This window comes from Hyalella azteca, unplaced genomic scaffold (assembly GCF_000764305.2).
Source record: "Hyalella azteca isolate HAZT.00-mixed unplaced genomic scaffold, Hazt_2.0.2 contig16679, whole genome shotgun sequence".
In the NCBI taxonomy this organism is placed as follows: domain Eukaryota; kingdom Metazoa; phylum Arthropoda; class Malacostraca; order Amphipoda; family Hyalellidae; genus Hyalella; species Hyalella azteca.
Window position 1 is genome coordinate 47,421 of NW_025946489.1, and position 72,089 is coordinate 119,509.

The following is a 72,089-nucleotide window of genomic DNA, read 5'->3' on the forward strand; positions in this document are numbered from 1 at the left end:
CTGCGGCGGCTCTTAATTGATAATGCTGGAAAAAATTCAGCCTCATTATATTTCATTGGAATCATTGGCTGCATATTACTAAGAAACTGGTGAGCGATGGTAAAAAATAAAAATAAATGATCAAATGGAAAATTTTTTTGGAATTGGTAAGCCTGTGTAAGTAGTAAGAAATCTGACAAGAAATCGACCGTGGAAAGCGACTGAGAGGTCTCCAAAGAATGTACTAGTACTGGGGTAATCAACGTGCCTATATATTACGGTGAGTAACCGACCTGCTTGCGATTGAGCTTTGTAATCTCATGGAAGGGTTAGTGTTGGGTCGACCTTTATTATATGTTTCATTGTTCTTAAATACATATAATTCATGTGGATTGTGGAGCCAAAAGAAATAAATGTTTATTAATGAAGAGATTTTTAGTTTTTTTTTTTTTTTGTGGACGCTCAACCGTGTTTCATTTTCCAACAAATTTCTCGGTATTTTTTATATTTATCTTATTTTTGTAAACAAATTAGAAAGTTTGATATCGTGAGACTATTTATTATTCATACAGAAACGGAATAGAAACTAGCCCCCTTTTCCGCTTACCTCGTTTGTTTTTACAATCCATTCGTTAATATTTGGCATTTGCTCTCTGAAAAAATTATTTCGCATGGCGTTATACACATGAAATGTTTACTTGAAGCGCATATTAATAAAAATTTCAAAACTTTTGATGTTGAATAATAACTTTTAGCTTAATTTAATTCTTTGCTTGCAGAAGGTAATTTGTTGAGCATTTTCATTTTCGCATTTCCTCTTTATCATGTCTGCAAGTTTTTGATCACGTTTCTATTCGCAAATTGATCTTTTCGGCGCACGTAAGGTACAGGTTGAACATATTGAAGAATTCCTGCATCAATTATGTGAACAAATTATCTCTAGCTCATTGCGATAAAGTTGTAGGCTTAGAGATCGAATATGAGACCGAGTAGGAGGCTGGGTTCCAAAAATTGTTGCGTTAGATTGCACCACCAGCCAAGATTGAGGAGCGCACATTATTTTGTGGAGTAAAAGACCAAAATTAAATTATTGCTTCGTGAGTGTAATACATTGTAGCTAATTTTCTTGGCTTGCATATCCTGGTATTCATTAAGAATTCTTCTAAGAAAAATTATACCGATAGTAGGGTCAAGTATTGACTTGAACTTTGAACCTTATTATGCCCCCAGTGTTACGCGTGGTAGCGGTGAACCTGCCAAAGAGTGATTCAACCCAGGTTTTCTTATTTTCCGACGCTTCGTATTAATTGTTTTTGGTAGACGAGGTCTAACGTTTTTCATTCTGCTACTAGACCTTGGAGTGTGAGCTTCCCTCTCTTGTGCTTCTCGTGACAAGTGCGCCAGTGCTGTAAGATCTGAATGTAAGTACCTACCACATCTGCTACTGTTGTTTATTCACTGTAATTAAGATTATTATTTCGTAGAGGTCGTATGAACAAAATTTGTTATTTTTCATCAACTACCATTCGAAAGCATGTTGTTATAAACTTTTTGGGGAAGTTAGGATCGTGTTTTAATTATCATATCAGTTTTATTGTTACTGATTTAAAAATATTGGCTCTTTAGGTTTTGGCAGAACCATTTGCTATTAGCAATTAGAAATTCTCGTGCGATGCGAAAATATCAATGTCTATTCGTAGTAAAAATTACTTGCGAATAATTTCTCACCATTCTATTTTTGAGATCGGTTAGCCTGTGAAATAAATTTGGCGAAGACTTCGGAATATGCTCGAATTTAATAAAAACTGAAATTATGTTGGATTAATGACCAAGAAGGTAATTGTAACATGCACGTGTCTGAGAGCTCCCGCGTAATTTTTTGCGGTTCTATGATAACGAGTTTCGAAGTATTTACATTTGTAATAATATGTACATCATCCGCTATAGTGGTTTCTACACCGTAATTAGTCAGAATACTATTTCAATTTGAAGGTATGAACGAAATTATTGGCTGTTGTTCATCAGCGAACTATCGGAAACATATTATTGTCAACTTATGTATACATAAGTTGACAATAATATGTTTCCGATAGTTCGCTGATGAACAACAGCCAATAATTTCGTTCATACCTTCAAATTGAAATAGTATTCTGACTAATTACGGTGTAGAAACCACTATAGCGGATGATGTACATATTATTACAAATGTAAATACTTCGAAACTCGTTATCATAGAACTTATGTATACATAAGTTGACAATAATATGTTTCCGATAGTTCGCTGATGAACAACAGCCAATAATTTCGTTCATACCTTCAAATTGAAATAGTATTCTGACTAATTACGGTGTAGAAACCACTATAGCGGATGATGTACATATTATTACAAATGTAAATACTTCGAAACTCGTTATCATAGAACTTATGTATACATAAGTTGACAATAATATGTTTCCGATAGTTCGCTGATGAACAACAGCCAATAATTTCGTTCATACCTTCAAATTGAAATAGTATTCTGACTAATTACGGTGTAGAAACCACTATAGCGGATGATGTACATATTATTACAAATGTAAATACTTCGAAACTCGTTATCATAGAACTTATGTATACATAAGTTGACAATAATATGTTTCCGATAGTTCGCTGATGAACAACAGCCAATAATTTCGTTCATACCTTCAAATTGAAATAGTATTCTGACTAATTACGGTGTAGAANGGAAGAAAACACTGAAGCGAGAGACCAAGAAAATCAGAGCAAGACAAAGAAAATTGGAGCTGCGATTTATCTTACTGCTATTAATCGCTAGCCTGCGTAACACTATTAAGGGGCACACTATTTCATGTAAGGCTCAAAGTTTCCAGACATGTCCGTCTGAAAACGCTTCCTACAAACAGGATTGAATTTTCGATGAAAGAATTGATGTGAAGTTGAATCGCAGGCTAATAGTTCATTCCCGCTCATAATACACCTGGTATACTTTATAGACGATTCCAGACTCATTCTACAAAAAATTTCTCACCTGCTTCAATAATCAGGGTAAGGAATATTAAATTTAGATAGTTAAATATTATTCGTAATTTATTTTTGGTGCCGATCCTTAATGTGTATTGACTTTTTTACCTCTACACTCAGTTTCCCCCAAGAATTGTTATTTTTTACAGTTTAAGTATAATATTTTCATATAAAAAGTCATAGAATAGAATAGAAGTGTCGGAGCTGAAGAAGTAGGCCCATGGCCTGTTGCCGATTCTTGAACTTTTCGTGACTTGATTCACAAGGGATCCGGCCTTTGGAACCCGATCTTTCCATAGCTGACGATTGATTGAGATAGCTGCTGGACTTATTGCCTGGTCCGTAATTTGCTAGGCATTTTAAGAATGAACATATGCTCCTGCATAGCTTTGTCTAGTCTGTTTTTGAAGATGTTCACACTCGGAGCGTCAACGATGCTTACAGGTAGGCTGTTCCACATGTCGGTGACTCGAAGCGAGAAGAAATGTTGTCGCATGGATGTGTTCCAACGCTGTTTTTTTAGTTTATAGCCGTGGCCCCTGGTGTTGGTTCTTGATCAAATTCTAGTAATCCTTCTGGGACCTTGTATAAGTCATGAGTATACTTGTATACTTCAATGAGGTCCCCACGCAGACGTCGATAACTGAGGCTTGGAAGCTTCATAATCTTTAATCTTTCCTCATAGGACTTGCCTTTCAAGCCCGGAACTATTCTTGTTGCGCGTCTTTGAACACTCTCTACTAAATTTCTGTCCTTTTCAAATTTCGGTGACCATACGACGTTTCCAAACTCTAGGTTCGGGCGTGCGACAGCAACAAACAACTGCTTCATCGTTCCTGCATCTAGGAACTCGAAAGAGCGTCTGATCAGTCCAAGTCGTTTATTGGCTTTATTAACTTGACCTTCAATATGCTTAGAAAATTTCAACTCATTGTCGATGTTACCTCCTAAATCCATTTCCGTTGTCGACTTCGACATCATCACTCTGTCGTTGCAACCGTGTCTTCTCATACTGTAATCTTGCTGTTCATTATTCTTGCCAAGGTGGATAACTTTAATACATTTGTCAGCTTTAAAACGCAGCTGCCACTTATCAGCCCAATCTAACAGCCTGTCAAGATCAACTTGCAACTGTACTTTTTGCGACGTATTCTTCGCTGTATTATAAATTTTTGTGTCGTCAGCATACATCGAGCAAACGCTAGACACAGCTTCTGGCAGATCGTTTATAAACGCAACGAATAGAATAGGCCCGAGAACGCTTCCTTGTGGCACGCCGCTGCGCACTGAAGCCCAGTCTGATGAGGACCCATTAATTTAATACTGACACGTTGTCGCCTCCCTACTAGAAAATCTCTGATCCATTTGAGTACATTACTCTCAATCCCCAAAGACTTCAGTTTACGCAACAGCCGCTCATGTGGGACACTGTCAAATGCCTTGGCAAAATCGAGGTACACTGCATCTACTGGCTCCCTTTCGTCCAGCAGGCTGGTCCATTCGTTCAGAGTCGACAAGAGGTTAGTGGTGCAGAATCTCCGGGCAATAAAGCCATGTTGACAGTCTGATAGGAGATTATTAGCAGTCAGATGATCTATCAATCGACCCCTCACAACAGATTCTATTACCTTGCAAACGACACTTGTCAAACTGACAGGGCGATAGTTGCCCGGGCAGCTTTTGTCACCTTTTTTGAATAATGGTGTCACTTGAGCTTCTTTCCAGTCAGCCGGCAAAATTCCTTCGTTCAAAGTTTTTCGAAAAAGTGACGTCAGAGGGCCGGCTAGGACAGTTGCTAAAGGCCCGTTCACACTAGGGGCAACATACGAGAATCAAGTGCCTCAAAGCGCATGCAGAGGCGCTTTGCAGCCTCTGCATGCGCTTCTTGACCGATTGACGAGCTAGCGATTGACAGGAGCCATGCCACATGCAACACAAGCGCGGCGCTTAGTAGATAGCTATTAAAGAATTGATATCACTTGAATCGCAAATTAACTAATAATTTAAATTAAATTAAAAATTTATATCAAATTAAAAATCTAAATTAATTAATTAAATAAATTCAATTCGTTCTATGGTTTCAATGTATTAATTTGTGACTTCTGATTTGTGATTCTAGATTCTACGAACTGACGATGGAGCTGGTCTCCGAAACGTTTTCTATAAAGATATGAATTTTTGTGGACTATTCTTTGCTTTTAAATTCTTAGTTAGTAAATAGCTGTCTGTGGTCTAGTACGTAAGGTTGATTGTGTACGCTGGTCCGGCACACCAAATGTTGACTAACACCACTCTCGTTTGGAGTCACTCTCTAGTAGAGCGCCTAATTGATCTTTATAGAGAACAGTAATGCCTATGGAGTGTTCGGTCAAAGGAGTACAAAAATCGAAATGCAAATAATGTAAGTTATTTTTACATGACGTGTTCAGTTTATGTGATTGTAGCAACTCCTGACAATTTATGCATTACCGTTTAGCGATTTCAAAGGATGATATAATATCGGTACGAATATTGGAACTTTTTATTTAAGAATAGACTATATTTTTTATAAACTATCTTTTTTAATGTGCTAGTTCTCTAATTATGATGCCTATGCTAAATTCTCGTTTACAACTGGCATAGTGCGAAGAATGACGGACCGCAGCACACAGCTCACGCTTCCGAGGCGTCTTTTCTGTACAGCACTTAAGTCTGAAAAACAATGATTGGTGATGGCTTTTGCCCAACGGAGCCTCGTGACGAAGCTCATCTAACATTGATTCATCACTGGTAAACACCAGGTCTAGAATATTGGGAGTCTGTTTACTTCTGTAATGGGTTGAATTGGTAACGTGCTGGACTAGGAAGGAGTCTCTTACTGACTCCATGAACAAGGATGCTGGGTGATTTTCTTCCCTTGGAGAGGATCCATCCATCCAGTCTAGCTCTGGATGATTAAAATCACCAACGATCAACGTGTGTGACCTACTGAAAGTCATGCTGGGTAAAAGACTGTTTAGTACTTTATCGTTATCAGAAGAACTGTTTGGTGATCTATACACGATGCCTATGAGGAGGCTATCTTTGCCTCTTAGAGAAGTTCGCACCACACTGATTCTCTAGCTGATTGATGTTCTGCAGATAACTTGACTTGCTGGGCCCCATAAGAGGTACTAACCCACAAAGCTACACCTCTACTGCACTGCTCTTCATTTAAGTTATGAAAACAATCAAAACCTGGCAACTGAAATTCAACAGGTAAAATTCCCCCCCCCCCGTGATTTTTAGGGAGTGTTTCTGTAATACAAATAATGTCTATGCGCTCGTTTTCAATCACACTTAATAGTTCACTTCTTTTGTCAAAACGGAATCCGAGTTCGTGTAAAAACATTTTACAGCTTTTTCTGCACTTTCACTTTGATTCATGCGTTTATTTCTTACGTTATTTACAGGCCTGGTTCTATGGACATGACTTCTTACTTGTCTTCCAGCTCCGCTGACTGACCGTGTGCGGTCGGTGTTGTCTTGACATCGTGAAATTGGTCGACCCGAGTCTCCATGCTTTTCCGCCTGATTATCTCCTGCCATTTCTTGCGAAAATTTTCTCTCTCTATAGGGGTACCATCCTTCTTAACAAAGACTGAATTAAACTCTGTAGATTCACTTAGTTTTCTCGCAGCCTTAAGCACATGTCCGACCTGGGCTGTCTCCTGCACAGTTACCAGCAGCGCTCTACAGGCGGTAGCGTCTTTCGATCGCAACCTCTTGCATGCCGTTATATTCACAACGACGTTAAGTGCCTTGGCACAGCAATCAGTAATAAACTCAGCATCCGGAGCATTGCTTTCGGGAACGTTAAACCAAACAAGATTAAGTTTTCTTCTCTCTCTATCCAGCAGTTCACGAGTGCTCTCGTTGGCGAGATCAGAGATGACATCTTTGCGGCCTTTACCTTCTGTGTTATCGTTATTTTCTCTTGTGTGCAGATAAGCTTTCATTTCCACCAGCTCGTTTCGTAACGAGTGTAATTCGCTACGCAACAAGCTCAGTTCTTTCTTGTGGTTCTCTTCCATTTTGGCACTCTTTCTCAACTCCTGTTTGATGGTTTCTTCCATTTCGGCCTTAAAGACAGAAAACATAGAAGAGCACTTCTCTTCCACCATTTTTCGCTTTTTACCGCGCTAAGTGCAGGTTGTTGGCAGTCCTGGCAAAACCAGTGTACTGACTTGTTTTTACGAATAACCGCGCAGTCTGTCTTGCTCAACTTTGCACAAATGTTGCAGACGATATCCCCGCAACGATCACAGGCCACTGTAGCGTCATTGACGTTAATCGAAACCAGCTTGCAAAATTTACAAATTTCCTCTCGCTCATTTTGCGATTTGATCTTCGCATTCGGTTTAATAGGACTGAAAGCCTTCTCAATTAATCTTTTTCCTCTCTGACCAGCCATCTTGAAATGCAAGTGCTAGATAAACACAAGTTAAAAAACCGAAATCAAGTTGAGTAAAAATTGTTTGATTGTTCAAAATTGTTACAGACTTGAGAGTAAGCGGCTTTCAGAGAGCGGCGATCTCAGCGGCTTAGGTGTTCAAGGGAAGAGCTAGGCTAGGAAGAGGTAGGCGCGAGAACAAAGGCTTATTGTCCCGCGTGGGCCAGGGCGTGAGCGTTACCCTCGCGGCAACCCTCTACTGACTCTACAAGTCCGCGTTATTTAAAAATGAAAACACTTTCACTTGTTTGGCTTGTTCATTCAAATTGCACTCTCTTTTACTGACTTCACTGAACTGAACTGAAATTCGGTTATTCTCTGGCACGGATCATAAAAAAAATGCGAAGAGAGTTCCGAAAACGGCACAGTAAAGAGTTAAAAATTTAGAAATTTGGGACCACGAGCACGAGCGTCCTTTCTCAACCACGGCTTAACGGAGACTCAAAGTCATCCACAACTTCATTTTTTGATCTTTCTGTGGGGGTTCTAATCATTATAATAGAAACAAATTTTTCAGGAGCTAATCACGTAGAATGATTAATCATCAAAAAAAGTTATGATCTATCGCTACATCACTTTATCCTCTTCTGTATAAATATATTTGAATTTCCGAGTAAACTCGCAATCGAAACACACAGAGAATACGTTAAGAAACAGAAACGAGAAACACGTGGCGTGCTAATCAACTGCCCGCGGGGGTGCGAGTTAAATGCATTATGATGCACCATATTATTACAATTATTACAATTTATCACCACATCCTGTACGATACCCCACGACAAGATATTTACAAGTGAGAAAATCGTATCGATAATCATACGTCGAATAATTTCGTTCAACAACGCTAACTAATCTAGCAAGCGCTGCAAATTATACAGACTATCTTATACATATTTTCTGCTTTCGAATTTGGCTAATAATTCATAATGGATAAACAATATTATAGTAAATGATATAATTGACATATTGACAAACATTTAATATTTTTTGAACATCGCATAAAATACAGGAATATTCGTAAGTACAAGCAATAGAATGTATATGCACGTCCCACAAAAGATTGGGTTACTGAGGTCAAAACAAATTTTATTATCAAGTCCACAGTTTATTCTCTAAACCAGTGGTCCCAAACTTTTTCAGGCTGGTGCCTCCTAAGGCTCCCCAGTGAATCTCTAGCGCCCCCCCCCCTCACGAAACGCATATAAAAACAAACGCCTCTTTCTTGATATTTAGTACGCTGCAATTTTAAAAGAGGGAGGTTAAACACAGATGTGTATTTCACAAATAGAGCCCCATTTAGTAAACCAATATATTTTTTCAGTTTTAACTGTTTCAGCACTAGAAATTCAAGCTTTTCGGCCGGACTCGTGGCCGGTCCCTCAGCCGGCCTCACGGTCGCTCTCCAAATTCAGTGACCAAGGAATGTATCCCAAACTAATGAACACAGCTCGATAAAACTTGGAACACGTATTCATTAGGACCTAACGGTGATGTTTATCTCTTGAAAAATTTTAAACTAAATTAATTATATTTCACCTTCATTCGGGAGTTATACGACGACATGGGCCGAAATTCGCAGTGATCAAAGAATTTATTCCAAACTACTGAACAAATTCGAACGAAATATTTAATAAAAATTTCTAACCACCAAGCGGTGATTTTTAGCTCGTGAAAATCTATTCGAGTCTGAGTCATGTTCTGCACGTGTTGCGTACAAATCGTCAAACAAACGAACAAAATTCTGACTTCGACTTCGCGGACTGTCGCCCCCTACTGCCCTTTCTTCCTCACCGTCCCCCCCCCCAGATCTTTCCACCGCCTAGAGGAGGGCGATATCGCCCACTGCCCTAAACGAACGCACGTGCGCTGTCCATCGATAATGCAGCGATGTCGCAGTCGGGCCGGCACTGGCCAACCTATCGCAAGAATTTGGTCATACAAGCTGATTTGTAGGAATTCTCGGGATCGCGTTCTCAATAACGCTATGAAAAATATAACGCACACTGACTAGTAAACCAGGAGTAAAACACAACAGCACCTTCTAGTGGCAAGAAAAAGTTTTGCGTACCTGTAAAAATGATCAATTCACGATTGTTTATGTTCTTAAACATTTCAGAACATAAAGTTTCTTTGTACGGCTGTGATGGGTGAAAATCACATGAAAAAAATTTGTCCGTATTTCGATGATTTCAAGGACGTTCGTATAGATAAATAAAATCTTGAAAATGTTAAAAATATAAGATAAGTAGATGAATTACCAATTATTAAAATGTTCAGCAGTTTGACTTATGCTTATAAGTTATAACACGTACTTTTAGACGCTTCCATGAGCCTTTGAGGTTCATGTGAAATGAAGGGATTATGTAGTTTATATTTATTTTTCCAGTTTTATGGCTTCAAATTTTGTCACCTGCAATTAGGGTGTAGAATAGCAAGAACGTAAAGAAAACAATGGTGAGCATCCCGAAAAGAGCGAAGTTAAGAATTTTAACTTTCTTGATAATGAAAATTTCTTCGTATGATTTCTTACCGCGTTCGTTATCAGAAATAAGCTTATGATGATAAAAATTCAAGATTGTATTTGCCAGGACAGTCATGAAACTGAAAGCAATGAGAGCCGCGTACCATACGTCCAGTAATTTTAGGTAAGACGTTTGCACAGACGACGAATTAGCCTGAGTTAGAAGTGCTGTCAAGACAAGCAAAGCAGTTAGCGATACCATTATTCGTTCATTGAAGTCTTCCACACGAAAAATAGCCGTTGAAAAGGAGATAAGTACGATAAGAAGGCTTGTAAAGTAGCTGTTGAGAACGTGATAGCCGTACAAACTTTGCAATTCAATGATCAGAGATACAGAATGGTTATCGTTCACCTCCTTCCTCCAAGTCCGGGAAACCCAATACTCTCTAACGTCATTGCGTCCGCTGAATTTCACGTCTTCTTCAGGCTGGTCCGCGAAACGTTCATAAACGATTTGTCGGAACTCTGTGGCGTCTACCCATATGTTGAGTTCGCATTTCTGGTCGCCGAAGGGGTACTTGCGCAGGTTGAACTGGCAGGGGATTCTGAATATCCCCGTGAGGCTGTACACGAGCTCGAACGATGAGCCGTTCAGGTGGCGACCTGCCGAAAGAATGTTCGTTGAATGTATACAGGATACATGCATACAGAATTCGCCGTGCCAACAGAAGATTTTTTTAAATGGACATAGAATTTGCCTTGTCAAAAGAAGATTCTTTATATTTATACTGATATTGTCAGCTGTTTGAATCAAGGGAGTATACTGGCCTATTTGATATTCAGCACTCACGTTTTAAGTATTGGGAAAAAATAGCGCAGCCATGAATCACAAAATTTAAGCACCAGTCATCCCTGAAAGGACTCACCCATATAAGGGTCGTCCACTGATTCAATGGGTGGGATGTCAGAATATAAATCCACCATGCATCCGTCCGTATTTTCTTCCGGTACAGAGACCCAATGTCCTTGAGGGTGGCCATCGGCAGCTATGTATTTTGGGGACCAAATATCCTTACACTCGATGTTTTTATACTGGATGGGATTCCAAACCGTTAGGCGTGGATCTTTCCAGTGCACTCCAAAGGTTAGGTCGACATCTGCGTAGAAATTACTTGTTTGTATTGGGGCGATTGAATACACAATGAAGAAGTACCGTATTCGTACGACGTCATCATCTTTGAGAGGCGGTGGCATTACCAAATTATTGTATCCCGCGTCTTTCACGATGAATGTGCATTCATCTTCATCGCTCTTGTCGCCACATTGTGTGATTCCATCGCACCTGAAATGATTTGGCAAGCATGCTCCCGACGTACAACTAAATGTTTGTGAATGACAAGATGAGAATGCTAAGGTTGAATTGGCCTCTCCACATGCCCAAATGCTTCTGATCAACGGTAGAGTTGAATCTCCCGTTACGCACGACTCTTTGTGAAGATTCGACTTGATAATCCACTTATTATCAGAATATTTCATCAGTGAACTGAAACCTTTCAGTACCCAAGATCCATCAGACAAGGTAATGAGCACATACTCGCGGTCAAACGGTCCAACTTTTCCATAAACGCGAAAAATCAGCGATGTTTTAATTTTGCACAACCCAAACCTAAGTGAATCGTAGCAAGGGCGTAAGTGCAACGATCCATTCCGCAGCAACACTGAACACCATGATTTGAAATTTCCCTTTGTATTGTTAAGGCTCTGCATCCAAGATAAAATACTATCCTGGTTTCGTGTCGAGGAAGATATTGCCGCAATCTCTGGTGCGTAAATAACCGCATCTTCTGTAGTGAGGGCCGACCCTTGAAACTTTGAGCATTGTTCGACATGAGAGAAATAGGAACTAGAGCTGTTCAATTTTAGTATCGAGTATTCATCCAGGCACAATGTGTCCAGCGAGGATGTTACCTCACTCCTGTAAATGATTTTGGACATATTCAATTCCGTGTTGCAAGATGTCGATAGATTGAATTCATGTGCGTATGAAACCTGGAAATTTGTAATGTCTATCCACTTCTTCGAGGTTGATGACATATCTAGATGACATATTTCTGTCAGCATCATTTGAGCATCGAGCAAGGTTCCATTGTCAGTATAAAGCTCGTAGCTTTCTGCATTCAACGACAAATTATATTGAATGCTCCTAAATTTGAATTTTTCAACTTCAAACATTGCAGAGAAGTCGAAGTCATCTGCTTCGTAGAGCGGGAACTTGCTTGGCTCACGCCCCCCTCCAATCTGCACGTGAACCTGTAATGATGTGGATAGTTAACATTTTCATTCAACTGTCATGGTAATTATTTTAGACAATAGCGGTAAAATTAGCTATACTTAAGATATAAAAGGACAAATTTTTAATCTGGTTCTATGTCAATAAACCCGTACCATTGACTGGTTGAAATCAACCACGAGTAGAAGCCTCAACCATTTATTGGCTGGGAAGTGAGTGAGTAGATGATGGCTGCCGGATGGTAGGCTAAGCTCTAACTCGCTCGACGGCAACATTCCTATGGGAGATATAGATTTACTGGCCCAATAATGAAGCCAAAGTGAAATCTGTGCAAATTTTACATGCGCTGTTCCAGAAGCCAAGGTTAAATCATGACTAAATTTAGATTTGCTTGCAGAATTTTCTGTGTATTTTAAAATCATTCACTATGTTCATAAGTCCATAAGTCTAATATCTCGATTAACTTCAAAACGAAACAATATAGAAATAAAGATTCATTTTATGAAATATTGTTCGTTTAACAGAGGAACAATAAATGACCTGCATATTTAATATAAGAATTTCTATTTATAAGAAAACCTTATTTTCTTATTCGTTAACCTAACTTTTCTTCATAACTCACTGGCATCGATGGAGAAGCTGTCAAATTTGAGCGAAAATAATGCGGCAGCTTGATCAACATGCCCAGGTTCCGTCGGGTTCAGGAGCCACGAGCCCTCGTCGAAGGCTTCGACCAGCCCGCCATCAGGGGGCACTCGCAGGAACATGGAGGCGACCACCGAGGTGCTTGGGGGAACCTGCGAAACTTCGTCAACTTTTGTGGCCGGAAAGCAGAGAAGGTCGTCCGCCAAATCCGGTGGTTTAAACCCGGATGGCTTGATATCATCCGCAGGGTTAGCTAGAAATAGGAGATAGCATGAATGAGTGCGTATTTTGTGATTACAATTGAATTATATTGACGAAAGTGAGAGCAATGAATGATTACAGTGCATTTTCTTGATTCCAGCCGGCACTTCCTATGAATTATAATGGTCTAGCTATTCCACAAGCATCATTATTAGATGTAATAAAATCTTTGAAATGATCAAATGCCTGCATTGGTTCTCCATTGAGCGGTTAATGAAGAATTGAATGCATGAGAGTCATGAGTGCATTGCTGGCCCTGAAAGTATTTTTTCAATGGAAAAAAGTGCTGCAATATAGATTAGTGTTAAACCATTGTAACAGCCGTTATGTAATATACAAGCAGCTGGTGCTTTATTATCGTGCCGACATTTTTTATATGGACAAGACCTCGGTTGCATTTCCTAGACTAAATTTTACTAATGTAATATTGCCAGTTAATTCCATATTTATTTTTGTAAACTGTATTTTTATAAAAGAAACTGCGTTTCCAACTGCATGTTATAGGGAGTAAACCGGGTATGGTTTATGTAAATTTAACCACAAAAACAACCTTACCGGAAGGGGGCAAATATTATGCTTTGATGCTCGTTTAATTTGTTCAAAGAAGACGCATGAACTAATATATTGTCATTTTTATTCGAAATATCAGAAGTAGCACTCACATGAGGCGCTCTGAAGGAGGCTCCATCGTGTCAGTGACTTCTGCTCCAGAGATTTTGGTAATTCTGTAAATAAATAGAAAATTTATAGTGAATCATGTTTTACAGTATGAGTTGCAAGACTACGGCAACTATTGTAAGTGCGTGTTCATTATTGCGCTTCCATAATTCTAAGTGATTGTATCCTAATAATCTGGTGCCTGTGTTTTTAATGAAAAAGAAGGTTGGCGTTAATGGTTTGTATTTCCAAATGATGCTGCATGATAACAGAATCAAACATCATTGAAAATAACGACTTATGTTTTCAAACACTGTATGAAAATTGTAATGTTAATGCAAACACGTTCCATTGATAATGTACTTAAGGAAGAGTCCAATAGTTCATTTATCAAAGAATTAGGTGTTCAAAAGTATTCGTTTAAGGAAGTGTTCACTAGTTATATATTAAAGGAAGAGACCACAAATTCTATCAATAAGGATATAATAAATTATTCCTTATCCAAATAATTGTACATATATTTGAAGAAGTTTTAAATAGTGCTGTAATTAATTCATTACGTATTATAGTCGTTCTAATTAAGAAAGTTTTCATAAGACTGACCTGACTCGGCCCCCGTAGCAGCCACGCAGGCCATCAGAGCTGCAGCGAAGAAAAGGGTCGGCATCTCGTGAAGTGTTGAGTTATCAACTTATTCAACTCTCGTTCAGTTTATTTAACAGAACTGAACAGCTGAGTATTTTACTTTATATTCTGCTAATATATTACGATCATACGTTTTCTATTTATTAGGAACTTTCTAAGGAATCTGAGGCAGGCATAAAGAATATTAAATGACTTCAACTCTGAACGAGAAATATTACAACTAATCGTATAAATAAAAAAATTAAAAGCAAAGAAAATAGCGTGAAAATTTACCATTTCTTAAAAAGGAAAACGTTTCGGAGACCAGCTCCATCATCAGTTCAAAACCTAAAACACAGGTAGAAACAATTAGCTATATATACACGTTGAAGCATAAATCGTCAAATGAGAAACAAACAAGATAAAAGCAACACAAACCTATCTATTTACAATTTCGAGGGGATATGAACTGTTAGCGGCATTTAAAATAGGCTTTTGTTTAAAAATATAAAGGGACTCTAAAATTCGCAGGTCGGAAACACCGGTCGTGGAGGCTAAAATTCGAAAATCACTATCGGGCACTGGCACGATGCACTGCTCGGCATGGACGCATACTGTTAATGAGGGGGATGCGCAAGCAGGTTTTCTATCACTTGGAGACCCGGATGCAGACCCGGATGCAGAAAATCGGACACGCGCCAGTGTCCGATGGTGATTTTCGGATTTTAGCCTCCGGGACCGGTGTTTCCGACCTGCGAATTTTAGAGTCCCTTTATATTTTTAAACATAAGCCTATTTTAAATGCCGCTAACAGTTCATATCCCCTCGAAATTGTAAATAGATAGGTTTCTGTTTGCTTCATTCTTGTATGTTTCTCATTTGACGATTTATGCTTCAACGTGAATATATTGCTAATTGTTTGTACCTGTGTTTTAGGTTTTGAATTGATGATGGAGCTGGTCTCCAAAACGTTTTCCTTTTTAAGAAATGGTGAATTTTCTGGCTATTTTTTTTTTTTATTTTACATTTTTGCTAAACTTGCGACTTAAGCAGTCAAGTGATTTTAATCGTTTTAATAGAAGCAGGTTTGAATGTAGCATGAGGGAATTACTAAATTAATAGAATAGTTAATTCATATTAATTCAATTAATAAGGCAGAAAAAGTTTGACCATGAGTCAATGACTATAACAATTTCTTGATTATTAATAATGATTGAGAGAAAATTTAAAAATTTATTTACATTGTGTGCATCATGTGGGTTTATGTATATCATACACACATTTGTCAATAAATTAACAAATGTGTTCATGTACTAATTAATTTTTACACATATTTATGAATTGAAAGAATTTTTATGCAGATTCGATCATCAGACAATCCAATTATCGAGACGAGATTGTGGCCAAATTACGTTAAAGACATCTAAAGTTCAAGAACCTACAATGTGAGTGTGAACGTGCCTTAAACTATTGGTATAAATTCCTAAATATTTTCTTTTCATGTGTGAAAATAAATTAACAAAGACCTACGAGCTTTGTCTGGAGGAGCGTTGGTTCTTGCCACGGCACAATGAGCTCGATTATGACAGATACAGGAATCAATGCGATAAGAGTTCCTTGTTCATTTTTATAGCGTTATCTAGAATTAACCTGCTACCAAGAGTAGGTTTCAATGAGCTTCAATTTTTGATGAACCTTACTAGCAAACCTTCCACAACCTTGGAAGATTGTGGCAAACCTCGACAATGGAGGTCTGCATAATTGAGGTTCCCAATGAGGAGGTTCCCAAGGAGCAAACCTTCCACCACCTCCACAAACCACAATTTGCAACCTTTGTTCAAAGAAACCCTTAAGTATTTACTGTTGGCAAGTTCTAGGCTGCATGTTGGAAGCGAACGTACTGTCTACCAATCAACTAAATTCAATTTCAGTTTAGTTATTAAGTGGAATCGAGTATACGAGCCTTTAAAAATCAATTCACAACCGTAGTTATATTATCGGACGAAAATTCAAACAGAAATTTCAAGTTTCGCGCTGATCATTTATTTAGATTATTTAGGATAAATTACGGTGAGGTTTTAATTTCTGAGTCGAATATTGAATTAAGGTAGATTAATGCAATCCTTCGCATTATTCTCCTACTTGACATCTGTAAGTAAACTAAATTAAAAGTAGATTTAACAACTAGCGACTGAAATAGAGTCACTAACATCGATTCATAAAACGTAACAATACGTAAGGTAAGTATACCAGTTACCGGAAGTGCTTCATTAATTTTAAATGCCATTGCATCATCCGGTACAAGATGTACAACAGACAGACGTTATCACAACTTCACCTGTGATCCAGACCCACGGTGTTCACGCGGTCACGGCTGGAACGCAACTATATAGTGGTCTGGTCCGCCACTCTGCCACCCTAAGTCCCAAACCTCTATGTCTGTGGTGTCTGAGTCACCAGCGCCGACGTTTGCGTGTAACATGGAGTGAAGAAAGCAAGTCGTTTACAGGAACATGCAGAGGGCAAAAGCTAAATACTAAGACCAAGTGATCATAATGATTCTTTTCTTTAATGAAATGAATTAAATAATAAATAAAAAAGATTCAGTAATCGTACGATCTAAATGTTGAATAAAAAAAGTTGAATAGAATGATTCAGTGATCATACTGATTCGTACGTTAAATAAGAAGAAAAAAAAATAAAGAAAAATAATTAGTTGTCATCCTGACTCCTGCGTAAAATAAAAGTATACATTTAAATTAAAAGATTCAGTGATCAAAGTTATTCCTATGTTGCGTGCTTTCATACGATAATACCTCGCCCGAGTCAATGCATGTTCTATTCTGAACGATCAAATAGCGCTTCAGTGGATGCATTTTTGACTAGAGTCTAACATGCGTTTGTCGTATGGATCAGATAATGACTGATTGATGAAAATTGAGTTTCGAACCTCTGGAACGAATAGGTTTCTCTTCAGAAGGAATATTTGAACAGCTTTTAAATAGACTAGAAAATTACCTCGCACTCAGATCCCTTACTATAGGGCAGTGTCCAAAAAGTGGCACACTTACTTATTCCATAGTACTAGCAGAGACCGGCCGTAGCACTAATACGCTCTTTTGCCGTGCTAAAGTGGGTCAGAATGACTCACACAAGTGCAAAAGTACATCGCCATGTTGACTAAGTCACGCTAATTTATGCCAGTGCCACGCTCAGGTAGTTAGGATAGCTTCGTCACGCACGCGCTACACCATGCCTTCGGTCAACCAAACATAGAGAATGTTAAACTTAAAGATATTTTTAATATTACTGGTACATTATATGTACAATACAAAAATAGGAGCAAGATAAAAAAGTGAGGTAATGTAATTTCAAATGAAATTACATTACCACCTTTATTTGAATCACGATTATAGAGTGCGATATTGTGTGCAACAAATTTTTGAAACCATTCAAATCTTTTATTAAATTTCAGTTGGCCACCAGCTTCACAGAATGACGTGGAAATATCATAAATTCTACCCAAAAATTTCTTACAATTTCGCCCTCGCGAAATGAAAAGCGCCCACTGGAAGCTCACATGCAGCGTGACTGAAACAAGATATGGAGTATACATAAATTCTCAGCTGCCGGCATTTAGCGATGTTATCACTCTTGCACTCGAGAATTATTTAGGCTAACAGCTGACGTTTATTGAGGAACGAAAAGGAATACTACTGAGCTGATGAATTTGATTTAATATTTAGCACATAATTTTTATTCTTCCGTTTGCATAAAGTACATGGCGACTCAGGAGAATCAGGTATCGCGTGCCACATGCATATATCCGTATATAATAGCTGCAGTTCCAACATCGTTGACAGATCCTTGTTCAAGTTTCGTACTTATAGTGCAGTGACTTTCAGTGTAGAATATTCCCAACATGGTTGGCAATCAACAGTGTGCTTTATTAAGAAGGCAGAACACGAGAAATTGTTCTGAATGGCAGTATAGTCGCGTGTACAGCAGATATCCAGCAGCTATTAATTACGTGGCAAGACTGCAATTAAAGATTTAGTTGCGCTGGGCTTTGTTCTAGCCGATGGCTAACACGGGAGGATAGTAGAAAGACTGACTTATTAAATTTGAAGAGATGGTAAATATTAGGTGCACTGCAGGTATCGCGTGCAATCTGTAGTGAGGTAACTGCGTATGTCAGGCTTTACTTCGTTCTTTAAGAACAGCCATTGTACAATATATATGCAATATCACAATAAATATATGAAGATGCGTAGCTTAAGATACGTGTGTAAATGCGCATACTGTTCAATTTAATGCAATCGTACACAAGGCAATATTTGATTTTTTTGATGCAATTGATTTAGGAATATTACATAAGAATGTTTCAACTAAGCATTGCATGACAACGTGAACCATTGATTAGAATGACTGTGCCTTGCGCCAGTACAAAACGTGCGGAATACGACTTACTGGAGCAGAATACAAATTACAGGTATGCCACATTGTTTTAAAGTATTCAGTGAAGCATACTCGAACCTCGTCTGAATCAGTCTGTATAATACAGGACCTGTAATATCGATAAATAAAGCTATAACATCAGGATATTAATGATGTATTGATGAGTAATCTCATCCAGATGTTGATGAGATTGTCCGGTATTGACCGACATCCTCAGCTGTTCATTGATTGTGTGTGCCACCTTCAGTGACATCACACTTGCGGTTCTCTACCGTGCCTTCAGCACCGATAGTCAGTCACTCGCCAGCCACTCTAGCAACACGTTTGCTGGCTGAAGCTAAAGCCTTGCTAATATAGTCACCCCGCTTTGTCACGCGTTCCGTAATATAATATAGTTCACTTAAAGTCAACTCTGTCTTTCAGTCCCCTTGGCTGTCTAAGACTAGACCACTTCTAAGAACCCGGAACCAATAATCTGATAGCATAGCTTAAAGTCAAAACACGAGCTGTGACAAGATGATGAGCACTCATGCCACGGCGATGGCGAGCGACTAGTAGGCTACTAAATGATTCTAGAAATAAAAGCTTGATTGCCTTCATTTAATTAGAATTACCAGCATGCATAAAGCCTCTTTATTATGCGCTTAGATTTATTGCTCTGTCACGTGCAGAATTAAATAGAACTGATACTACTTCAAATCAACAGTAAAGCGTTCATGCCAGCTGAATCGTAGACTGCAGATCCTGCATTTATAAAAACCTACGAGTAGTTCAAACTCGTTGTTTTATTTCAGTGAAAACAGAATATTTTTATCTGTGTTTGATAGTTTTTTATGTACCTAATTGGAGTGAATCAGGTTTCGAGAATAATGACAACTGAGCACAGATTGACGACTGAGGGCAAGACTGACTGAGAGAAGGATTGACTGAGGGAGGGATTGACTGAGGGAGGGATTGACTGAGGGAGGGATTGACTGAGGGAAGGCCTGACTGAGGGAAGAACTAACTGTGGGAAGGCCTGACTGCGGGAAGGACTGACTGAGGGAAGGACTGACTGAGGGAAGGACTGACTGAGGGAAGGACTGACTGCGGGAAGGACTGACTGCGGGAAGGACTGACTGAGGGAAGGATTGACTGAGGGAAGGATTGACTGAGGGAAGGATTGACTGAGGGAAGGATTGACTGAGGGAAGGATTGACTGAGGGAAGAATTGACTGAGGGAAGGATTGACTGAGGGAAGGATTGACTGCGGGAAGGGCTGATTGATGGAAGGACTTTCAGAGAGAAGGACTGACCGAGGGAAGGACTGTCTGAGGGCAGAGTCAACGCAGTGGCCGACTGTCCTAACGTTGCCACTCTATTTAATGTGGCGATGAAGCCAGGCACGCACGGGCTGGTGAGCACATTGGCTTGACATGCAGCTCAAAGAAACGAGCGACTTGCATTTGTTTCTAAATCCTCGTTTACACTAATTTCTCGTATAAAACAAATATCTAGATTACACTTGGCCCACAATACTATACTTATAAGAATAATAACCTCTATTGTAATATTTTATGGATCAAAAAGGTTGCCGCCCTTATGCTACTTTGTCTATCAAACTATTGCAAGGGCTGAGTAACCACCATGAATTTCATTATTAATGATTCTATATCCGACTAGTTATACTGATTAATTATCCGAAGTAACACAATCATGCGCTTATTAGTTGGTTTCTAAATCTATAATAACTGCAATAAATAACATAGTAACAAATAAATTGATTATTTTCTTCGCAAACCTTCACGTAGCATATTGTGCATGTAACAAATAACTATTTTTTTAAACTAAACCATTTTGTAAGCGAATTATAAATTATCTATTACCATATCATATTATGTGTATCAAAATATAATGATTATCATAATAAAATATTCTGTAACTAACTAGACAGTTCCGTGGCGTGGCGCTGGCTCTGCTAAACCCTGCGTGTAAAATTGAATAATCTATAATTGTTCCCTCAATACCACCTGCTTCCAGTAGTAACACTTGCAATAGGCTGAACTGAGTTTTTTTTTCGACTGAATTGCAACAAATTTTAATTGTAAGAAGGCCAAGTATAGACACATGTTGTAAATTTATAAAGAAAAATGAATATTTTTTGCTGCTTTTTTGAACATAGCAATGCTTTAGATGTGATAAAGAATTAGTGAGAGTATGCATTTTTGCTCGTGAATTTTTCATAAGGCAATCACTTGGGCATCGGCATATCGGCTGGCCGCCAAGATTCTAATAGAAGTTTTTTTTCAAAAGCACAAAAAGCATCAGAGCGAGACTAGAAATTGGCTTCCACATAATCATTTACTTGCCAGACGTACGCTGGAGACGACGTGGTTGCTTTATACCAGCCTAAATGAGATGAATTTACATTACAAGAAACAATGAATTAAATTTTTATCACAAGAAAACGTTTATTATCATCAGTGTTAAAAAAATCAAATTAAATTACTATGAAGCCCCAAATTCAACTTATCTTATTTACGTTGATTTTACTTCAAGGTTTGTGAAAGATTGTTTATGCTTAGATCTTTCCGGTGCTTCTAATCTTCGTACAATTGCACTGACGTTCGTAGGTAATTTCCTCAAATTAGAAGCAACAAATGTACTAAACTGTTAATCTTAGATCAACAAGTACTATCTGATAAACTTTTACTGTTTGATCAAATATTGATATTTGATCAACAACTGTTATTGTTTCACTTACTGTTACTGTCTTACTACTGTTACTGTTTCACCTACTGTTACTGTCTTATTACTGTTACTGTTTCACTTACTGTTACTGTTTGATTGACTGTTACTGCATGATTGTTTGTTGCTGTTTGATCACCTGCATCTCATAGCTGTCAGTTGTGGAGAAATTTATTTTTTACTCAGCAATGAATAAATGTCCCTGTTAATTTTCTTCATAATTCGATGACAAAAATAAACAATTTAAACAAAATAGGATAATTATAATTTCTTCTCTTTAGTGCTGGGAAAAGATCAGCTCAAGTCCTCAAAATTCTCAACCAATGCAACGGAGAAACGGGGTTTTGACTTTCTTAGCCCTGTCGACGACTCGGCCACCTTAACACCTACACGGCACAAAGAAGCTTTACCCAACATCAAACCCAACGCCAGAAAGAAAATGAATCTTGAAAATCTGATCCACGAAGAAATTTTTGAAGTGACCGACAGTGAAGAAGGATCCATAAAAATTGATTCGTGGCTTGATGAAAAGAATGAAGTTAGCAAATACACCTCACGCTTGCCTGAAAACGCAAGGGAATTGCAGAAACAAGACACTTCTCTTCTCCATCATTCGCAAATATCGTTGTCTGATTTGTTCGATATGCATTCATCGGATCCGGCTGTATTTTACGCAGCATCCAGGAACCAAGATATAAAATCAAGGGTCAAATATCAATCAAATCCTCGCTCTCCCATGCCATCTTATATTTCCAAAGAACTGCATCAAGATCTCATGCGAGAGGGACAAGGACCTTTTCAAGTAAAAGAATCGAAGCACAATAAACAAAGACGGTCAACAGAAACTGAGCAAAACGTCGTACCCTACACTGAGGTGGACACTGAAATAGAAGTCGAAGAGCCTAATGGAATTCAAAGAAACAATCAAAACATGTCGAAGGAGAGAAAATTTGAGTCGTACTCTGACCCTTCGATGGTAACAGCGGAACAGCGTTTAGCAGACAAGCTCTTTGCTGGGTACAATAAGAACATCCGACCAACTACAACGGGTGGTGAAGTTACCTACGTTACTTTCAAAATATCTTTGTTGGATATCATGGAAATGGTGAGAAATTAGTTTAAACGTTTTCTACTTAAGGAGTTGCCTTTATTTTACTATAGTTTACTAATCACTAATCAGACATTAGGTGCAGTTCCGTATAGGTGCCCAAAATCTGTTCACGTTTTAAGATTTTCTGTTGTAGCAATAATCTTTGCTAAATAACGATTGAATTTCTCTGGCAATGTCTAAATAGACTCTCACCCCACCTTTCCATCTCTAAATGAGGAAAATCTGTCCATTTTTCTTCTGGGAAATTTTTTAGAAAATTTGCAGAACTTTTTCTTTTATTTTAGAAAAATACATGTATCGTATTAGCTAACCATGTCATTGAAACATTTTCACTTTCTCAGGTGCAAGTTGACACGCTTTAAAAATATAAATGAAAATAAAGTCTTAAAATAAAACTATGTATTTATAACTAAATATTTGTTTTATGTAAAAAGTTATATAAAGTAATCATTCCATTGAATTTTCCTGTGATTGATGAATTGTTACGCGGGAGATCATTGCAGTAAATGTTGAAATTATCGTTCACTAAATTATCTTATGGTTGTTGATTTGTTACGCAGGACACTCGGTACCGTAAGCTGCGTATCAACACCGAGCTCATCCTCCTGTGGACAGACGTGCACCTGTCCTGGGACCCCGCTCTGTTCGAGGGGGTCGAGACCTTGCGGGTAGCCCACCACCTCATCTGGACGCCTGACATTATTCTCTACAACACGTAATAGAAATAAAATATAACGTGAAGTCACGGACGGACAGCCGGACAGACGGACGGACGGACATGGCGATATAACTCAGTACTCACTGCAGTGAGTGACACACAGAGCATTTTCTCTTCGACGAAAACGTGAAGTCGCGGACGGACAGACGGACGGACGGACATGGCGAGCACAATAGTGCATTTTTTGCATAAATGAGAAAATGCGCTAAAACGCTTAATTAGGACTTAGCTTCCATTGTAATCAATTTCACGTTAATTGTGCGACGTGAATAAGCTTAGCAAGCAACTAATCGTGCCTCTAAGAATCAAAATTATGAAATGTAAACAACAGGAAAGAAATGAATGAAATCTTGAAAATAATTCTAGATGGAAGGAGTAGAATAAAATTAAAACTTTTTTTCATCTTCCATTTGTTACCAACTTCTTTACTCCTTATATTTATTTACTAATACATTTTCAATTCATGTCAATATTTGCTATCAACCATTCCAATTTCAATTTTGAATCACATACATAACAATACATACATGCACAATTAGTTGATTTTTTAAATATTTCATTATCATCAAATTGCTCGTTCATAATATTCATTTCAATTTCCCAATCGTCTCATGTTGTTGGATACTTTGTTCAGGGCAGAACCGAACTACCAGAGCTCGATCTTAAGCACTAACGCCATCCTGTCGTCCGAGGGCAAAATAGAACTGATGAGTCACGCCATTTTCTGTTCAGTCTGTGATGTCAACGTTGAGTTCTATCCTTTCGATCAGCAGGCTTGCCAGATGAAGTTCTCTTCCTGGACGTACGACGTCACAAACGTAAGTCCGACTTGATTGTCCAGTCATTATGTAACTTAACAAGTCTTTAGTTTCCTCACGTAACCACAAAGTTACCACTGTTTACTTCTATTATTTTTAACATTCAGTTTTTAGGCTAAGTATTTTTAGATTTAGCATAGTTTGAGTGCATCACTTTATAGTAACCTGATAAAATTCTTTCGTCCGCCAAACAATTATATTTTCATGTTCAGAACGACGTTATAAGAAATGACTTATTAGTCATTTTAGGATTTATTAGGATTAGGATTAGGATTTATTAGGATTATTAGTCATGAAAGTTTCACATATTTTTCCCAGATCGTCGTGTCGGAAGCGATGGTTGACATCGGCCACTTCAACGAAAACCCAGAATTCTTTCTGGAAGATTTCTACGTGACCAAGACGGAGGAATTCAACGACTGCTGCCCTCTGCCGTTCTCAAGTAATTATAAATCAACACGCACTCTTCGTTATACTTTATAAATTTTATGGAAAAATTAGACATCTGATATGATGGTTTCGTTACAGTATGATTTTATGCGACGTAGAACTATACAACATTCTGATTTAAGAAGATTGGTTTTATATTGAATGGATTTGAATCAGTTTTCATTACTGTGAAATATAAGAGATATTTAGATATATATTCACCTATGACTTGAGAATGAGGTTCACTTTATTCTAACTTCTATTGTAAACATGCTTTTATCTACTTTTGGAAAAGGCACTGGTTAAGAAGCACTAATAGTATCCCATCTCACTAGATGTTCGGCATGAGTAGATTGTTTATTGATTTACAGAATAACGTACATGACATACTTACAGCCTTGAAGTACGTGGTACAGCTGCAGCGACAGAGCAAGTTTGCGCTTTTCTTCTACGTTGTGCCAGGCATTCTCATCAACATTTGCGGTGAGAGCACAATATCCTCAGAGTATAGCAAACATTGTACGTGTTGAGTGAACAATATCCTCAGAGCATAGCAAACATTGTATGTGTTAAGTGTACAATATCCTCAGAGTATAGCAAACATTGTATGTGTTAAGTGCACAATATCCTCAGAGTATAGCAAACATTGTATGTGTTAAGTGTACTATATTCTACGAGTATAACAAAGATTGTACGTGTTTAGTGTACAATATTCTTCGAGTTATTATTGTTATTTTCTAAAAATCTCCGGGGCTTGTGGGTGGTTTATTGGACATTTTACTGGAGCTCTTCGTGCTATTTGAATTGTTTGTGGATGATGAACTGAGAAATTAGTTTATGATGAATAATTACAAGGATGAGTACTGCCGGTAATTTTGCCGCTCACCTTTACTTGATTCAGTCAGATTAAAACTATACTAGGGTGAATCTGCAATCCTTGAGTAAATCAGGGATCTTGTCCTATTATTATATATTGCTTTACTACAATCATGAGAAGAAATGGAAAGCTGTAATGAAAACACCTTATTCATTACAGAAATATTGCAGAAAAACGTTTAAACGCCTTTTTTATTATATTAATACCGGGCGGCGTTGCCTACTTTAATGTTAACTTATAGATTCAGTCGTCAATCGTAAGATTGACCAATCATATCGTTGTTTGTTCCATGTGCCAGCGTTGCTGGTGTTCCTACTCCCGGTCGAGTCAGGCGAGAAAGTTGGCTTGGGCGTCAACTCGATGTTGGCCATGATTGTCTTCCTTATCGCCATGACCGAGAACCTGCCACCAACTGAGAAGCTGCCGCTCGCTGGCGAGTCCCAAGAGTCCCATGGTCAAACTGAGTACTGATAGGGCACACAAGGACAGAGAGTGCATTAATATTTGAATCAATTCGCATTTTTTTCTCTGAGTGTGACATTTGCGATAGTTCGCTAATAATTCACTGAATATTCAAGCTGACACGAGGTTTGTGTTCAGGTGTGTACTACGGAGTGTGTCTGTCGCTGGTAGCCATCAACATCGCCTTCTCCGTGTACGTCCTGAACCTGAACTACACGGGCCTGCGGGGTTTTGTTGTCCCGAGGCCGATGAGGCGAGTGAGATATTTGTTTTTAACCAAAGGAAACTCTTTTGACTGTTCACATTGTATCGAGTTAGAGATCTGTTCAATTTTAAATGCAAAACGATGCTTGAAGTTTTAGATTAAGCTGGTGCGAATCATTTTCCGTAGAAAAAGGACGAATAAAAAGGCTACGGTGTCCAATTTTTTTTTTTTGAAGTTTTGCGCTATTATATTATCAATACAGCAAAACTAAGGCCATTGAAACTGAATTACAAAATATTAGGTTAAACGAAATGTATTGATTTTGTCAATGAATTGGAACATTGTCTGAAATTTTATTGAAACAAGCATAGCAAAGAGTTAAGGGCTTCAGAAACGAAATTCACATAATTGTTATACCTAGATTTTTTTTAAAATTCAGGATCAGGGTTCGCACGATAAATCTGCATTTTTCTAGGCTTCATTTAATACAAGTTTGAGGGTTTGATGTTTGGTGAATTCACCTGAAAATAGCCTAAATACTATTCGGGAAAAATCAAATACAAATTAATTTCCAAACATAACCTAATACATCAAGAAAACCTTATGTGTATATTAAGAGACATGCAGCTGGTGTTTAAAAATAACTGAAACTAAATTAATCATCTAAACTTATATATTATAACATCACTGAGTGTTTAAACATTATGTTGATCCACAATACTGAGAGTGTCACAATTTTTATCGATATTTTAGCGATCGCTGGTGATAATAGCAATATACCTACTCTATAATAATACTGTAAATATATAATAATGAAATTTATACTATATAATAGCTAAAAATATAACCCAGTACTCACTGCAGTAAGTGACAGAGTGCGCATTTTCTCGTCGACGAAAACGTGAAGTCACGGAAGGACAGACAGACGGACGGACATGACGAGCACAATAGTGCATTTTTTCAGTAAATGAGAAAATGCGCTAAAAATAAAATATAATCACATTTTTAGCGCATTTTCTCATTTTTGGAAAAAATGCACTATTGTGCTCGCCATGTCCGTCTGACCGTCTGTTTGTCTGTCTGTCCATCTGTCCGTCCGTCTGTCCGTGACCTCAAGTTTTCGTCGACGAGAAAATGCGCTCTCTGTCACCCACTGCAGCGAGTATTGAGTTATATTTTTATAAATTTTACTCAGCACAGGCGGGCGTCGCTTTTACTCGCGTCCGCCTTACGGGTGCCTGTACCGCCTGGGGTCGCCAAGGCCTGGAACAAACTCGACAAAGTAGCATAATTAATTTTACAAAATGTGTGATACTTTGTGTACATTCTTGACCTATGTTACTTCTACTACATAAAACGTAATTAATGAGGATTTTGAAATATAAGGTTTCGATATTTTTTAATAGTTTATGGGATTTAAATTTCTGTATTCAGCATCCGATATTAAACGGAGTTATGATGTAAATGAAAAAGACATGAACCCATATAAATTTATTTTTCTGTATTCTAATTGAATAATGAAATATTAATTATATTCCGGTGTTATCCGCTCTTTAGACTGTGAATTTTGGCTTTCGCTAAAGTATTCACTTGCTCAATTTAATGCCCCAGGACGCAGCGATTGTCTCGACTAAAGTCGAGATTCTGAGCAACTCCGACAACCCCGACCTACCCGACCACATCAGGGAACTTTTCCCAGACTTCGTCCCCGCTGCCAACCAACCGCCCCCACTAAAAGGTATGATAACTGATTATGGTTTACTAACCAACTATATTACTAACAAACACGAATGGTGAAAGGAGTAAGTGGTGAAAGAAGTAAAGTGAAAGGAGTAAATAGTGAAAGGAGTATATGGTGAAAGGAGTAAATGGTGAAAGGAGTTAATGGTGAATGGAGTATATGGTGAAATGAGTATATGGTGAAATGAGTATATGGTGAAATGAGTATATGGTGAAAGGAGTATATGTTGAAAGGAGTAAATGGTGAAAGGAGTTAATGGTGAATGGAGTATATGGTGAAATGAGTATATGGTGAAAGGAGTATATGATGAAAGGAGTATATGGTGAAAGGAGTATATGGTGAAAGGAGTATATGGTGAAAGGAGTATATGGTGAAAGGAGCAAATAGTAAAAGGAGTAAATAATGAAATAAGTAAATGGTGTAAGGAGTAAATGGTGAAACGAGTAAATAATGACAATAGTAAATGGTGAAAGGAGCAAATGGTGAAAGGAGTAAATGGTGAAAGGAGCAAATGGTGAAAGGAGTAAAATATAATGGGCTAGATTTTAAAGAGCCAATAATAATTTTAGAAAACAAAAGATGAACTTCAAATATATGAATACTTTAGACACCAGTTTTACTGTGCTGAATACGAGTGTCATCGAGAGTGAGGTTAGTTGCGATACCGAACCCGTGAGCTACTCGCACCTGCAATGCTCGTTTCCTTGACATTTATTGATTAGCGTATGAACAGATAAGGTAATATTTATACAATATTACAGAAAATTTTATGCTATGGTACAATACTTAGGTTAATTGTGAGTAAAGATTTCAAATTTACAGACGCCTACGAGCGCCGCGCGTGTAGCGCCGTAGAGAAGCTCGCAGCTTTATTCGAGAAGCAGGACAGCGCCAGCGTCAAGGCACAGAGGCAGTCGGTCATCCAAGATGAATGGAAATTTGTATCCAGAACTCTGGACAGGTTGCTGGTGATCGTGTTCGCTGTAATAGCCCTGATTTTTAACGTGTACCTTCTCGCAGCTTCGCCATTTGGGTACAAGTTTGAGTTCTGTCCGTTGCTGGGAGGCTGCGATGACATGACCGAACATCAAGTGAGGGATCTCATTAAGAGGATTGCTGAACACACGGCAACGGGACTCCTTCCTTCAGGAGTAATGTCTACTGGTCATTAAATCATATTCATCCATATATTCTCACCAAAATTTTTTACTAAGATAATAAAATACAATGATCAAATTACAAATGTGTCGGAAGGAACGAAAAAAGAAATTCGTATTCACAACCACGTGTAAATTTTAGCAGCCCTAAATAACTCATGTATTCCGACTTTGGCTGAGGTTTAAGATCAATTGAATGAGACGACATTCTGAAAATTAATGCCGGGAAATAACGTCTCATTGTTCGATGGAAAGAAATTTTATTGACTATGGATCGTAAAATAACTTAAGTCGTCATTAAACATATCTGCTGCTAAGCGCCCTCATATGAGCTTTCGCAACTACCGAAATAATAACAAAATTGGTTGATGCTTCTAGACCAGTCGCTCAGTGAATAAAGTCGCAATGATATAAGCGTATATAAGTGTACGTCATAATGATAAGGGCTTAGTCACGAACTGAAGCACATGACTACATTATATCTAATGGTGATGCAGCGTCGGTGAATTAATTGGCTATACAGAAAAAATTATATGGGCGAAGGTCATATCAATCGCGTTCTCAAAGTTTCATAATTTGTAACACAGCCAATCTTTTAAAATGAATTATTCAATTCTTTTTGCGCCTAGATGTTATTTTTCTTATTTCAAGGTTTTCAGGTCAATAATTAGAACCGATTATCATGTAAAGTTATTTCAGGGAAATGGGGGATTTGAAATAGATACACATTTCTGCACATCATTCTCCGAAATTCACGAATTCGTAAACACAAACTTAAACGATGAAAGATTCCATCAAACAATATTATTGAATATTTATGTATTTTTTCACCAGATGTCACTCCTGGAGTTTGTGCACAGCGTTTATTCCCTTGCCCTTGTAGGTTTTAACGGACCGTTTCCGTTGTGTTCAGATCATGATTGAGTATTCCTAATTATGCAGGAAATTCTTAGAATTTATTTCTAACAATATTAGAGGAATATAATCCGATGTATCTGTTCGTTAGAAGGTAAACAATCATTTTTTCACGACACTCTAATGTAGGTTATTACACAGTGAGTTATTTCCATTTTCAAGGATGGAATTTATGGTCTTCACGTATGATTTGATGGTTTATATAACCCTATAAAATCCTTTCATTGAAAGATTTTTTAGCACTTTAATCTGAAGACTTAGCACAGGATACATTAAATTATATATGATACCTTATTAATAGTCTCACAAAATGTAAAATTCAACAATAAATATTTCATATTCACTTAAAACGAATTTTTGCTGCACATTATTTAGAAATGGCAAGTCAGTGAGATGAACTCAACTACTTCAGTTTGATGTGTGCGTGCGTGCAAATAAAAAAATGAAGAATTTTCCAAACCACGCATATTCCAAGCAGGCAGCTTATCACCCGCTGACCACTTAATCTCAAATTAATTACATTTCTGACAAGCTAATTATTACACCTTAGCGAGCATATCAGCGTTGTCCGAATTAGAGACAAATTAGTTCATTGCAGCCGCAACAGGAAATGAAAGCCCGTCAGTTAATTTCTTCGGCGATTTATCTAGAGAGGCATGTCATCCTTCTCTGCATTAAACACAAATTAGATCACTGCCACAACAGAATAGAGATACTAACTCATTTATTTTCTTTATTATATCATTGATCGAGAGTATCCGCTTATCTGTATAAAAGACATATCAGCTCACTGCCAGAATGGCAAAGGAATGCTCGCACAGCCATGATTATGATATGATATTATGAAATGATCACTATCATATGAAATGACAGTTAAGAAAATAATAACTAAGCCTTACCGGCATCATTTATCTAGGCGGGCAAATCCAAATTCTCTTCATTACAGACACATCAGCTCACTGTCACAAGGGTTCGTTGACCTTTCTAATTGTACATGTAAGTCCATCGCTCTGAGCGTACCAAAGACTACCGGATTATTGGCATGAAACATTTCAATTTCATTAAAATACTTTGCGGTAACAATGATTCTAGCAGAAACAAGCAAATTTTTCATGAGTTTGTATTGTCAAATTCAACAATACACTAAATTCATTTTGATATTTTCCCCATTTGTTCATATATTTAATTTTTATTGCTACTCTTCGGCTAATATTAGAATGCTAGAGGCAGAGGCAGTGCATGTCAAGCTGCTGGGTTCTGCAATAGCACCATGAAATTTTCCTACCCTGATTCAGTCGTATTGTTAGCCTGAAGAACAAAAGTATTGGGCTTAAAATATGAGACTGTCTTAGAATAAACAGGGATCTCCTTGAAACAAAATTAGTCCCTCTACGTAATGTTGCTTTTATTTTCTATTTTCTTTCTGACAGCGTACGTTTTTGCAGGTGGGACTTTAGTAGAACATGCGAAATTTCATGTTTTGTACAAATAATAAAAAATGCAATGAGATAATTTGCTAGTAACAAGTAACTAGCATTATTCTAATATAATTCTCACTTATTTTTCATCTGTTGAAGACGCTACGCGTTCAGATCAGGCATCATAGACCAGTTGAGATATCTATTTCATAAATCAAGCCGTTCACGAAGATGAATGCCTCTTGAATAAGATGCATTTAAGGCTAATTTCATGAGATAGCGAAACTACGCTGCATAAATTTGTAGCCGTATAATATTTGTCGCTAACCTTCTCATGTCTAGATTAGCAGTGTGCAGGGTTATTGTCAATTCGCATATTTAGGACTAATTATTAGTCACTTATTAGGGAACGCGTCCATTGAAGGCAAGCGTTATTCAATAAATATAACAATTATGTTAATGTGAAACATATTTGAAGAAACAGTATTTCGTGTGGATATTTACAGTAAGCATTGAACTTTTAAACGGCGCGCTTAACACGCGACGCGAGCACAGCACCAGGGGACAGGTTGAGTGTTCGGGTATCCCTCTGAATCACGCCTATGGGCATAAATAAGACTGAGGGCATACAAAAACCTAAGCTGAATCATACCATAGCAGCGGCACTGCATGAGAAGCACCGCTCGTATGTCTGCATGATTCATGCCGGGTAAATGCTTTTGATGCGCACCCGGTTTAACTGAAACCACGGTCATGCGATGCTTCATTAACTTGACGTTTGACTTCGGCATCATTATCCGAGGAAAAATTTCTAATATTATCATCTATAAATCATGGGATATTTTGGTTCGGAAGAAGATCCTAATCTAAGTCATAGATTAGAAGATAATGATATTTATTCTAGTAGAAAATTAGAGAGTCTCGAATTCTTTTAATTGATATCAAACGCATAGAAAGTAACATTACATATTTTATAGATTTATTTTCCGAAAACTTTTATTGTTGTGAGGAAAATTATGGAAATGTATGAGTAGTCATCTGTTTATGAGATCCTTAGCTTATTGCTTCTCTACTTAGTGATTTTATAATACATTGAATCATTGATCAAGTTTTAAATTTATTTATGGTACAAATAAATATTTCCCGGACATATAAGACTTTGGAATTTCACCTTCAATTTTTAATGGTGCATACTTAATAGTGGGATTAAAAAAATTTCTAAAAATGCGTGAAATTTATATTATATTACGATCAAAATATATTGAAATTTTATAATTACTATCCTTGAAAGTAATGAAATTTAAAAGAAAAAATTGAAACTACTAATGTGTTGGAATAAAATTGGTTTGTGATCGAATAAAGACCGAATGTGCATCTATTTATACGGCAGCAACAGAAGCGATGAACTGATGAAAAAAAATTACCCTATGAACAAAAATGGGAACAAAAACGTCACCAAGGTCGTATGTGTCACAACCTAAGAATTCTCCTTGAGGAAACGAGTCATCTGAGCTCACTGACTAGATTCTTTTTATATATAAAATTTTTTCAAATTTTTCGCTAAAATATTTCATCCTCGACAACTATTGTATAATTCTCAACCGAGTTTGTATTCTCTTTACACGAAATTTTTTTTGGAGGATTTGCTACTAGAGATAGTTTAATGTTCGTTCCAAATTCCGTAGAGTTTCAGCAAAAACATGGTTTCAAACTTAAAGTTTGAATTGTGCAAATAGTGACTAAATTCAAGAATATCACCGGACAGAGGAGCAATTAGGGACTCATATATTTATAGACAGGACTTTAGCATGTAGGGGAGATAATATGGTAAGTAGGTGTCAAATTTTGCTTCCGCGAAATAAAGCCCTTCTATTAGTATTATAATAAATATAATATTTATAATAATAAATCTACACCACAGTAAAAATGGTTCAGTGTAAGCCCGATGAAAAGCCTTATAAGCTTTGCAGGATATCTAATTTGTAGATGAATAATAATAGAGGCGATAATTCAATACATATATTAACCTTTACGCCAAAACTTTAGGCATTTCATATTATTGCTCAACACTTTGGAGGCGATGTGCAAATCACTAAGGTAGCTGCAAGTTAGCCACAATAAAAATAAAGCACAGTAAAATGTACCAGTAATTAAAATAAACTATTTATCTCAATCGATTTTTTAATCATGTGAGTTTACCATCAATCACCTGTCTTAGTAACCTTGTAGTAACCCTAGCGCCGCAATGTAACGGGACTGCTGGATTTCGTCTGTCTACGGCGATATCCAAATGGCTACCACGATAATGAGACCGGGATATAACAGGGACCTGAAATTGCATTTGTAATGTGAAAATTTTGAGGTATTGCACGAGAGAGAAAGGGGTGTGCTGGTAGAGAAAATCACCGAAAAATAAAAGTTAGTTTTCATCATATATAAAAATGGGAGTTGAAGAATACTTTTATACGTCTCTTAAACTCTGCTTCATGCTCCAAATGTATGAAAGGCTATTACTAAGATCAAGTATTTTTGAGAAGGAATGATTTTCTGTAATAGCGATGAAGCGACACAAGATGATTGCTTTGAGATAAAAGTTTTTTTCCAATGTCAGGAATTACCTATCACGGGCAACGCCGAGCAGAGTAGATATTATACGTTTTACATGAAAATACATAATTTGAATTGATATTTCTTTAGTAAAGCCTAATTTTGGATACACAATGCAACGACTGATTAATGGTATTTTCAAATTTCATGACTGAATAAACAATCAGGGTATTTTTAACATTCAATATTATGATGACAGTTTAAACTATTGCTCTTATTCACCAGAATGTGGAATAATATTACCGCAATGAACTACTACATTATTACCATCTGTTGCACTGCATATTTTGTTTATTTAATTTGAATTATTTTGGAATTCGATATAATATTCGATCGAATATTATATCGATTCAATATCGAATTCGATATTGAATTCGATATAACTCGTGTTTTTTATTCATTTCTATGATTGGATGAGACCAAACACCATTTGGCCACTATGATTGGCTGGTAACCGTCACCCAGCGTCCGCTCTACCTAGTATGCGTGCCCTAGTGCGGCACCTAGAACTGTGCTCATCAAGAACGATACTAATTAATGGTGCACGTATACACGTGTGGCACCTAGCATAGTGTGCATGTAAAACATACTAATTAATGGCGCACGCATACACGTGTGGCACCTAGCATTGTGTGCATGTAAAACATACTAATTAATGGCGCACGCATACACGTGTGGCACCTAGCATTGTGTGCATGTAAAACATACTAATTAATGGCGCACGCATACACGTGTGGCACCTAGCATTGTATGCATGTAGAACATACTAATTAATGGCGCACGCATACACGTGTGGCACCTATTGTATGCATGTAGAACCAAACTAATTAATGGTGCACGCATACACGTGTGGCACCTAGCATTGTATGCATGTAGAACCAAACTAATTAATGGTGTGCGTACACGCGTACAGCACCTAGCGTTGTTTGCATCTAGAACTATTGAATGCTCCCAGCAGGCATCTGACGTTAAAACAACGTTGAATATTGGGTGATTTCAGGTTGAAATGTTGAACAACCAAAATTAAACGTCATATCAACGTCGAAATCTGACCAACACTAGAAGGGACGCAAAACAATCTTATTTCAACGTTGAAATAACGTTGATATTGGCACGTTGAACTTTTACTAATTTTCAAACGTTGAATCAATGTTGATTTCAGGTTGAAATGCTTAACAACCCAAATTAAACGTCCGATTAAAGTCGCAATCTGACCAAAACTAGAAAGGACGTAAAACAACCTTTTTTTCAACGTTGAAAAATGGTCGATATCGGTACGTTGAATGTTTAGCTATTGACCGGCATGGAACCATTACTAACACACCAACATTGAATGAAATACATATTTATAAGTGTACGATTAATGACCAGAGAATGCATTTCAATTTTCAAGGAGTCGAACAATTCTTTAGCTCATTTCAGCGATCCCGGGTTCAAATCCTGCTACGAACAAAAAACAGATTGGTTCTTCAATGTCGATTCAACCAGAGAATTTGACGTCGCAGGAATGTCGTAGTGGCAACATTGATTCTACGTTGCATTGAAACGTCAGTACGACGTTTCGTGAGAGACGTTGCTTCAATTTTCATTCTAAAACTCCTTTCACCCCGATCTTAAGGTCGTAATAGGTAGTTGATTCAACGTTGATTCAACCACCGAATGCCTGCTGGGCTACTAGAGATCTCCCCTATTGCTAGAATAGTGAGGTTAATGAATCTTTATGTACTACTGAAATAGAAGGAATTTTTGCACCTAGAAAATTAAATATTAACTAGTCTAGTTAACGATGCCAGGTAAGACTTGGAGAGTTTAGAAGTAATCCATGTAAAGTATTGAATCAAAGATTCTCTAGGAAATTCAAATGTCTTTTAGAAAGCAACAAAAGTGCTGCCAATTTTCTGCACACATCGGAAAATATATTCGTACGTCTGTGAGTGTTGCAAGCCGGGCACCGTAAACTATAAAGACTTAAGTGGGTGTCAAAAATACCTGCCGTGTCAGGATATAAAATGGACCTGAAATTTCATTGTAAAAAGGTGGAATTGTGAAACGGGGGAACACGGTTGGAATAAAATAATCAAAAAATTTTCTAGTTACTACATTAAATTTTGTTCACATATATAAAATTTAAGTTTCTGTCAATCTCCATAACGGGAGTTAAATGCAGTTTAGATTAAAAATTGCTTGGGAAAAGTCATTTTAAAATTATTATTCTTTACTTCTAAAATTTTCAGAGTAAATCAACTTAGGAGGATCCATAAACCTCAGAAATCTTTTATTACCGACAACGCCAGGTAACATTAAACACGCTTTAGATGGATGAACTCCTAACACGATTACGATTAAAAGTCAAATTTAAAATTCGCAAATGTTTCCTCAGGAAAATGTAAAAATCGTTGCTAAATATGGTCTGAAGTTGTAACTTTTTCTCATCGAATAAGGGAATTACGCACTGGAAACTTGAAAAGGGCATAATTTTGCCTGCCTAACTTCATTAATTCGCGGTAGGTAAAGTTTCATCTTTATGATTATGCTAAGTCAGCAACATGCATGCGGAGTATTTCCTCAAATTTATTTCGTATCCTTAACACAGACGTCCTTTTTTTAAACAAAAAAAAAATCAGCGTATTAATGAATCACAAGTGCGTATCTGACGGCCATCCTAGAGTTGATGCCCTCTTTACTTTTAATCAAACACGATAGAAATTTATCACGACAATTTTAATTACAGTGCTATTCTTACCTGTTTGCACAGATTATATGACAGCAAAAGAGTGGTGCTGCAGCAGTAGTTGTTCGCACTTTAACTGACTGTCACGACGAGCAAACTCAGATGACCGCAAAAATGGGCGGAGCATGGCGGGCGCTATATAAGCAGGGCAACCCGCCACGTACCCGTCAGTTGGCACAGCGAGTCCTTGGTGTGAGTGAGACGTCCTGTGCTTCAATGTATCCACGCGGAGACTTGTACGAATAAGTGTTTGAAATATAAAACCAAAGTTTTCATTACGAAATTTGAAGTTTATGAAAATGAACATAAATTGTGATAACCAAATAGTGCGAATTCATCACAAGGATTTACCTATTAACATCGATTAAATTTTCAAAGGATTGTTCCTATTTTTTGAAGTTTATTATTTGAATGCATAGCTGCGGGATGGAATTCTTACTGAGTGATGCAAGCCTCTCGTCGGGTCCGAACTCCGACCAGCAGCAGCATCAGTCATCTCTAATTTTCGGCTCATCATTCGTGAGCTACGAATCTTCGACCCCATATTCGGACGCCACTAAGGTGAGATGCTAACATTAACCATTGGCTTACGGCCTGATGGACCGGATAAATTTTTTAATTATATTTGCTTCTTATATGTATTTGTACATAATTTATAATACTAAATGCTAATTCTTCATAACTTCCAGCTTTGAAATTTTCGTCCAAGATTTGAAGGTTGCTTTAAGCTGTAATGCTTATATCCATTCCGCTCGTTCTTCCCGATATCACGTGTTCACTTAGTTTTGATTCTGTAGCTTATTCTGAATTATTTTTCTAAAGAAATCGATAATTTTTTAAAATTAATTACTTAACTGCAATAATTGTTTAAAATTCAACAATCTTATCCAGCCAATTCTCTTAACCAATGAAATACGTGCGATAGCAAACACGACGTAGATTTAGTTTGATGAAAATCCGAGTTCGTTGCAAAAATAATTGCACGTATGTTGAAGAATTTATGTGCACCTACTCAATGAGAATTGAGTAAAGGAAAAAAATTATCGAGTGAGATTTAATTGTGAAATTTAGAGCCACAAACGCAGGTTAAATTCACACAATATCTCATGGCTTGGAGTGAAGAATTTATCGACAGATAAATGCTGGATATTGCTTCCCATTTATTATTTATACAACGCTTAAATTAACGAGCAACTGCTTCAGCTGCTCGTGAAAAATAACGTCATATTCACTTCGCAACGAAATTACTATCCAATTAGCACATGTTTAATTTACGAATACTTAAATAACCATTAATTAACTTTGTTTTCTAAGCAAAACTTTTTTACCGGGTATTATGTTGAGTTTTTAAGCAGGATTCCCTTTACTCAAGCCTTTTACATATTGATTAATTTCTGACATGAATTTGATTTAGCAAGATAAATCTACATAAATAACGAACGGTTATGTGTAAATCATGAGTGATTTATTTCCTTGTTTTGACTTTGGTATCAAGTCAAGAGAAAAACTAATGATAATGCCAAGAAAAATTTGGCCTTAATTCAGAGATATTAATTTAGAGGACAAACCAAATGATCGCATAAGATGCAAATTTTTGGCATAAGCAAGAAATGTTCTTGTCCTTGCAATTTTTAATTCTAATTTAGTTTATTATTTTAGATCATGTTGCTAACTAGAAGATTTGCTCAAAAAATCATATTCTCAAGGAAATTTTCATATTTTACGGCAAATTTTAACGAACATTCCCTCATTTTAAGCCAAGTTGTAACAAAAATGTGCGCAATTAAATGAACAAATCAAAACAATAAAGCATCCATGATCTTACTTATTATTTTCTTGATGCAGACAAAGAAGCACCCACCTAACCACGTGAAGCGCCCCATGAACGCCTTCATGGTCTGGTCACAGCTCGAGCGCCGCCGTATCGTCTCCTCGGCGCCCGACATGCACAACGCAGAAATTTCCAAACAGCTCGGCCGCAGATGGAAGCTTTTAACCGAAGAACAGCGGAAGCCCTACAGGGAAGAAGCTGATAAACTGAAAATGCTTCACAAGAAGGAATACCCTGACTACAAGTACAGGCCTAAGAAAAAACCCGTCAAGGGAGGGAACAACGGGGACCAAAAAACTGAGGACATGCCGAGACGTGACTCTGATTCAACGCTCAGAGGTGTGAGTGAAGCTTCTAAAGCCATCAAAAGTAAATGCAAAAACTCGATAAAATTGAAAGAAAAAAACTTGGTATTATCAGAAAATTTGACTAGGGCTCTGCAAAAGCTTCAGAAGCGCGAATCCAACTCATCACAAATGAAGCCTGTGAAATCGTTCAGTTTGGAACGCATAAAAACTCCGAATGTGAATTTGCCCTCCATGACGACTCCGCCTCTTTCTCCGGACAGCGTTCTTCTCAAAAAAGATCATCAACAAAATCTAACTCAAAATATTGACAATTTCCAGTTGAGTTCGTTAACGACGTTGGATGGATTTCTCGCCACCCATGACCTACCGCAATCAAGCTCGTCGGACATCATGCGGAACCAAAACACCTCTGCCAACGTCGCTGTCTTATCCGACCTGGACAACATTAATGACCTTATGTCCATACCCGAGGACTTACCGATAGACTTGATCGACGGAGCGGCCGTCGAGTTCTGGGAAGATGGACTTGGAAGAAGACTGGATGTATTTACCCCACCTACTCCGCAGTCTCCACATTGTGCAGGTCTGGAGACTTCACGCCTGGCGTTGTGGCCTGAAGCGTCGTTAGAAAATATCAATGATCCCTACCTGTGCTCGGGCGGCAGCTTGGCTCTCACTCCAACCAAGTCTGAATTCCAACCACGCGATTACGGAGTGAAAATCAATGTTACGCATGCGGGAGAACGTTTTTTAGACATTAACATGGTCGGAGAAAATGGTTACATCAATTGCAAACCCGGATATGAAAGTTTCATATCTACAAGGTCAGCGGGAGAAAATTCTCTTCAAGATCCCAGCGGTGGCATTGCTTCCACGGAGATTTTCGATTTCAGCAGCGACTCGTCACTCAGTTTGGCTGTAAATAATTCACTAAATCAACTTCAGGACGGTGAATTTTTATGCAGAAACTAAATAAAATCTCGACTCAAAAGTGTTCAACAGAAGACCGAGCGCCGTCCATATGGCTATGGTTGACGGTGATAATTCTTATATTATATTCTCTTAAAAATTAATGCATTCACTACGCAATCTCTCAACACATCTCAGCACCTCCTTCTCAAAACCATCAATGCAAAGTGCTATAACACCGACAGTAATAATAACAATTTTTCCATCAATCACCTAAAATCAGTCACATTGAAATTTGAAAACTGCGAGATGAATTTTCTTGAAAGTAAAAACGAGTGGGGCTAATCGGGTAATTTTAAGGGAAGCTCGAAGATTGGAACTCAATATTTATATACGCGATGGCGGACAAAGGAAGAATATGATGTCGGATAAGTTGTACCTAACACAATTTGTACGTCTGAAAAGTCGTACGTAATACAGTTTATACGTCGTCGAAGTATTTATTCATTAGACAAATTGAACGTCGAATAATCTGTACGTCTGACAAGTCATACGTCGGAAGATCAATACTTCAGGCAAGTTGCAAGTCATAAAAGTTTCATGTCGAGGAAGTAGTGCTGAGCTGCAGCCATACGAGCCACCGACAGGTCCGACACCGGCCGCAGCGCCATATTTCGCATTCAACACTTCGCACAAAATCGTCATATTCTACTTCCAACACAGGTGAGCAAAAACATCTTGGTGAATGCAGTGATAAATGTTTTTTGATTTAAAAGTCTGAATTGCCTTCTAATCTATTCCACACTCTATTAAAATGAGAACTTATTGAACATAAAATTTTTAGTGGATACATCAAGATCGACACTAACCCTATCCTCTCCATCTATCTATACGTCCATGATGAATAATGCCAATTTTTTAATGATTTCAAACCTACTAATGGATTTGATGGGCAATCATAGGGGATTGTCTTTAAATCTGGCTATAAAATAACAGCTCTATTTTTCCATCTTACAGGTGCTAGGAGACACCAAACACGAGACAGCGTTAGAAATCACGGGCGTGTGAACGCCGGATTATCGTCGGCCATTCACCGGCCTCCAGTTAGTCGTTTGTATTTTTAGAAGGGAACTGAAGTGTCAGTTTTACAAAAGTTTTCAGATAAGTAAAAATACATAATTACCAAATTACCCTTTACTTACTATTTTCAGGTTAAGAACTAAATTATACTTCGAAAATTTTCTAACTTGAATTCATAAACCAAAATCCGCGTGCTAATTAAACAAACATTTAAATATTTTAGAAAGTGCAGCTATCCAAGCCAGATACATTATTTTCATTGAAAAATTAAGACAATTTATAGCAATATTTGTTCGAACGTTGTAATTTTTCGGCCACTTGGTTTAAATTTACGGGCCATTTGGTATTAATTACGGGCCAGTTGGTATCAATTGCGGGCCAGTTGGTATCAATTATAGGCCAGTTGGTATCAATTATGGGCCAGGTGGTATCAATTACGGGCCAGTTGGTATCAATTATGGGCCAGTTGGTATCAATTATAGGCCAGTTGGTATCAATTATGGGCCAGGTGGTATCAATTATGGGCCAGTTGGTTTCAATAACGGGCCAGTTGGTATCAATTATGGGCCAGTTGGTATCAATTGACGGTATAGTCGGTGTAGATTAAAATTTGTGTTTGCTCCTTATTTTCGAAAAAATGCAAAAAAAAAATTCAACAGAAGGTGGTTTCAGGTATTATTGGCTCGTTTGTCTGAAGAAATTTTCTTTAATGGTTTCTTCGTTTCGAAGAAATGATTTTGTATAACTTAGTGATACAATTTGGCCTTATATTTCTACAAAGTGAGCAACTTGCTGCATTAACATCAGGGTAATGATAAGGGATATACGCTATAATTGCTGACAACCGGATCCTGCAAAAGAAGAGTTTTCAATATAACTATAGATGAAAACGCATGCATCAGGTAATGGAGATCATATAAAATGTAATGATTAAAATATCATTAATGCACTCATGAACCCTAGCAATCGGTGTCAAAGCTCCGATCGTTTGTTCAACGCAAGAAATAGTCATTGTAAAAAGTAATTTAGATCGCATCTGTTATTAGAAATAAAGTTATTTGTATAGTAAAGCTGCCACGTCTTTCATCACATGTTCATATTTCCGTGTTCTTGTTAACGTAGAATCTGTCTAAACGAAATTAATATGACTTACGGTCGCCTAAAATCATTGCAAATTATTAGCTTTCCAATCATTCTATTAATCATCAGCATTGAAGTGCCTATTTGTTTTTTTTACATAATTTTTAAACATCGCTTGTTTGTTCTCGTTGAATTTTCAAAGAATGTGTAGCCATTTTAGACTTGAAATTTATCTAAATTACCTAAATACAATGTTTTGAGCTTATGATGAAGTCGGCCCATGACAAGCAAATGCTGTTAATTGTTTGTTATGGTATTTTTTATTGCTGTTTTGGTCTATTCATAATAAGTTTGTGCAATACTCTTAAGTTCGCCTTGAGAAATCTTACGTAGCGGGACTACGTATTGTTTACGTTATACGCTGGAACGATACGTAACGTTCCAATGATTTACGCTGGAGTGATAACGATTTACGCTGGAACGCGAATCGATTTACGCTGGAATGCGTAACTATTTACGCTGGCGATTTACTATAGCGATTTACGCTGGAGCGGAGTTGGAGTTTCTCAGATGAGACGAATTTTAGTTTGGTTAGAAATCTCTAGAACCTTCATGGCGTCAAGGAACGGCCAAATGACAACTTGTTCTTCAAGTTAACGATTTAATTTTTTGGTGGTTGAACATTAGACAAACTTCCCAAGCTCCTTAGTGGTTTGGAAATGCCAAATTTTTTCAAAAATTTTCAGCTATAATACAAATTTGATTGACTAATCTTGAGTCTATATGTACATAGAGCAAGCTCGCTGATAGGTCTAAGCTGATCTCTAGTCCTGTTCTAGTTCATAAGCTACAAATTTACTTTAGTTATCGTCTTACCGGCAGGCGCTTTACTGATGTAATTATGTTTGGTGATCCCGCTGTATGAATGCTGATTAATTGTCTCCCATTCGAGGAAATAATTTAAAATTCGAAAAAAATTGTGAACAATGAATGAAGTGGTGCAAGGTGCGCAAGGTAATTTCAGCTTTTTGTACTTTTGACACTTTTTAGTTAGCTCGTATGAAATGAATAAGACTTTACGTTGACTGTTTTATAAGAAATGTGTTACAAATTAACCGTCTACTTCATTGTCCTTTCGCATTATGATGGGTGGTAGCTAAAGAATTCACTTGCGTCCATTATACATTTCTTTATATTAAAATCAGTTCAAGTTACTTTGTATGCCCGTTGACTAATTCTCATGTCCCGGCAACGTCATTTCAGGTTTGATAGTTGGCACTGGTAATTATATGAATGTGAGTCATGTTGACATAAGTCATGTAAATACATGAACGTAAACCGTGTCGACATAAGTCATCACAATACCTGTTACCACGCCAACCATCTTGTAGACATAAAGTATGTAAACACACGAATGTGAGCCGTGATAGCTTAAGTCATGTCAACACCTGCTGTCACGCCAATATTTCTGTTGACATAAGTCACGGCAACGCATGAACGTGTGCCGTGTTGACACAAGTCATGGCAACAGTTGTTACCACGACAATCATCTTGTTAACATAAGTTATTTCAACACATGAATGTGAGCCGTGTTGAAATAAGTCAAGTCAACACCTATTGCAACGCCAATCATCCTGATGACATAAGTCACGGCAACAGACGAACATGAGCTGTGTTGACATAAGTTATGTCAACACCTGCAGTGCAGATCGTGCTCATGCTGCATGCTGCATCAGGCGCTCAGAGCGGTCACTCTCACCACAGTCAGGCTGGCGTGAGTGTCTCAGGTTTCACTCACCGTGCATAGTGAGTTCTTTTTTCCACGATATACAGAGCAAGATAACGACTTGATTGGTAAGTAAAGCGTCCTTATAGTTGAACTTTTCACAAAACCTAATAGAAATTCTAGAATTTTATACAGAATAACATTTTGATATGTGTATATTTCACAGGATGACTGTGATGTTTTAAAGTTACTAAATTAAGTTGATTAATCAGATAAAAGAAAATAAAATTACTTGAAGTTTCAAGCAATGCTTGTGGTTTCTATAAACGAGACTATCAATCTTATTACATGTCATGCGTTTGTACTGGAATTAGTGTCTCTGAAATTATAATTAAAAATAAAACAGGAGATGCAAGTCATGTAAGTTTCATTCAACATCCATTACATGTTTTTGACGATATGTATGTTTGCGACCATTAGTATGATATCATACCACTTGCTAAGCCGTAGGCTTATGCTAATTTTTCGACACTCAGATCTCCAAGAGTTTAATGGAAGCGTCTTGAGAAACCATAGTTTCTGCAGGTATGACACGGGAAATGTTAGCTATCTACTATATATTGAGGCACATGAAAAACAAAAAATATTCAAAATTAATTTTTAAGCAAACCATGAAAATTTCACGTCAATTAATTATGAACGAATACTAAGTCTCAGCGCTAAGTCAACTTACCGACGACTGAAGGTCTGAACTGAAGGACCACGCAACGCGTACACGTGAAATTGCGATTACACCACTTTTGTATAAAAGTGTATGCTCTGACAGACGGAGAAATAAAGTCGAATATTTAATTGCATTTATTTCGTAATAGACAATATTATACATTACGACCATAGTAGAAGTCGAAAGCTCATCGATAAAAGAATAGAATTATTTGTACCTCACAGATAACACAACACTGGTACAAACATTTCTTTAGCGCTAACTTTTCCACTTGAAATCATTTAATGTGTAATCAAAATTAATCAGAATATACTTGACGATCAAACACAAAGGAACAAAAATTTATACAGAATTTTACTTTGCAACAAAACATATTTTATCGCATAATATCAAAACTTTTGATGATGACACAGTAAGTGTAATGCTACTATGTGAGCTAATATATAAATAACAGATAAAATATCATGTAAGAATTCACGCTGAAAGTTCGCCCGGTGACCAATTGCGAGGTTCGCATATCTCAAGTATCAACATGAATTAGTTAAGAGCAGAAGCAAATTTTTTCAATCAGAGCTAAAAGCCTGCCACGATATTTCCATACTTGGCAAATTCCTTGTTGACCGACGATAATTATTGTGCTTTTTAATCTTTAATCTTTTTTTCAGCTAATCCATACGCGAGGTTTGGAATAAGTAAAATTGAACTGCCGTTTCATGATTCATTGCCTTTTGAGCTACAAATTCTAATTCATTTTCCGTCATTCTACATTCAACAAAAAATTATTGCGTAGGCTGTGCAGATGAAGTAAACTAGAGACCTTCATCATGCTGACGTCGGCGACGGCCCTTATCACTGCCGTCATGCTGGGCTCCTGCATCGCCTACATCAATCCAGGCTGCAAACTTGTCTACATCACATACATCACAGACGACTGTGTCATGGTGAGTGCAGCCTACATCACAGGACTTCGCAACCAAGGTGGGCTTGCTAAGGGACTTCGCAACCAAGGTGGGCTTGCTAGGGGACTTCGCAATCAAGGGGCGCTTGCTAGGGGACTTCGCAACCAAGGTGGTTAACTGTAGGATTTATACAACGGTTAAAGTGAAATGCCATAAAAGAAGTAACAGCAGAATGTTTCTAACAGTTTTTCTAAAATTAATTGTGCTTTGACAGCAACAAAAGCTACAAAACAATTCCCTCTCTTTTTGCAACTGCCAGCAAGTGTGCCGTTGCCAGCCTCCAGCTGTCAGCAAAAGCTGTCCCGTCAGCCTGAGCGACGCTGTCAGTCGACTCCTGTCAGCTTGCCCGCTGGTTGCCAGCACTGTGGCGTACAACGCACCTTAATGCCAGCACTGTGACGTACAACGCACCTTAATGCCAGCACTGTGGCACACAACGCACCTAAATGCCAGCACTGTGGCGTACAACGCACCTTAATGCCAGCACTGTGGCACCTGTCTCTTATACACATCTAGATGTGTATAAGAGACAGGTGTTATGGTGAGTGCAGCCTACATCACCGACGACTGTGTTATGGTGAGTGCAGCCTACATCACGGACGACTGTGTCATGGTGAGTGCAGCCGTTTAAAATAATTTAATGTTTAATAAGCGCAATGTAAATGCAAGTAATTTAATGCAATTTTTATTGCATTAAATATTTGCTTTTATTAATGTATTTTTATTTGCATTAATAATTAATTTAAAATGCATTAATTAATTAATTATTTGCATTATATTCGCTTTTATCAATGCAATTAATAAAAGCTCTTTATTTAAACGTAATATCATCAAATCTTTTTTAGGCATAAATAATTTGATTTATACAGTAACTAAACTTAATAAACTTTATATTAAACACAACCGCAACAGTCGCTGGAGCTACAAGGCGACATGCCGTCATGGCTGCCGCGCGAGGACGTGGCGACTGAGATTCTTAACGTCAACTACACCTTGTTGGTGGACTTTGCAACCAAGGTGGGCTTGCTAGGGGACTTTGCAACCAAGGTGGGCTTGCTGGTGGACTTCGTAACCTAGGTGGGCTTGCTGGTGGACTTTGCGACCAAGGTGGGCTTGCTGGTGGACTTCGTAACCAAGGTGGGCTTGCTGGTGGACTTTGCAACCAAGGTGGGCTTGCTGGTGGACTTCGCAACCAAGGTGGGCTTGCTAAGGGACTTCGCAACCAAAGTGGGCTTGCTGGTGGACTTCGCAACCAAGGTGGGCTTGTTGGGGGACTTCGCAACCAAGGTGGGCTTGCTAAGGGACTTCGCAACCAAGGTGGGCTTGCTAGGGGACTTCGCAATCAAGGGGCGCTTGCTAGGGGACTTCGCAACCAAGGTGGTTAACTGTAGGATTTATACAACGGTTAAAGTGAAATGCCATAAAAGAAGTAACAGCAGAATGTTTCTAACAGTTTTTCTAAAATTAATTGTGCTTTGACAGCAACAAAAGCTACAAAACAATTCCCTCTCTTTTTGCAACTGCCAGCAAGTGTGCCGTTGCCAGCCTCCAGCTGTCAGCAAAAGCTGTCCCGTCAGCCTGAGCGACGCTGTCAGTCGACTCCTGTCAGCTTGCCCGCTGGTTGCCAGCACTGTGGCGTACAACGCACCTTAATGCCAGCACTGTGACGTACAACGCACCTTAATGCCAGCACTGTGGCACACAACGCACCTTAATGCCAGCACTGTGGGACACAACGCACCTTAATGCCAGCACTGTGGCACACAACGCACCTTAATGCCAGCACTGTGGCACACAACGCACCTTAATGCCAGCACTGTGGCACACAATGCACCTTAATGCCAGCACTGTGGTACAGAACCTCCTTTTAATGGTTATTACTATCATAAGTACAACATATTCCAAATATTCATAAGTACAACATATATATTACTTCTCCTAGGTATAAATGTTCAGATGAATGCCTGTACTCACAGACAGTGAATGCTATTCCAACAATCGGCAGACGAGTGATGGTGCAGTTACCTGGGATTATCAGCCAAGCTTCGACAGAACTGTAATGTTTAAGAGAAAACGGTTAGGAAATTCTGGTCTAGCATTGCTACTAACAAATAAAATCACTATCTGTCAAAATTTGGTCTATCGTTGTGACCAATCATATTTTGAGTTCTTGTCTGTCGTTCTGACTATCTGCCAATTTGATTTCTAGACTGTGTCGTTTTAATTGTGATTTTTATCAGAGAATATCATCACTCTTTAAAATTATTTGAATAAAAATATGTCCTGCTTTATTCAATAAACTTATTCTTCCCCAAAATGCAATATAAATATTGATAGAATATCTTATTTAATGAAAATAGACTAACAAGCTCCGTAGAGTTAATTGTCTTATTAGCTGGGATATTAAATTAACACCTCGACGAAAGTATCTCGTCTACAGAAGAAGCTGCAGGAATAAACTTGTCTCAATTACGCACTAATCATGTATCACTTACTTTGGGTTAGCGTATTCTTCATTATACGCATGTGAAAAATATTCTTCTCCATCAAATTACTTCAGGGTAAGTAATTGGAAATGTAGTGGCCGATAATTCATATTTTAGACTCGGTTAAAAGATTATAATTACATAGACGTTTATATTACCACTCAAAGATTTTTGATTTGGTCAGTAAATATTACCATGATCATGGGTTCATTGTAAATCGAATTCAGGTTCTTCATCTGAAACGTTTTGACTTTATAAAAATAATTTTTAAAGTTTGATGTTTATAAACAAAATATTTAATATTTGAACTTTTTAAACACAATTTCTAATGTTCGGACTGCATAATATTTTATTTTGGTTGTTTGTATGCGATCTGGGAATACGAGAGACCGAGATGCTTTATTTTGTACAGAATAATCGAGAGAAAGATCGACGACTTGTGCTCTCGTCTTAATTTTGCAATCAAAAATTTAAGGTAAGGTCAAACAATGTACAAGAAAAAAGATTTTACCATATATAGGATTCGACGTCACAAACAAAATAAATGTTATTCTTTTCGGCAAGTTCAAACCATGATGATTATTAGGGTCACAATAATTATTATTGAGCAGCGTCGTATAGGCGACTGTTGCATAAATAATTGCGAAATAAGCCAATTACTTGCAAATTCAGCAAGGAAAAGCCATAAACGATATTTCCGGAGTTGTTTGTTGCGGTGCAAATTATTGCCGATTGTTTTGGCTGTCGGGAATGGCATACAAGATTTTCAAAAGCATGGAAAATTAGAGATAGTTTAAAGATATTAGAGATAGTGATAGAGAGTGGTAGTGATAAAAAAATTAGAGATACCTTTATGCTAGTGTAAAGGTATTCAGAACTACTGCTTCAACCGTAGTCCAGAGAAGCTGGAAATTTTCAATTACCGTCCAGAGTTAGCCTAGCTATAGAATCTACCGTGGATGCACTAACGCAACCGGGCCTCGTAACGGGATGCAAATTGAAACACGCGTAAATTACTGAGCCTTCAATTAACAATAAAAATAGAGGAAGGAAAAGTAGAAGGAAGTCGGGTCACAAGTGCCCTGGAACAGCGAGGGCACAGGGAGTAGTGAGGTCGCCGGGGTGCAAGGTTCCATCGAGTTGCAAGGTTACACCGGGGTGCTAGGTTGCACCGGGATGCGAGGCTCCACCGGGATGAGAGACTGCAACTGAGTTGAGAGCTTATGTCGCCAGGGTAGGAGGATGAAGAGCCAGTACGAGTTACTCGTGGTTGAGTAGCACCTTGGTGGCGAGTCAGGAGGTCTATCAGCAGCGAGAAGCTTAGGGGTTAACAATAACCGTTCTATAATTATTCGTATTTGAATGGCAAGCATGTAGTGAAGAGCCAAAGCTAACAAATTTGGAACAGACAAGAGAACCTTGTTGATTGGTCAAGAATTCTACAATCAGCGCTAACTAGCCTAAGTGAATTTAGATTGAGGATTGAAGTTAGAACTAAGAGTAACTATATGGCTTACCAGGTAGTGAAGAGAAGTATTGGATGTGACCACGAGTTTCAAGGAGATAATGGATAAATGAGCCTGCTGACGTGGTGCGGCGGATAATGGATAAATAACTGCTGACGTGGTGCGGCGGACTAAGCAAGATTGTCGCTGTTACCGTGCTTGATCAATTTCCTCTACAGCTAGTTAACTAGTTCACAGAATGTAACGTGAAGCAATTTCATGTATTTTGAGGCAAAAAACACCTCTTTCGTTTTTGAATTCGTCGCTGTGAACGTCCAACACGAACTTATGTTTGATGACGGTAATAAACGATTAATTTAATTTTATGTACGTAACTATGTAGATGTTATTGAGTGAAAAATACAATTGCACACAGTTTGCGGCATTGTAAATGTAAACCACAACCAACGATAACTGTGTAGAAACACAATAATGGTTCTCCACAACAATTCCTGGACTGCAGCCTGCACTAGAGCGTCAATATTTAGTATAACAAAGCCCTCGTAGCGCCGTGGTCGCTGCAGGACGACGAACTCACGAAGGAAACTTTTAAAGCTCGTAGACTTCACATCAGAAGCATGTGTTGCTCATCAGCTGCTTCTAAAATCACCCATATTATATTATTTTTAAATAACATAATATAATATTCTAAGGAATCATAATTTGCGATCAATATTGCGTTACGCAATCGTAATCTCTTACATTATTGAGAAACTATTAAGTGCTCGCGATAGTGAAAGAATTGTGAATAAGGCAACAAACTTTACGGAACATAACTAAACTTTTTGAACTTTGTTCACACGCTTGTCAGACTAAACAAACATTTTTAAACGCAGTTAACTGCCATTACCAAACTGTGTAAAAGTGCCTAGAAAATTTAAATTTCATAGAAAATACGGTTTATCCATCATATGAGGAAAATGGAGTGTCTTCGTACATTATCAGCGTTCCACTTTTGGTTCCACGTTTGTCTGGCATTTTATTTCGTAACCACTCAAGCGACGTGCGAAGCTTTACGTGATGAGAAATCTGATTTTACAAACCACTCGGCGTCTCCTGATCCAAGTGCAGTGCATGATTCTTTTACCGGCACCTCCCTTGAAGGCAACGCCACTGTGCTGGTGAACGACACCAACACACAACAACACTTCTTGAACGACACCAACACACAACAACAATTCTTGAACGACACCAACACACCAGCATCGGGCAACAGCAGCACCAAAGACCATTTCACGGACCTGCAACATCCCGCCCCCATCGGCTGCACCGTCTCGTATTTCTCAAGCAAAACTGTGCCCTGTGCTCTGGTGCGTAAACGTGTTTTTCAATACAAAATAACGGCACGCAACCGTTTTGTGGACGTTTTTGCTCAACCGTGTGGCAATGTAATATTACGCTGCTATATTTATTATAATTTGAGATGTTCATATCATAAATCTTGACTGAATCATGTTGCGCAGTGACCGTAGTTGGGATAAAAATAAGGACGCAATTCATAATGAAATTATTCATGCATCCAAGACTTGAAACTGTATAATTTTCATCTTAACCTCAATTAAAAGTGCTGTTGCCTCTGATCGGCATCGTTCAGTATAGGATAGTATCGCTCATTACCACAAATACACTCAATGCTCGCTTACCGCACTAATATTCTGATATCATCTATCATCGGATGCTATCCACTCCATAATGATATCAGTCTTCATACCATTAGGCGTTGGAGTATCGCGGGTCTCCCCCAGCCTGGTTCTTGAAGGAACATTTGCCTGACAGCCTCAGCGCCATTTCAACGACCCTCCTCTCACAGTTCGGCTCCGAAGTGAGCTTATTTATATACACTCAAGAAGTGAGTGGGTCATATTGTCTAAATAGTGACACTTTCATGCCCACTGCACGAGCAATGATCGAGCGAAGCACTGAAACGCCTTTTTACCAAGCCAAACTGGGTCAGGATGACACACTAAAGGGTCACAAGCGCATCGCTACTAAGACAATAACCCACTCGCTTCTCTGAGTTTTTTTATCATTATTTTATTTATGTAAGGGACTGAACGGGCGTGATACCAGTCCTGTGAATATGCTCCGGGACATGAAATTATATTTTAGTAGGAGTATCAGCCCTGGAAAATAAGTTATATATGTCGGGTGTATAAAAAATTGCAATGCATTATAATTTTGTAATATTAATTTTATTAAAAACTTACGATTGAGACTAGCTCCCAATACGATAACGAGAATCAAGTTGTACTTCTGGTTAAAAATTGTATTTCGATGAACATTTATTCAATAATATTACTTTAGTTTGAATATTATGAACGGGATTCAGGAAATCCGACATTGCCAAGTCCCAGAAATTGTCTGCCCCGAGCTGTGCCAGGGGTCCGTACCTGGATTACTTATTTCTATTTTCCCAATGAAAACCAAATGATCAATAACAGGTATTTCTGGTACAATATTTCATACTTATTTCTATTTTCACAATGAAAACCAAATGATTAATAACAGGTTTTCTTGTATATTATTTCTAAACAGAACGAAATTAGAACATAATTCTACCAGTCATTAATACATATCATTATCGTGATCGAGCAGCAGGTGTGTGGATGCAGGAGACCTGACCTGAGCTCAACCTGCCCCCCGGACCTCCATCAGGCTGCCGCCATCATCACAGCCGCCTGCCCTGAAGCTTGAAACACAATAAGAAATTAACGGGTCAAATTGTCCAAAATCATGGGTTTAATTGTCAAAATCAGGGGTAAAATTTTCAAAATTCCAGTAAAATTTTTATTGTCCAAATCATGACATATTTTCTGTTTTCTGCATGTAGCACCGATAAGCACAAATATACGGCCAAAGCGGGTCAAGACGACACAGAAAATTGCTTCGCTATTTGAACAAAATTTCACATAATTCAACGAGTGTATTATTATTTACAAGAGTTGGTATGCGTGGACTCATGTTCACAATGCTATTGTAGACTGACATGTTAGGCCTACTCTCTAAACCTTGCTTGCAGTGGCAGACGCTGTCAAAAGAAGTAATATTTGACATATATTGCCGTCATTAAAAAATAATTGGTATAGGTCACAAGCTTTTCTGTTAAAATTAACATGCTCAAGATATGAGCAATTCTTGCTTTATGTTTACTACTATATTTGGCATAGTCAACTTAAATAAATTTCTTGTTTGGTTGCTAAGGTTGCATGTTAGCATTGCGATTCGTAGACTAAGATGACAATATTCTATTAGTAAGGCAGTACTCGATCATTGTGTGTAGCGGCTTGAACAACTTTTTGACCTCCAAACTTTCTGCCTTCTTCACACCACCCACAAAATCAACGTTTGATTCAAATATTTGACACTTTTCATCTCTTCAAGAATTAAAGTAAGGTTCTTTACCACATCTGTACGAAGCAAGAAGTAAGAAAAATCATTTCAATTGTCGGTCCGCTCCATAAACTCTTGCTATTGAGTTCCTTGTAATTATAATACAATACTTTATAATGAATACAAGTATAACGATTAATTGGTTGCAAAGGTTTTATAGGTTAATCGTCACGATACGTACGATCATTAGCACTGCAATACAGATGACGTCCGAATAATAGCACCGATATAAAAAAATTAATTTTCTCACGTCTTTTTACCCATACTAGGTATTTGCTTTTACCTGCAGTTATTATTTTTTAATATTGAGGTTTCCGGATATAACTTTAAGTGGAATATATATCAAGTGCTTCAGTAAGTTTTGTAACAAAATTCGTAAATCAAATAAATTAACTGCCAATTGTCAGTATTCTTATTTATCATCGATTTAGATCAACGAAGAATACTCAGTCGTTGATCTGAGCTCCACTGGCCACCGACGTGAAGAAACCGTATTTTTGCACTTTAAAGAAATCTACTTTATTTGAAAGAAATAAATATGCCCAGCTAAGCCGGAGTATTCCTATAACTTTTTATCATTTAAATGTTCAAATCCTTTCCGGTTAACAGACAGGGTTTAATATTTTCTACGCAAAAAAAAATATAATTTACGTTGGTCGTTCTGACAACAATGAATGTTTCGGAGAAGGCGGCTACACTTCTCCATGCATACACGATGGGAAAACGCAAGCAGCAGCTGTGATGCAGACGATGGCAAACTATGTTTATTCGCAGATATATTGAGAGTGCTGAGCAGTAAATATAGAGCAGATGTTTAGCAACAGATATATGAAGGATGTTTAGTAGCAGAAATATGAAGGATATTTTGCAGCAGATATATAGAGGATGTTTAGAAACATATATACAGAGGATTACACAGTATATAGAGCCGATATATAGAGCAGCCGATAAATAGGATGTTTTGCATAAAAAGCTGCTGTTATGATGACAAGAATTGCACCAGCGTTGTTCCACGACATGTTGACATTTCACCACAGACTTGTTGGTGCTTGAGAAAGCACAATATCAAGCTGTATGTGAGCCTCACAGTCGTGTGTCAAGCACATCTGCGCTTACACGTCGCCAGGTAAGACACCATGCACCGTCTATATCACACCATAGTCGCCAACATACTCAAGTCGCCACACTATGATGCAAACGATCGTGTTATAGTAAAAATTTTCCAGTACTCATTGAACGGCGTTAATTTCTTTTGTACTATTTAATGATAATTTGATATTTTTCTGATCTGAGTAACATCGTTTTGGTTTGGATAGTGGGTAGTGGGGAAAGAACAGTGGCGACTAACTTATCCACGTATCTTGCTTGCGTCTGAGACGTGATTGCATAAGTTGGTTTGTGGCACGCGAGTGTTTTGAATTTGCCCAATCATATCGTTTTTTAAAATAATTTCGGCAAAATAGCGCATCAAAGGAAATTTTTTGCTTTCAAAATGAATATACATATCAACTTAATGAATACTACATATTTATTTATGTTATTATACATAAATGTAGAACAGTATTTTAAACGTGAATTAACTCTGATAAAAAGTTCACGCATTTAACACTAAAACGAAGGGCAGTACATCACTCGTTATTGCGGATAATTGCACCACGAGTTGCCTCATTACTTCACGATGACAAATTACGCAAAAGCCAACAAAGGCAGAAGAAAAATACTAAAAATAGACGCGACGCCTCACCCAACGCACGCGTGAGCATCTCTTGCGAATCTAAACAGACTTGTTTGAAACATGTCTGAATAAAGGCAGTCTAATGCGCAGAGGTAGCGTTCCCCCTACACTCAATGTCATATTAGGACAACGTTAAGTCTGTTCGTTGCTATTGATCAAACTGAAAAGATTGTTTTTAATTGCATAATAAACTTGAACGTGATTACAAAGTGGAAGTACACCAGTTGGTTAATTGTTGTATAATCAAATCTCCCACGGATGAATCACGATTATCTTATTTAACATCTATCTCTCAATTTTTTATCGTGGCTAACCTATAGGTGATGAACTACGCTTATCGTATCTCTCAACATTTTTTATCGTAATCACTCTATATATACGTGACGCAGCACGTTTATCTTATTTATCTTATCTCGCCAATTTTTGCCGCGATCAGCCCATATCGTTATGAACCGCGATTATCTTATATCACGTCTATCTCAAAATTTTTGATAGTGGTTGCCCTATACGTGATGAACTACGCTTATCTTATTTATCGTATCTCTCACCATTTTACATCGTACTCACCTGTACGCGATGAATCGCGGTTTTCTTACTTATCGTATCACTCACCATTTTTTATCTTACTCACCTATACATGATGAATCACGGTCATCTTATTTGTCGTATCACTCACCATTTTATATCGTACTCACCTATACGTGATGAATCACGGTTATCTGATTTATCGTACCACTCATATTTTTTTCGTAGTCACCCTGCGCGTGATGAACAAGAGCAGCGGCAAACATTTATGCCCATAAAGGCAGGGGAGAGTTTCAGCGCCGAAATGACAAGCTGAAATCATAAATACGCTGTCACGACTCGAGCCTTTACGAGATCAAACAGCGATCTTGTATACAAGAGGATTATGAACGACTGCGGTAACTCAGATAAATTAAACTGGTATTCAGAAACATGGTTGAAAAATAAGAGGCCAAATGACAGATGAAACCAATGATAATAATAGTTAGATAATTTAATAAATAAAATCGATGATATCAAATTGATAGCTGATCATCATAGATAAATGATCAAAAGAAGATAAATAGATGACACAGAATAGTAAGCTGATCATTATTCCTAGATGATTAAAAGAAACTAAATGGATGATGTAGAGCGTGTAGCTTGAATGCGCATTTTGGATTAATTTTGTGTGTACGCTGTCATACTGTTAGCTGATAAACTATTAAATGCAATACTCATCGACTTTGGAAATATTTAAACTTAAATTCAATGGTGCGTACCAGAAAATAAACATTTCATATCTAATCTAAGCGCAGGAAATTATATGGGTGCCCCGGTTTCTGTTTATTATCGTGCCTTTAAGTAACATGAGATTTAACAGAGAAACGGTTTTGAGGGGAGATAATTAATCTTTTATCTCGTGCGTCATGATAGTTGCACAGCAATAAGATTTTAAAGTAGTCAACCAATTAAAGTAGTCAATCATATAATGGGAATGGCAAATATCACCATAATGATAGAAGCCAAATAAGAACAAAATTTCTTGATGGCATTCATCTTTTACCTACCCAAATGCAAGGCATTCATCTTTTACCCTACCCCCTTCCATGAAAAAAATTTTCTACTTAAATTGCATAAGTTGATTTAAGTCTCACTTATGATTCTGTCATCGCTTATGTTCGAACAGATATTATTCACACAATATTACTGCTCATACAAATATTATTTTACATAAATCTGCTCTGTTTATTCAGTGTTTTCGCGGAATTTAAATCATCTTTGCCCTTTTTATTTGCCCTTATTAAATCACCTCTTCTTTTTCACGTCGTGTTCTTGAGGACTTGAAATCTCTTCTGCTGTTTTTATATCGTGTACTTGCAGAATTGAACTCACCTCGCTCTTTCACGTCATGTTCTTGAGGAATTGAAATCGCCTCAGCTCTTTTTACGTCGTTTTCTTGCCGAATTGCAATGAGACGTCTTCTATTTTACGTCATTTTTTCAGACTTAAAATCATTTCTGCTCGTCTTATCAGGTACTCTTGCAGAATTGAAATCACCCACTACGAGCGGGCAGTATTCGTTAGCAATAAGCACGAGCAGCACAACAATGCGCTGGTTGATGGTGCCGCTGGTGGTGCTGTGTTGGTGGAACAGGACCGCGATGGTCGATGGCGTGGACAACCGCATTGATGACGTCACGGACGTCGGGAGCAAGTGCAGCCTTGTAACTCTGCCTTACTCAGTACCTCCGTGCGAAGTCGTGAGTGTCTAATCTACATATATGCTATGAATTATTATTAGAAACTTATTATAATCTTATTTTAGACTATTTTAGAACACTACATAAATGTATTGTGCATTGTGCAAACTCATACATTGTTATAAATTCACTATCGACAATTGGTAGTAAGATGATATTTTTATCAAATTAAATTCATAAAGGAAATTTAACATGGCTTCAGGCAATCAAATATCAGAAAGAGAATGACTTTTTCTATAGGTGGCTGTTGTACAAATTACGAACATTGTCAACGAAAAACATTTTCCACCTTTTAATCCTGGAATTGTCAAGCCGTGCCTGATTATTTTATCTGTCCCATTCAGTCAAGAACATTACTGTGCACACGCAACCCATTCCATCCTCTCAGCTAAAAATAATTCAGTTATGCCTGTGGCATTGAGAAATGATAATCACCGAACATAAACAACATATTTAACTCCAACAAAATCCTAGTATAGTCATGCACTGTTCATTCAAAGCAGCCAAGAATATTTTCGTTTTACATGCATTGCCATAATATATATTCCATCCTTTTAGCTTAACCTAGTCTAGTTATGACTGTTTCATCCAGAAATTAAAATCGTCAAACATTAAGAACATATTCCAAAACTTTAACCTCGTCTATCCTATTGCCCTCTCAGGCTGTAGCGTACAGAGGGGAGTTCCCTGCGTGGCTGCGCAGCCGAGACCTCACCGGCGACATCTTCGCCCTCCCGTACGAGGATCTCAAGCGGGCGGCTCAGGAGGTCACTCATTATTCCACTTTATAACTTAGAAAATAGCTCCCTAACAAGATCCCTAACAGCCATTCTACGTGTTTAATTTGACTTATATATACTGGATCTCTAAATTTATTTGTATTTGTTTCTCACAATTACTAATAGCAGCATTTATCAGCCGAGTGTTCGGCTTGATTGAAGGACCTCATGCATGGTACAATGTACGTGGCAAAGCAAATTATTTATCTGTTTTAAAATTGGTAGTTACCTTGTGTTAGTTGGTACGTTACTTGTGTTACTCGGTATGTTACTTGTGTTAGTTGGTAGGTTACTTGTGTTATTCGGTATGTTACTTGTGTTAATTGGTACGTTACTTGTGGTACTCGGTATGTTACTTGTGTTGCTTCTCTATATCCTTTTCCTGTCATAAAAATACCATTAGTTATTTTTGCAAAATCACCAAATTCCTCTACCATGTTGTTAACGAAACAATATCGTATTTTTTATTTTCTTCATAACCATTAACTTGCGTTGACAGCAAATCTGCCCATGCCACTGGCTGGGAGTGTCGCCGCTCTGCCCGACTACGGTGAAGAGAGCATTTGGCCGCATCGTGCAGCTCTGCACCAACAACATTGAACTCCTCAGCTTCCCTCGATGGCTGTGAGGGGTCGTGCAAAATTCCTTCTTCAACTTAATAAGTAGAAGAATTCATACTACTCAAAATTTTTTCTTCTACTTCTACGCGTTTTAGTAACTCTTTATCCGAGTTTCACAATTTATCATGCACCAATAAGAATGTTTTCTTCTGAGTATTGATACCTATTGCTTGATTAATAAATTAAAACACACCTGCAAGCCTTGTTTTACACCTGGTTAAGGTTTTAAATGACCTACTACAGTTAATTTATTGCAAGTTCGTAAACCACAGGTCTACGGACAGATCAGTTTCTCAATCTTTAACTTTTCTCAATCAATATGAAGGCTTGGCAATAAGAATTAATGTCAGTATTCAAATTTGGAGATCCATCTGTAACGAAAGCTTGGTTGCACTGCAGACTTACTTGCAATCACCAAATGAACGTGATGGTTTACAGGCGATATGGTTGTTTTCCAATGAATGCTGTTGAAGTTTGTTTGACGGCACAAATCTACGATACCTAATGAATGCCTTAATTTAAGATATAAAATTAATATTTTTTATGAGTGAACTATGAGAAAATTAAGTTAATTCACTGTCCATTCCGAGCGCTTGAAATCAAATTAAAGTTTTGAATTGTAATTGATTCCGAGTTTGATGCTTCGTTATGGTATGGCAAACGAATGGCTTTGCCTCAAAAACGAATAATATTTTTAGGTTAAAACCAAACAAATCACCGTCGCCGAGTCAAAACTTCGTAAATATGCCATATATATAATAAATGACTATTTCTAAAAAGTAGAATAAACCGTCAGTGCAGACTCTTGAGGCATGACGAGATGGCATCCAGTATATAGTACGTATAATCAGCAGCGTATAGATGCATTAACGACGTTTCAATCTCAAGTAACGATGTAGCTTTAGTGTCAAATTAACCTATAATGCAAGGGTAGCATAGCAGAGGAGCATCAATCGAGATCGAACCATTCAACCGTTTAAAATAGTAATTTGCTAAGTAGTCGAACCACCTGAAGAGATACTCGAACCAATAGTGACTACGAAGTCTTTACCAGAAAAGCAATGTACGAATATGCTCTGATTGTGACAGACATAAAAAAATATTCTGTTTCTGAACAGAGCATTAAAATATTTGCCTAATATACTCATACGAATGTAATTCGCATGAAAATATAATTAAAGCAATTGGACTGTAAGAAAGTAACACGTTTCTCCAATGGCGATTGGGAAGTGTCAGAAAAGGAAAAACTCGCTTTGAAACGAATCTAGAAAATGATCAAAATCGCGATGACTTGTAACGATGAAGGTGCAGAAAAAAGGTCCAAACCTTTACTTCTGCAAGAATTTACAGCCATCGGTTGGAGGGATTCCCTCGAATGTTGGCAAGATGCCATCACCAGCGATGTTCCCACACTAAGACTTGAGTAAACACGCTCAGCTGCTATTACTCACTTCACTCACAATACCTACCCTTACGTACCTCATGATCAATAATTCATGTTCACCTCTTTGCCTTATCCACTTGCCTCAAGCACAACAAAGACGCGAGACTTTCGTTAACTTATCACGCACAATGCACGCTTATAAAACTGTTATCGCTACAATGCAATTAATGATAACGATTCTTTTTCAAATTCTTTATTGTATCGAAGTTATAGATATTTTCAAACAGAAATTCAATCAGTTTCTTTATGGCCTGACAACGCGTTAAATTTTCTCTTCGAAGAAGCTTATTATTTTATTTTATTACATATATGAAAAGTTTTTATAAATATTCCATTTCAAATTTTAGATGACATCGTTTTCAAGAACATTATGACGCTTAAATGCCAAAAAGAGGGTCTCCCTGGCTCAAGCATTACAACTGCAAACAAATAAATTTTGCAATTACATTCCAGTTTTCGACGCTTTGTTTAAGGAAGTGTCTGGAGTGGCATGAAATAATGCATCGACCAGAGTTGTCCGACAAACAAGCTTTCTCTGAGCACTATCATTTTATAACTTCTGGACCAGATTTTATGGCTGAAAATATAATGTTAATGGTGCAAATCATGTTTGACAATTCAATCAAATCGAACTAAAACATTGTTATTCACGTGTACATCCTAATTAACAGGATTTACTCCATCATATGAGACTTGGTTTCAACCCCAGACTCGCTAATACTCCACAGTTGGCTGACTGAATGCCTTGACACTGCACAGTTACTTGACTGATTGCCTTATCAGTTTACACTTGACTGACCGATCGCCTTGAAAGTCCACAGTTGACTGACTGATAGCCTTGACACTTCACAATCGACTGACTGATAGCCTTGACAGTTCACAGTATTCTTTGGAAACTAATCTTCATCTGTCAGAACCATCTACATTGTATTTAAATTCTTAACTCTAACTCGTACAATTATTGTTATCTATTATTAATCCTTCTCTTCAATTCTCAAAGAAATTTCTTCTTATAATAATTCCCATTGCTGACAATTTCTGCTCTGAAACTAACCAGAAAAGAATATTAAAAATTTTTCACTTACAAGCGAACCACAAATTATCATAATTATTGCTATGCCATTCTCATAACTAATCTCCAACTCTTGCAGTTATTGGTTATCTTTTTTAGATTAATCAACCACTCCGCCAATCATCGATATTATATTTTTTTACTGATTACCAACTCCTACAGTCATCGTTTTTCTTTGTTTCCACCAGCACGAACTCTTACAATCATCAGTATTCTATTTTATCGCAACACCAACTCCTACAATCATCAGTATTCTATTTTATCGCAACACCAACTCCTACAATCATCAGTATTCTATTTTATCGCTAACACCAACTCCTACAATCATCAGTATTCTATTTTATCACAAACACCAACTCCTACAATCATCGGTATTCTATTTTATCACTAACACCAACTCCTACAATCATCGGTATTCTATTTTATCACTAACACCAACTCCTACAATCATCGGTATTCTATTATATCACTAACACCAACTCCTACAATCATCGGTATTCTATTTTATCACTAACACCAGCTCCTACAATCATCGGTATTCTATTTTATCACTAACACCAACCCCTACAATCATCGGTATTCTATTTTATCACTAATACCAACTCCAACAATCATCAGTATTCTATTTTATCACTAACACCAACTCCTACAATCATCGGTATTCTATTTTATCACTAACACCAACTCCTACAATCATCAGCATGGTTTTCTAGCAGCAATCTCCGACAATCCTGGGTAAGCATGAAGCAACGCTGCCGTTGGCGTGATTACGGCCAAAGCTTAGAGTTGCTAATGGTGTTTTTTTGTTTGGTTTTGTGTTATTGCAGCTGTGAAGCTGACGTTTCTTATCGCTGCTACTTGCGCAGCTGCAGCTGCACGCAGCTTTAATGCGACGCTTGTTGTCAGGCATCAAGTTACGCGCAATGCGTGCAGCGCATGAAGCGTGTTGCGTGCATGATGCTCTCAGATAAATTGATGGGTCACACTGTCCATATTGGGACAAACTTTTTATACGTAGCATTAAGTCCTTCTGCCGGGCTAAAATGGGTTAGGATCACCCACACAGTGTATTGTTATTTGGACAAAACTTAATCGTGTTTCTGAGTGCATCTGCGGCAACGGGCAATGCAATCTCTGAGCAAGAATTGGTCCATGAAATTGAAGCAATTCAAGGAAATGTTGTGAAAACCTGATGCAAATTATGACGGGAAACGAATTAATTCTTTAAATTAAAAACATTTTTGCAGATCAAGTTAATTGATTTTGATATTTCGCGGGGATACTTTATTCCAAAAATGGGTGTTCATCTGACCTAAAATTCATTTAAACTCATTTTTTACAGTTTTTCTCGGGGAGCAGAATTTTTATTTCTCATCTTAACCAATTAACTGTTCATCTTATTTACAACTTAAACTTCTGAGACGAAACATATGAAAATAAATGATAAATTTCATTAGTAGGTTTTAAACGTGTCTGAAATGTTTTCCATCGCTCGAAAAAGGAAAGAAACAATCCATAGTATAACGAATTATGTTGCGAGACATAATTAATTTAAATTTAGTTTTTACCCCTCAAAACAAGAAGAATTAGACTACGGCATTATATGAACCGTATATCTTCCCTTTAATAATCAACAAATTCCCCATCATGAGCCGGAATTATCCTCGAACATTTATGAGGATTTAGGATGCTTGCTTAATTTCTTGATTGCTTTGATTATTTTCATGGCGTCCCGGCAGTGTTTGGTTATTGTATCCTTGCACCTCCCCTCGGATAAGAGGGTAGAGAGGAACTGAGAGCTCTCACTGAGTGAGGAACGTGAGGGTACCTCACAACACTCACATTTATTTGGCTACCGTCACACTACACTGTTGTGTCTAGACTGCACAAGCGTGAGAAGTCATTTAAAAGTGAAAGCTGTAATATTGTTGAAGAATTATGCATTCACAACAAGAATCAAGAAGCAATTTTAAATGGAGAGAAGTTCCGTACTGATTGAAAACGGTTCAATGAAATGCTGAAACCGGGTAAAAAATTTCAACTGCAGAGTTCCCGAATTTCTTGAACTCAGTTCACTGCAGGGCTGATTTATTCGTCTTTAAGAAGTTCTCCTCTGCTATAAGGTAACGTGAAAACCAACAAAGTAAAGATACTTGTTAAGCCCGAGGCTTAGGCGAATTTTTAGACACTCAGATCTCCAAGAGTATTATTGAAGAATATTGTGAAAGCATAGTTTCTGCAGGTAAGACACAGGAAATGTTAGCTATCTCCTATAAATTGAGACATAAGAAAGTAAAGTATAAGCAAAATTAATTCCAGGTAAACCATGAAAATGTCCAATTAAATCAATTATGAACGACTAATAAGTTGCAGCGGTAAATTAACTAATCGAAATATTTCGTCAGTAAAGCAATCGTGAACTGCAACTGATAAACTAATTTCCAGATACACCTCGGTCGGACGACTGAAGGTCTGAACCTTAGATGCAAAATTGCGATTACAATACCTATTAAAAGATATTCAAAATTACATCTATCTCACGAACGATTTTTGTTCGTTAATATTTCTTATTCTACCATGACATGAAATAAGATTGTGATATCTGTATATTTTTTATTCAACGACAAATAGGTAAATATTCGTGATGTACTCGAAACATTTGAACTAATAAATAATCTCAAGCAATTTACTCGCAGCTTGATAAGGCAACGTGATGCCACAGAGCTGCCGTGGAGATGAAGAGCTATGCGGAAATTACGTGACGGTTTTTTACCTGAAGCAGGAGCAGCTGTGGTAAGACTTACATGATCTATAATCAAGATAAGTGAGGACTCGTATATGGGATACGAGCAGCACAGCACTTGCTCGCACCACCGTAGCTCACAAGTTCTTGCGTGTAATACGAGCCTCGTATGAGGGTGAGGGCGAAGTCGAGGGCATGTGTCACGAGCTCTGTAGTTTGTTATAGAAATATGAAAATGATATTCACTGAAACATTAATGATATATTAAATGCAGCATCATATTTGTAACATTAACTGCATAGGTCACGTAGCATCATATATGTGACATTATCTGCATAAGTCACGTAGCATCATATATGTGACATTATCTGCATAGGTAACATAGAATCATAATTGTGACATTAACAGCATAGGTCACATAGAATCATATTTGTGACATTATCTGCATAAATCACGTAGCATCATAGTTGTGAAAAGTTCGGTAGTTAAAGTAACCATCATTGCGCTGTCGGGATGATTGTTTTTCCCTTGTCTTTTTCAGTTTGTGAATATCAGATATAAATGATACATACTGCTTCATCAATTAAATAATTCGCGTAACATCATATTCATGAACAGTTAGATAAAATAGTTATCATGATCATACCGGGTTTATTCAACTTAATTTGGCTGGCCATGTAAAAAAAATGTCTTAGCATAAAAAGAAAATAAAGAAATAATTAAGTAAATCAAATTGCTACTTATGAATTCTTTAGTCTTTAAGGGTCTAGCATTTAAAGTGACTTTCTGGGTGCTCATTTTTGGGCTACAGTTTCAGTAGAAATAATCGTTGAGGAATATGCAAGCAAAGGATCATGTACAATGTTAAGCAATATATCGTTAACAACACAAGTTATGTCAGAGGAAAATATTTGACACAGACTTGCTTGCCGAGACAGAATGCGCTTCATAATGTAACTTGCTTTAATGTGAAATAATTTCGCAGTTATTAGCAGTAAAATAACTATGTTTTCCAACAGTTAAAAAAAACTAGCATGAAGCAATCCAATTGAATTGTTCATGGCAGGAGCTATGCGATAATTATATTTGAGAGGAATTTATAGATGAACAACTGTGAACAATAAGTGGTTGTGATACGCTGCAGATAAAGCGTTAATTTTTTCTTTTTTTTTTTTTTTGTCAGAGATCTCCCGTGAAAGACCTGCAGCTTGAGAGCATTAGAACATAAGTCTGCAATTTGAGGGTAGAATATACTAGTTTGATGTTTAAATTGTTTGTGCATCATCGGTGTGATGATTAAAGATAAGAAGATATAATGGAACATCCACAGCCGCTGTTCGGCGATGTAGATCAGCAGCTGATGATAGAAGCTCTGTAAAGCAGGATAAGAGCTAAGCAGCGCAGGATAAGAGCTGAGCAGCGCAGGATAAGAGCTGAGCAGCGCAGGATAAGATCAGAGTAGCAACCTGCGCCGTGGCGTGACGCCACCGTTCACACGCTGTGGCGCATAAGCAATGCCACAAAAAGTGGCTGCGGCGCTCGTGAGACGCGGCAGAAAAACTGGTAACATGAGAGCCGCACACACGGCCGCGGCGATGAGAGGGTGTGAGGGTAGTGAGGGTAGTGAGGGTAGTGAGGGTAGTGAGGGTAGTGAGGGTAGTGAGGGTAGCAGGCGTGTGAGGCAGGGATAATGAGGGAATGTGAGGGAGTATGATGACTAGAATGGCAGTGATTAGGGAGCAAGTTGAGCATTATGAATACGAGGATAATGAAGGAAAATGATGGATGATGAGAGAATGTGAGTTAGGAGGAGTAACGAAAGGGCTGTGATTAGAGAGTTGAGTATTATGAATAAAAGGATAGTGAAGGAATACGATGGACAGGAGGGAGTATGAGGAATTAGGATGAGAAAAATAACAATGATTAGTGAGAAAGTGTTATAAATGATCGGCGGGGATCATGAAGGAATATAAGCAAGAATCAGAGAGAATAGAGGTAAATGAGTAAACAGGTTGGACGACGGAGGGAAATAGGGCAGTGAGAAAGTGTGGGAGGTGTTTATTATGAATGTCAGGTGATGACTGTGAGTGAATGTGCGGAAGGATTAGGGGAAGGATAACTTGGAAGAATGAAGGGAATGAACTTTGTGTGGAAATGACGAAGGAACGGCAGTGTGAACTAGAATGTTGTAAATGCTGATGGTGATGTGGGGATAAGGAGACGAATGATGATGTGTGGATGATGATGTTGGGGGAAGGAGCTGAATGAAAATGATTCCTAATGTAATTTTGAATGCAGAATAGTGCAGAGATGTATGAATTAGATGTATAATAAGAAGACGGTGTAAATTAAGGAGACACTGGTGATTGGAGGAATTTACACAATATTTTAACTACGACGGTTTGACGGTCATGAATCATTTGCCCTTCATGTTGAGGGTTTCCTCATTCATGTTTCGTGTTACGAAACATCGATGCGATGTTGTACGACCATCAAGCTTAAGGCTTGAGTGACGTGTTTGGCCGGCAGATGCCAAGCAGCAATTCGAAGCATGGTTTCTTTTGTGTAACGTCGCGTACGACGACTTGTAAGAACAACACGCGGTCATGCCACCGAAATGTTTTGACCGTTACCAGGCCCCAATCCCACATCCGCGATATCCATCTAAATCCTACACAGATTACGCGCCTTAGTTCCCCAACCGAAGCCTGCATCCCACAGATCTGGTACAAGACTCTAAATAATCCCCATGACGCGAGGTTGGTGGTGAATGTATCACCTCTATGAGGAAGCGAATGAAAACCCTGTGGAAGTTTCTAGTTCATAATTAAGAAAATTTCACGGTTATAAAAAATATTTAGCCAAATTTTATGAACATTATGAATTGTGTTCAACTACGAGCAGTGATCCATATAGTTCTTTGAATGGTGGACGCAAAATAGACATTTAAAATGGTAGCATGAAGAGGATGAAGGGGACTTCTTCAGCGTCATCAGCTGTGGGGCGGGTAAAGTCACACCTTCAACAACCCGTCTTAACAATCACACCTTCGTTACTCAATCATGTGGGCGTACTCACAATTTTTATGATGCTAATTATGTTATGATATTAATGATATTACGATGCAATGGGACGTTCTCAAATGAAGGCTTCAGTGAATCAACTTTTAGATTCTCAACAAAAGGCCACAGGTATGATCTCCATGAGAGTATTAGAAATTCATAAAAAATGCGTCGCAATGTCCCTGAATATGGTGTGGAATAATTAAAAATATGCGGTAACTAATTGTATAATAAAGATTTTTATTGCAAAAATTTTACTAGCTTCTGAAGATAAAGAAACGAAATGAACGCGCGTCCCCAATCAACGAGCACCGCTACCATGTTTGCACTCGTGCATATTTTGCGCTAAAGTAAGCATTTCGTATTAATATTTCAATCCAATTATCGTGATTTAGATTAACCTTTAATAAAATATGGTTTCTTGTGATCTTGAAATAAATAGTTCGAATGAAGAAATAGGACATCATGAAGGCATAATAATCTGAAATATATTATTTCGATAATATTCAATCATATATAAAATATCATAATTATTTTCAATATTAAAATATTATTGCAATAATCGTTTCCATAATTATTTGAGGGAGCTACGTGTCGTTTACAAGAGGTTTAAGTGAAGGTTTTGGGCCATGAGCGACGACGAGCTTCAGTGACGGGCGTCAGTGACGAATAGTCCGGCGACACGTCTGACGAGGCGCGGCACAACAAAACCTTCGTGTGTACTCGACCCAAATTGCCATATATACTGCAAAATTGCTTGTTATGAAATTTAAACCATTATTTAATACTGAGTATAACTTTTAGTTCGGAGGTTTTTCTCTCTCGTATTTAGAAGTAAATTAGAATTGAAATTTACGATCGGAAAATAATGGAAGCCTTGACAGAGACCAGGCTGGAAAGTGCTTCTGTAACCAACATTAACATAATTTTACTCACATCAAAAGAACATCGGCACCACGTTTTGCGTCAATTGTGATAAGAACTATCGATGGGAACGAAAAAACTTTAATAGGAAGTATAACATTAGGAAATTACGATTTATGTCTCCGAACAACCTCGATGTGTGAACATGGATCTGCTATCAACAACAAAAGTTTCTCCTATATACAAAAAAAAAACAATATAAAAGTTACGCTGAATTTTTCAAAAATACGCATTTTGTTTTAATCTATCTTTCCATATATGTTAATGTGATATAATACGGCGGCATCAAATATCATAATTTATCGGCAATATGTCACATTAAAACTTGTGCCATCACCATCTATTACACCTGACAACTTGCAGTCACCCTTGAAGCGAATAATTTTATTGTTGGGCAAACAATTTAAACTTGCAAGCTTTATATTTATGCCTTACTTGGACCTAGCCTTGATATGCCACGCTTGTGACGAATTAATGAGCAGCGAACTAAATGCGATTTGTTCAATTAAATTCAAATTACCATGTGTCACATAAAAATACTTATAAAAATGAGCCCCTTACTGATTCCTGACAATATTTCTTGCTGCTTTGAAGTCAAATATTTGCCGAATCTCAAAAGTACAAAAATTTACTGGAAATTGTACTAAATATGTTTTTAAATGAGATTTTGAAATGTATGATTTATAGACGACTTCATAAACGAGTAAACCCACATGAATGGTATTTTAACAACCTCTTCTCAGCTGTGAAATTGGCTTTTTTCGAGTTTGGTGGATATTTGCGACAATTATTGCTTAATTACCTAATTCAGAGATGGTTGAGCCCAATACAATTATTCAGTACAATTGCGTAAATTACTTTAGCCACTGCGCAGTTTTAAAATTTATTCATTCTTTTTCGAGTGTGTTGAAGGTCAAAATTCATAAGGAAAAGTTACCGGTTATTTTCCTCAATTTGTTAACGACTTAATATTACAATAAATTTCCCAGCCGCTGCGTTTTTGTGAAATTAACAGCTGTTTCAAGTGCTTTTGCGACAGTTATCGATTAATTACCTAATTTAAAAATGACTAATCCCACACGGCTGAAATCAATCCAGCCTCTGATAAGTTGTAGAATTGCCTTGTGTCTTTAGTTTGGTGGAAATCCAAGTTCATTTGAGGCAGAGAATGGTTAATTACCTTCTTCAGAAACTACTAAAAGCAAACACTTGGTATTGATATGTGTTCAGGTGATCAAGGTGTGGAGATGCTCGAGATGTGCTGCATGGAGTGCCTTGGAGTCCTAACAAAGAGCTCCAAATAAAGCCCAACAAAAGAGTGACACTCGCAGAGGAGTTGAGAGAAGCGCCGCGTCCTCGACGCTGTGCAAACACTGAAGTTTTCTTTAGGAGACCGCGTGGCCATTGCCGAGCAACAGCTGAGAAACTGCACCTTATCTCGCCAGGAATACGGCGACTATAGCACTGTATTGAAAGTTTTCTTGCTACTTATTACTGCTCTGAACTATTAAATGATACTTCATATGCCGTAGAGATCCGCGCCTACAATCGATTTGCTACATTCTATACATTGTAAGTACACAGCTACAAATGATATGCTACTCATGATGCATTATCAATTCACGCTACAAACGATGATTCATGTTGATCACTGCTCGAAAATTCATCGTCAGACTAAATTCACTTATCAAGTGTTGTCCTAATGTGACTGCGATAATATAATACAAGTTTTTTTGAAGTTTTCGGCAACGCGTTTCTAGGACATTGCCACGTCGATTTTATTTAGGTAAGAGCTTAGAAAATTCAAGACTGCATCTAACGGAAAATGAAAAGCTTTGTTATAGTAAGCCACTTATGAAAAGGAAGCATGCCACTAAGTCACTTTGTTTGAAATATTGTAAGAATACAAAATTTTGAAAGTGAAAGTCATTGTGAATTTGAAAATCAGAAGTTCCAATGCACTGCCTGGTGGTCAATACTGAGATCTTAGATGTGAATAGAATAGAATAGAATGGAATAGAATAGAATAGAATAGAATAGAATAGCGTGGGTGATGAATGCCAGGAGGCGTGACGCGTGGGTGATGAATGCCAGGAGGCATGACGCGTGGGTGATGAATGCCGGGAGGCGTGAGGCTTGGAGTGATGCTTCGGGACACGTGGTCCCGCCTGGTGAGACGTCGCGACACGTGGTGGCACTTGATTTAATTTTGTGACACATCGTGACACATGCAAACACTTGGTCGCTCGTCATGATAAGTTCTGATATATGGTGACATCTGGCCAGTTATTTTGACCTGAAAACAGATATTATGACACAACCATGTCATAATACATGTCACCGTATTACATGTCACCGTATACATGTCACCGGTCCCCCATGTGTATTTTGGATACACATTGTGATTAATAACAGTGTTACAACGTGAGATTTGTGACTCATTGTAACACGTGCCACTAAGACATTGACTCGCTATCGGATACTGATAATCAAAATTAACTAAATAACATCAATTATAAACTATCATGGAGTCAATGGATTAGTATATTAATTATATAATATTGTTGATTAACTGATTCGATATGAGGCACATAAATACACATTTAGGCCTCAAATTATGCCTGACAAATACTCAAATATACAAATTACTCATAAAAATATGTCGCATAAAACTCGAATGCAATTGATGCTGACCGAGCACAGATTTGCTGAAATATTGTGTCTCAAGCTAAACGATTTATTTGGTAAGATACCAAATTAAACCTAATGATGAGCCAATACCAAATGAAACAAAAAATAGTGACATTAGTTTGACGCAATTTTTACCATCCTGCGATGTCTGTTGACGTATAGTGATGCATTATAACGCATTGTGACACACGATGACACATCTCTTGATATATCCTGTTACGCACTACTTTAGCGCGTACAGATATCACGCAACCGAGTAGCGTGCGCTCCCAGTTATGCGCAGTTCATGCGCACGCTTCGGTCACTTCAAAGCGCCCATTAAATATTAATTGGCTGATTGGCAAATTGGATTGCCTTCTCGCTCTATTAAATTAATGCGCAGTTTAACGTTGCCAGAGATTTATTGGACCCTTTCTCAAATATGGTTTCACAAACATTCATTTTTCGTTAATACAAAGTTCAATTAGAACTAAAACGTTATACCTGAATAATTCAACGGAATTCAACTTGGTCAAATGAGTCATTTATTAAATTATTGATGCCGTGTTATGACTCTCATTTTAAATGACGTATCATCAGAGCTGGGCAGCGCTACTCTGAAATGTAGCGGCCGCTCCCGCTACCGGTATATATGCTCTAAATGTAGCGGGCTCTACCGCTACTGCGACAATTGCTTAAATGTAGCGCCGCTACTGCTACCGCTACATGTAGCGCGCTACTGCCCACCTCTAGTAACAACTAACATGTTGACACTAGTAACAGGCTGAGGTTGCCAACATTACACCGAAATCTTTCGTACAGTTTTATTCTGTAATATATATTATGTATGTATCATGCTGGATTTTAAATAATATTTAATACTATTAAGTAAAATCTGAAGGCTTTATCTATAAATGTAGCGGTAGCGATGTAGCATCAAAACCTCGTATCGCTACAATTGCTTAAATGTAGCGCCGCTATCGCTACTGAAAATGTAGCGGCCGCTACATGTAGCGCGCTACTGCCCACCTCTGCGTATCATAGTAAAACTTGAAGCATTTAGCTATTGGAGTGTTTGTCAAGCTATCGGATATCTCGACATACTAACCATAGTTACAAATAACCTGTCTTTGTCTGTTACAATTCATGTATCTAGCAACTTGTGTAATTAGTAATCCATGGAGCAAGCTTTCTCTAAGCAACTGCTTGCGTCGCTCGAGGTTGCTTACAGTTGTTCATTATTTCATGGTGTCAGGTGCAGGGTATGTCGGCCTGACATACAAGTCACAATTTGACTCGACATGGCGCATCACTGCCGCGTTTGACACAAGTTTCGCACCCCCGCCTCGTAAATAAAGGGACTTTGTGCTGTTCTGCCTGATGTGATTCCTGCCCCTATAAGCATAAAGAATAATTCGGTGTCAACCACGCATATTTCGAGACACGTTCTATCACCACCTGACACCCTGGCTCCTCGATCTGTAATGAGTTTCTTGTGACACGAAGATGATGTTCGAGGCAAAACGTTCGTGCTCGAAGCCGAGCGCATTGAAATGAACAAATTTTGTTCATTTTGTAAGGTATACACAGTTACTGTTTTAAAGTTGGCCACAAGAGAAATAAATTAATCTTTTTCAGCTCATTATCTGTATAAAAAATAGAGAGAATAAAGAATATTCTTCAAATCAATTTTTAAGACACTCGCATTTCCAGTCTTTGAGAAAGTATTACTTTACTTTCTTTCTTTGAGTATTACTTGAGTAAGTATTGAGTATTACTTGAGTAAGTATTACTTTCTTTCTAGAAAGTAAAGAAAGTATTTCCGGTCTTTGAGAAAATGAAATAGTGAATGAAAGCCGAAGTAAAATTCGTGAAAATCTCAGCATCCGTCACAATGAAAATGTCACTGCTTACTATTCTTATAATTCTCTTCTAGCAGCCGTTTATATACCTTGTATTTACCTGTGTAACGAAACCTGCGTAAGGAATCAG

At 37.7% G+C, this 72,089-nt stretch overlaps 6 protein-coding genes across 7 annotated transcripts; 5 read left to right on the forward strand and 1 right to left on the reverse strand.

Annotated features, from left to right (window-relative positions):
- Positions 1-9,749: 9,749 nt before the first annotated feature.
- On the reverse strand, positions 9,750-16,783 carry LOC108667524. The gene is made up of 7 exons (XM_018154558.2): positions 16,748-16,783; positions 14,389-14,593; positions 13,791-13,853; positions 12,845-13,120; positions 12,378-12,499; positions 10,859-12,242; positions 9,750-10,595 (listed from the first exon to the last, which is right to left on the reverse strand). The coding sequence occupies exons 2-7, from the start codon at positions 14,450-14,452 to the stop codon at positions 9,868-9,870; spliced, it is 2,637 nt and encodes an 878-aa protein (XP_018010047.1). The 5' UTR covers positions 14,453-14,593; positions 16,748-16,783; the 3' UTR covers positions 9,750-9,867.
- Positions 16,784-24,130: 7,347 nt separating this feature from the next.
- LOC108667518 (acetylcholine receptor subunit alpha-1-A-like) lies at positions 24,131-29,127 on the forward strand. Its single transcript, XM_018154551.2, has 7 exons — positions 24,131-24,241; positions 24,560-24,683; positions 25,067-25,153; positions 25,846-25,980; positions 26,148-26,266; positions 27,826-27,952; positions 28,778-29,127. The coding sequence occupies exons 1-7, from the start codon at positions 24,131-24,133 to the stop codon at positions 29,125-29,127; spliced, it is 1,053 nt and encodes a 350-aa protein (XP_018010040.2).
- An 8,040-nt stretch (positions 29,128-37,167) lies between these two features.
- LOC108667519 (putative transcription factor SOX-14) lies at positions 37,168-43,091 on the forward strand. The gene is made up of 3 exons (XM_018154552.2): positions 37,168-37,344; positions 38,629-40,554; positions 40,849-43,091. The coding sequence occupies exons 1-2, from the start codon at positions 37,195-37,197 to the stop codon at positions 39,892-39,894; spliced, it is 1,416 nt and encodes a 471-aa protein (XP_018010041.2). The 5' UTR covers positions 37,168-37,194; the 3' UTR covers positions 39,895-40,554; positions 40,849-43,091.
- Positions 43,092-43,749: 658 nt separating this feature from the next.
- Positions 43,750-47,650, forward strand: LOC108667515. 2 transcript variants are annotated; one of them, XM_047885000.1, is made up of 4 exons: positions 43,750-43,845; positions 45,107-45,382; positions 46,313-46,417; positions 46,928-47,650. In XM_047885000.1, the coding sequence occupies exons 2-4, from the start codon at positions 45,266-45,268 to the stop codon at positions 47,051-47,053; spliced, it is 348 nt and encodes a 115-aa protein (XP_047740956.1). In that variant the 5' UTR covers positions 43,750-43,845; positions 45,107-45,265; the 3' UTR covers positions 47,054-47,650. The 2 variants fall into 2 exon arrangements, with proteins under 2 accessions (XP_047740956.1, XP_018010037.1); XM_018154548.2 differs by having other exon boundaries at positions 45,232-45,382.
- Positions 47,651-49,899: 2,249 nt separating this feature from the next.
- On the forward strand, positions 49,900-53,183 carry LOC108667514. The gene is made up of 3 exons (XM_018154547.1): positions 49,900-50,701; positions 51,109-51,213; positions 51,987-53,183. The coding sequence occupies exons 1-3, from the start codon at positions 50,303-50,305 to the stop codon at positions 52,083-52,085; spliced, it is 603 nt and encodes a 200-aa protein (XP_018010036.1). The 5' UTR covers positions 49,900-50,302; the 3' UTR covers positions 52,086-53,183.
- Positions 53,184-53,882: 699 nt separating this feature from the next.
- Positions 53,883-58,381, forward strand: LOC108667523. Its single transcript, XM_047885001.1, has 4 exons — positions 53,883-53,907; positions 56,557-56,783; positions 57,446-57,550; positions 58,062-58,381. Exons 2-4 carry the CDS (start codon positions 56,631-56,633, stop codon positions 58,188-58,190), a joined length of 387 nt encoding a protein of 128 aa, XP_047740957.1. The 5' UTR covers positions 53,883-53,907; positions 56,557-56,630; the 3' UTR covers positions 58,191-58,381.
- Positions 58,382-72,089: the final 13,708 nt, after the last annotated feature.

Coding starts and splice junctions, on each gene's coding strand:
- LOC108667524 (XM_018154558.2), bottom strand. CDS start 14,452: ATGCCGACCCTTTTCTTCGCTGCAGCTCTGATGGCCTGCGTGGCTGCT. Junction 13,854..14,388: donor TGCTACGGGGGCCGAGTCAG/GTCAGTCTTATG, acceptor ATTTATTTACAG/AATTACCAAAATCTCTGGAG. Junction 12,500..12,844: donor CAGCTTCTCCATCGATGCCA/GTGAGTTATGAA, acceptor TATCTCCCATAG/GAATGTTGCCGTCGAGCGAG.
- LOC108667518 (XM_018154551.2), top strand. CDS start 24,131: ATGAGTCACGCCATTTTCTGTTCAGTCTGTGATGTCAACGTTGAGTTC. Junction 25,981..26,147: donor TGAGAAGCTGCCGCTCGCTG/GCGAGTCCCAAG, acceptor GTTTGTGTTCAG/GTGTGTACTACGGAGTGTGT. Junction 26,267..27,825: donor TCCCGAGGCCGATGAGGCGA/GTGAGATATTTG, acceptor TTAATGCCCCAG/GACGCAGCGATTGTCTCGAC.
- LOC108667519 (XM_018154552.2), top strand. CDS start 37,195: ATGCATAGCTGCGGGATGGAATTCTTACTGAGTGATGCAAGCCTCTCG. Junction 37,345..38,628: donor CATATTCGGACGCCACTAAG/GTGAGATGCTAA, acceptor TTCTTGATGCAG/ACAAAGAAGCACCCACCTAA.
- LOC108667515 (XM_047885000.1), top strand. CDS start 45,266: ATGCTGACGTCGGCGACGGCCCTTATCACTGCCGTCATGCTGGGCTCC. Junction 45,383..46,312: donor TCACAGACGACTGTGTCATG/GTGAGTGCAGCC, acceptor CAACCGCAACAG/TCGCTGGAGCTACAAGGCGA. Junction 46,418..46,927: donor TGGTGGACTTTGCAACCAAG/GTGGGCTTGCTA, acceptor TGCAACTGCCAG/CAAGTGTGCCGTTGCCAGCC.
- LOC108667514 (XM_018154547.1), top strand. CDS start 50,303: ATGAGGAAAATGGAGTGTCTTCGTACATTATCAGCGTTCCACTTTTGG. Junction 50,702..51,108: donor AAACTGTGCCCTGTGCTCTG/GTGCGTAAACGT, acceptor TCATACCATTAG/GCGTTGGAGTATCGCGGGTC. Junction 51,214..51,986: donor TCTCACAGTTCGGCTCCGAA/GTGAGCTTATTT, acceptor GTGATCGAGCAG/CAGGTGTGTGGATGCAGGAG.
- LOC108667523 (XM_047885001.1), top strand. CDS start 56,631: ATGCGCTGGTTGATGGTGCCGCTGGTGGTGCTGTGTTGGTGGAACAGG. Junction 56,784..57,445: donor CAGTACCTCCGTGCGAAGTC/GTGAGTGTCTAA, acceptor TTGCCCTCTCAG/GCTGTAGCGTACAGAGGGGA. Junction 57,551..58,061: donor TCAAGCGGGCGGCTCAGGAG/GTCACTCATTAT, acceptor TTGCGTTGACAG/CAAATCTGCCCATGCCACTG.